General features: G+C 30.9%; 3 protein-coding genes across 5 annotated transcripts; all 3 read left to right on the top strand.

Moving 5' to 3' along the window:
* The first annotated feature begins 11,944 nt into the window (after positions 1-11,944).
* On the top strand, positions 11,945-13,146 carry LOC143053436 (uncharacterized). Its single transcript, XM_076226221.1, has one exon. The coding sequence runs from the start codon at positions 12,291-12,293 to the stop codon at positions 13,107-13,109; it is 819 nt and encodes a 272-aa protein (XP_076082336.1). The 5' UTR covers positions 11,945-12,290; the 3' UTR covers positions 13,110-13,146.
* Positions 13,147-26,311: 13,165 nt separating this feature from the next.
* On the top strand, positions 26,312-27,755 carry LOC143055296 (uncharacterized). The gene is made up of 2 exons (XM_076228432.1): positions 26,312-26,573; positions 27,576-27,755. The coding sequence occupies exons 1-2, from the start codon at positions 26,412-26,414 to the stop codon at positions 27,753-27,755; spliced, it is 342 nt and encodes a 113-aa protein (XP_076084547.1). The 5' UTR covers positions 26,312-26,411.
* Positions 27,756-39,982: 12,227 nt separating this feature from the next.
* On the top strand, positions 39,983-63,422 carry LOC143055505 (uncharacterized). Of its 3 annotated transcripts, XM_076228649.1 has the most exons (9): positions 39,983-40,119; positions 40,808-40,869; positions 42,551-42,779; positions 43,573-43,994; positions 44,325-44,493; positions 46,989-47,206; positions 49,747-49,795; positions 52,278-52,316; positions 57,166-63,422. In XM_076228649.1, exons 3-9 carry the CDS (start codon positions 42,677-42,679, stop codon positions 59,598-59,600), a joined length of 3,435 nt encoding a protein of 1,144 aa, XP_076084764.1. In that variant the 5' UTR covers positions 39,983-40,119; positions 40,808-40,869; positions 42,551-42,676; the 3' UTR covers positions 59,601-63,422. The 3 variants fall into 3 exon arrangements, with proteins under 3 accessions (XP_076084764.1, XP_076084765.1, XP_076084766.1); XM_076228650.1 differs by lacking the exon at positions 40,808-40,869; XM_076228651.1 differs by lacking the exons at positions 39,983-40,119; positions 40,808-40,869 and adding an exon at positions 40,605-40,687.
* The last annotated feature ends 8,667 nt before the right edge of the window (positions 63,423-72,089 follow it).

Below are 72,089 nucleotides of genomic sequence, written 5' to 3'. Positions count from 1 at the left end.
ATGTACGACCTTCAACACGGAGTCTTGGCTCAGACCGAACAAAAAGCTATAAAGGGCCCCAGCATTACTGGTGTAAAACCATTCAAACGGGAAAACTAATGGTCTAATCTATATACAAAAGGAGAAACGAGAAACACGTATAAATTACATAAACAAACGACAACTACTGTACATCAGATTCCTGACTAAGGGCAGGTGCAAACATCTGTCTTTTTATCTTTAAATTCTGTATAAACATGATATATGAGTATGTATGTTCTGCTTTTTATATTTGTAATATATGTACTAAATACTTTTTTTAAAACAAGATGTCACTTAATCTATTGCATTTATATTCTTTAAATTGTCAGGGGTTAAGAAAATATAAAAAAGAATTAGACTAAAAGAATGGATAAAACAACAAAAATGCAACATAATATTTTTACAAGAAATACATTTTTCGGACAATTCAATAGATTTTACGGGCGAATTATATCATAGTTTTGGAACCACAAAATCAAGAGGTGTTTCGATTTATATCAACCAACAAATTAAGCATGATATCATAGATAAATATGTAGATCAAGACGGAAGAATTGTTTTAATCAACACAGAAATCGATAAAAATATATTTATTTTGTAAACTTTTACGCCCCAAACACATGTAAAGACAGACATATATTCTTTAAAAGCTTTAAGTGTCATTGTCTTGGTATAATTATCAGGGAGGGGATATGAATGACACGCTTAATATAAAGGATAGAAAAAGTAAAAGAAAAGATCAACAACAAATAAAAATTAAGACAAATGGGCTAAAAACTCTGATTAAAAAAGTTATAAATACATGGCGAGCAATAAATCAATATAAAACGCAATATACCTCGATAAGAAACAACAATGAAGTAGCTAGTAGAATTCTAGTTAATCAAGATGTGAGACTAAGAGTACTCAGCACTGATATACGACTTGCTACTATTCAGTATACAGTTCACTTAGCGATTTCACTTAAAATTAATCATTGCCAAGGGAACAAAGGAAAGGGATATTTCAAATTAAACAACAGTATTCTTAATGACGAATCATACAAAATAAAAATAAATACTTTAATAGATTAATATGAAAAAATAAGAAATAAAAAAAGTCTAGCAATTGTGTGGGATCTCTTTAAAATAGAAGAAAGAGAGAAAACAATAGAACATTTTAAATTAAAAGCTTAATATAAAAGAGATGAAATTACAAAATTAGAACAAGAACTTAAAATTTTGATTGAAATTCATGATAACGACCTTGATGAAAAAAAATAATAATAAGCCAAACATAATAGAATCAATAAAATAAAACAGAAGAAACGCTACAAACTATATATTCAGATAAAATAAAAGGGGCATAAATAAGATGACGAGTTCAATGGATAGCAGAGGGCAAAAAAAATACAAAATATTTCTTGGGATTAGAAAAATCCAGACAAACAAGGAAAAACATTACTGCTATTAGGGACAGTAATGGAGAAATCACAGAAGATCAAGGCAAAGTATTAGAAACGGGGGGAAATTATGATATCAATTTATATAAGTCAACTAACCCTGAATTAAGAGAAAATGAAAATAATATTGAAAAAACTAAAACAAATTACAAACTAAGTACACAAGAAAGAAATTAAATTGACGGCAACCTGACAATAGAGGAATGTACAAAATATGTCTTTAAAATGAAACTTAATAAAACACCGGGTATTGATGGTCTCCCAATTGAATTTAAAAGAGCTTTCTGGTCCAACTTACAAAACTTTGCTGTAGATGTTTCTTAGCATTGCTATGGAAAAAAAAGAATTGACAAATTATCAGAAACTAGGATTAATTACCCTTATATTCAAGAAAAATGACCCATTAGATTTAGATAATTATAGACCAATTACCTAATTAAATGTAGATACCAAAATTATAGCATATTATCTTGCACAAAGACTTAAACCAATATTGCATAAAATCATTCATAGTGATCAAAAAGGTTATGTAAGATACAGATATATTGGATTGGATATTAGACAAATCCAAGATATCATATATTATTCGGAAAGATTCAATGTAGATGGAGCAATGCTAGTTTTAGACGTCACAAAGGCATTTGACTCGCTAGAATTGGAATTAATGTATTGTTTTTTAAGAAATTTGGTTTTCTGAAATCTCTCCTGAGGTGGATAAATATTTAATACACAGATATAAAGGGTTGCATATTAAACAATGGCTGGATTTCAAGCCCCTTCAACAATGAGTGCGGAATCCGTTAAGGGTGCACCGCGAGTTCTATAATTTTCGTTATTGCTGTTGAAATTTTAGCTGTAGATTCAGACAAAATAAGAAAAATAAAGGTTTTCAAATTAAACTAGACAATAAAACCCATACCTTAAAAGCCAGCTTGCACATGTTGCAGATGACACCACTTTATCTTTAAAATCAAAACAAGAAGTGTCATTAACTTTGAATATCATAGAAATTTTGGATCACTTTCAGGCCTAAAGCTTAACCGAAATAAAACAGAAGGAATATGGCTAGGCAATTTAAAGTCCTGCAAAGATAAGGTTGAAAACATTAATTTTACACATGAACCTATAAAAGTTTTGGGAATATACTTTGGACTTAGTAAAAATTAGTGTAAAAAATTAAACTTGCAACGACAATACGAAAAATCTGAAAAAATATATAAAGACTAGAATAAACGAAATTTAACTATGTTAGGTAAGATAACTCTTGTTAAATCATTAATCTTACCGAATATCACTTATGTTGCATTTGTAACCGAAATTGATAAAGAAAACCTAGCAAAATTTAAAAAAATAATATATAGATTTATATGGAATAATAAAACAGAAAAAGTTAAAAGGGATATAATAAGTAAAAATTACCATGCTGGCGGTCTGATAAGGATAAACATAGATAAATATTTAGAAGCGATAAATATTAGTACGGTAAAAAAAAACTCATCGATAACGAAGATCTATCACCCAATTGGAAAGTCTTACCAAAATTATATTTTGATAAATTTGGACAAGAATTCCTTATATTTAAAATGAACTTTAACAATATTAATTTGGTCTATAACTGTAAGAACTAATTCTACAGGTTTACATAAGAATAATTATATCATATCATGGATAAATCAAAATCTGAAAAAAAATCAGATCACCTATCATATAAACAAATTAGACAGCAGCTTATATGGGGCAATACACATATCAAATTTAACGGTAAATGTCTCATTTTCAAAAACTGGATAAACAGTAAAATTCTATTTGTAAATGATATTATTGATAATAAAGGAAAACATGATCTTGGATAAACTATCCTGCCATGCTAACTGTTTTTCGGAATATTCTTAACTAATGAAAGCAATACCAAAACAGTGGTTTCAAAAGCCAACTAAAGAAGAATCAATTAAAACAAAAGTTGCTATTGATTCCGAATATAAATTTAAAGATAGAAAAGGGAAAATGGTATCATTTAATAACATTTCTTGCAAAGACATTTACATCTCCCTCTTAAATAGATATTATGAAAACCCAATAGGATTTCCAAAAATGGAACAACATGTTGATCTTAGAAAACAACACAAGCAAAAGACAACAAATGTTGAACTATATCTTTTATTATATACAAGATAATAAATTCAAAATGTTAAGATGGAAATTTCTGCACTACATTTTACAAACTGCACATTTACTTTTCTCTTTGAAAAATGACTAAAACTCCGTTATGTAATATTTGTGATGTCATCGAACTTTATGAGCACTATTTTTTGACATGCAAATTTCTGAAATCATTTTCGGATCAAATAAAAATATTACTTGATAAACTTAAAATAGGACATCATATAATATCAATTAGATCACTGTTGTACGGATACAAAATAAACGATACAAGTTATTACAGTATTAATGATTTAATAGCAATTAAAAAATAAAATTTATACTTTTTACTGTATACAAAGGATACTTTTTATCCGAACAAAAAACAAAACAAATTAATGTGTTTGAAATTTAAAAAAAAGAATTTCTTCAATATCATGAAATATTGATAAATAAAGAAATTTCATAATATGGTTGCAGCAAAAATTTAATTATTTCATGAATTATATAATATATCATGTTATCTTATTTCTATTCAGTTGCATATATGTCATTATTACTATATAGACACGATCCATATTAATATAAAATAAAAAAATAAAAACATTATAAAAAGTATCAACAGGTCGAATTAACGAGAATATGCGATTTGAGAGTACTCGCAGTTACTGACAGCTAGTTAAAAGTCAAATACAATTAATAATAAAAAAAAAAGTATGCATCAGAGACTAAAATCAACTAAATCACATCCCAGGGATTTAGTAATTTAACGTCATGAACAGTCAGAAAAGACATGACTTGTGCAATGCCAAAAATAAATGTATCGACAGGTAGTAGGATAATGAGGAGCGACTTCTTCAGAGATAAAAAATAACGTTTGTGTGTCTCTATACATCCCGCCTCAAAAGAAGATACAATTTATTTGTTTTAATTTGCTAATGACAAAATCGATATTAGTGCCAATGTAAACTACATTCAGAGATCTAATTACAATATTGGTTCGATAACCCTTACTTATAAGTTTGTTGAAAGATTCGATGAGTTTACACGGATCACATAGTGATTTCCTCGCTTTAAGTACAATACTACCGTAAAAGTAAGGATGTGAATTACCATTTTTAATAAGTTTTCTACAGGCAAAGCCAAATTTACTAATCTAATCTTTGTATCTATGAAAGAATTTAGTAAAAGTTTTACATTGTTTTAAGTAATTTATGGTATCGAAATCCCAGACACAGTAATTTCCAAGTGACGCACTGATTACGTTCGTTAAAATCTGTGACATTAGAACACACACGGGCATACCAAACGAGTTGGGATATATAAAGACCGTTTGATGGAGCAAAAGACACATCGCCGTCTAAAAAAGGAAAATTAACAATAGAAAATGAAAAATCGTCTCTTTTGTCGTAGATTTTAGTATGTAGTTTCCCGTAAGTTATTGTAATGTCTAAACCTAGTAAACGACAACTGCTGCTATTTATGTTAGATTTAGTTAAAATAAGTTCTTTTGAGTGAAACATTTATACTAGACTAATAGGGATTTTTTTTATTTTGACTTGTAGCAAGAAAACAAGTCCGGTCACACCATTTTTTATTTTTGTTTTCTTAAAACATATAATAAAACATATTTTCTCACAATTTATTTCGAAATTCTATCTCAAATAATGTTTTATGCACATAAATGTGGGTTTTTTTTATGAATGATCTAACCAAACTAAGGCAATTTTCAACGACTCGTAGCATTAAAAGCACGGTGACTCATACTTTTTATTATATTTTTGAAAAAAAGCATAAAAAAATCTTCATTTTGGCAAATTATCAGAACATTCTGTCTCAAAAAGACTATATAATCAGTGAAAAATTTGAAGGTTTTTAATTTTGACATTTTTTTTTTCTATTTCTTGACTTTACATGTACCTAGATACAAACTATACTGTTTTGGCTTTAGAAATGTTTGTTGTTACATGTATACGCAAACCTCAATCATTAAGATTTTTGTTATCAAAAGAAATTCCTAAAACGAAATTTTATGAACAAAACTTGAAAACTCATAAAATGTTTAAAGATCCTTAACCTTATAAATAATTTCAATTTAAGGTAAAAATCAAGTGTCATGGAGGACAATACTCTAAAATTACTTTTAAAAATTTAAACTATTACATTGCAAATGAACACTACAGTCAAATAAATATGACTTCAAATTTAATTTGCGGATACTTTTGTTTTTTTTAGACTACTCTTTGCTTTTGGTTTTTTTCATAATTATTACTGCTTTCATAGTATTATCTGCTGTTGTTTGTTGTACTCTTCTTAATGTCTAATACATGATCAGTTGTGTACGTAACGCCCCCGGCTTTTCGCCTTACCACGTACAACAAACTTCAATTCCCGAAATAAAAGATGTAAAACAAACGAAAAATCTAATGACCTGATTAATGTAAAAAAAAAATAAGAAAAAAAAAAACCATATATAGTATATAGAAGCAAACGACAAACACTGCATTACAGACTCATGACTTAAGACAGTCACATACAGAATGGGGCTTGGTTTAACTTTTTTAAAGACGCGCCAACCCTTCCCTAACCTTGGACAGTGTGTACCAGTGCAACAAGTTTTATATATATAATCAAGCGTTATCTCCATCATCTTCATTTTCATCAACCGTCACAAGACATGTTTAAATATTTCTACACATTTCACTCATGGCCACAGGTCTATTCATTAAAGTTGTGCTCAATGAAAACACGTACTTTTGAGCACACAGAGTTTCCTTTACAAGTACAGACAAGGTATTGTAGGGAGACCGATGAAATATGTCCCTTAACAAAATACCGGCTTCAAACCATCCCTATCAATTATCCAAGTTTAACAGAGATCTAATATGAGATATAATAGGTGGCTTAGGAAGGTGGAATGACATACATAATTATGCTTGTCTGCAAAGATGCTGGGGAAACATTATACGAGACGTATACACTATTAAATCGTTGTCAATAGCCAAAATAAAATATCGTGATCTGAAAATATTTTGTAATGCAACCAGAATTATAGAGTGCTTGGAGATTAAACGATTAACGAGAAACTATTTCAACCTTTAAATCATCCCTATTGCTTTCTTCAACGGATAGAACATTCCTAATACGCTCATCTGGTTCAAACTTGATGAAAATGAGTATATAGTTTTCGATCTTTCTTAATAATTTATTGCAACAAAGTATACATGCAAAAACTTCAAAAATGATAACAGTTGCGTTGACTTATATGTAGATCGTGTCTTGCTAATAACGTTTTTTTATGTGTCTATAATTATCTTCAAGATAATAGATACAATACAAAAAGAGAGACCTCATCATTGAAAAAAAACAGTAGAGTCGTCTACTGATTTCAGTTGTAATGACGTATTTGTAAATCTTGACAACTCAGAAATTAAGCAATTTAATTAAACATTATATAAATAGATTAAAAAAGGTGACCATGGTTGTTTACTTTACAATTATTCAAAAGAATGCTTATCTGTTGGAACTAGATTGAAAATTATTTTTAGTACAAACAATGTATGATGTCTAAATATTAGAAATATATTGCTAATGACATAAAATTCATGTTATAGTTGCATGTCCCTGTGTAGTTGTATTACACAGTTTCATCAAAATTGATTGTGTGCAGTAGTGTAAAATTCTAAATGAACTGTCTAAAATAATTACATATTTGTTTAACCAGACATGCATGTATTGATGATATATATATATATATATATACATAAGTACGTCTGAGTCAGTGACAACCCTACAACAGATGTATCCATCGGATCGCCATCAATGATGGTGATACATGGCTGTGTACATAATGTATATACAACTCGTCTAAACATTTAGACGAGGTCTAAACATGTTTAGACGAGTTATATATATATATATATATATATATATATATATATATATATATATATATATATATATATATACAGGTTATCGATCTTGTTAAAGATCTTTCTTAAAAACTGAACAACACCAAAATATGATTCTCACATATTTTTTTTTAAGTTATAAGACTATTTAGCCAATATTTCTTTATGTCAAAAAAATATTATTTATATTACCACATTTTTTTATCATTAGCACCATAAAAGTACATGTAATTGAAAAGTAAATCAAAAGTAGTTTAGCATTACATGTTTTTGTCTTTGTAATTAATTAAATAACCATTACACGTAATTAAAAAATTTCTTGCTAATCATTTGTGCTTTTTAAAGTTTATTGTTATCTATTTTAGTTTTCTAGATAACAGGCAAACGAGCAAGAAACCAAAAACTAGGAGAATCCTCTTTTCTAGATATCTTGTTACAATTTATCGGCCAGTTTAAATGAAACAGACATTAAGTAGACCTCAACATTTTGAACATTTTTGCACTGAAAGATTTTAATGATATTGGTTGGAAAGTTATATTTTATCCCTGTGTTCTATTTTTAACGATGTCGACAATGTTTGTCGATAGGCAGTTGATCGGACAAAATAGATAAACAAGATACTCCACCGATGAATGTGAGAAGTTTAAGCCTAACAGTTTCCTTAGCAAGAAATATTTCAAATAGCTAACGGAACATGGACCTCAACGGAAGAGACAAATGCAATACACGTCGAATGTGACGGACGCCAAACGATGGCAAAAGCTCACATTGGCCCTTTTGCTAATCATCAGTAAAAAATCTTACTCGTCATATTTATTAATGGCCCATCAATACCAACATAGTTTAAGACACACAATACTGATAGCAAGAGTACTCAAAAGTCACTTCAAGCTATTCAAAAGCCAATAACAAACTACTTCGATAATCATTTCCACGATATGATCATCTAACCTTTCAGGACAACTTTGAGGGGTTTGTTTTTCTTAATCATGTTAATCTTTCGTCTTCTGTATTGATGTTCAGACTGTTTTAACTTTTTAATGCCAATGTATGTTGTCACAATTTTGTTGTGTTTTATTTGGCTCATTCTTTATTTATTCTCTGTTTCCTTTCTTTTAATTAATTTTTCCTTTGATATTTTCAGATTCCCACCACGTCGTTATTCAGCGTTGGAAAGAGCAAGAACTCATGTTCGTTGAGACGCCTGTTGTAAAAGTAATTTCACAGATTCTAGAATCCAAACAGAATGTCTTAATAGTAGGTGAACCTGGTATTGGTAAAAGGATGGTGCTACATCATATCGCTTTACAGTTACAAAGCAAAAATGGTTATAGTATAATTCCATGTTCTGGAATACCGGATATACGTTATCATTTTAAGAGAGACATAAGGCAGATATTTGTTCTTGATGATATTTGTGGACGATACACTGTTAGTTTGAGAGATATTGACTATCTGCTAAAACATGAAGATTTTTTTAAACTGATCTTGCAAAATGGGAAGAGTAAAATAGCAGCAACCTGTAGATTAGATATTTACAATGATGAAAGATTCCATGCATCATGTTCCCTTTTCACATTTAATATCTTTGATTTGTCTGCAGAGTATTCAAAGGAAGACAAATTAACGATATGTACGAAGTATTTTACCGAAACTAATATGAAGCTCTTGAAAGATCAAAAGGAATCATTTACACCTCTCATGTGTTATCTTTATTCCAAAAATGACAATTTTAATTTGACTGATTTTTTTCACTGTTCTTACGAAGTATATCGAAATGAATGGGAAAAGTTACAACCAATTGATCCCCACAAATATTGCGCACTGTTTCTGTGCGTCATTTATAATGGTTTCATTAAAGAGTCATTATTTGATATTCATAATGTACATGTTAAAGAAAATCAAGAAGTCTTAAAAAACATTTTTGACATTTGCGGAGTAAATCAAGGTACATCTTTAAGTAAAATGAAAAAGGTCTTGGACCAAATTATTGGCACGTACTTACGGAAAACAAAAAATGAATATAGAGTTATACATGACAGAATGTTTAATTTTATGTGTTGTTATTTTGGTAACACAGACATTCTTGTCAATAGTATATTGCGTTATGCACGTATCGCAGTTGTCAGTGAACGGACACAGCTGGAATCGATTAATGAACAATCTAGAAAATATGCTATAATTATATCACCAAAGAATGAACAGACTTACTTTGCAAGAATAAAGAATGATTTACAAGATGGAAACCTGAATCAATGATTTAACAATAAACAAATGAAGTTTGTAAAATATAGGGCTTCATTTATCAAAGCATTAAAGTCAATAGACTACGACTATCTAACAAATCATCCCTTTGTACAAAACTACATTATAGAATCGTGTTATCGAGGACATGATGATATGGTTAAATACTTTGTTTCCCAACATGTTGATTTAAACAAAGGATATGATGACTATACACCATTGACAGTTGCATGTTTGAAACAAAATTCGAAGATAGTACAGTTACTTATTGACAAAGGATGTGATGTTAACCAGGTTGATGGCCAGGGAGAGACACCTCTAACTGTTGCTTGTCACAGTGGAAATTTAAAGATAGTTAAGTTACTAATAGACAAAGGAGTTGATGTTAACCAGGTAAATAGTACGAGACATACACCTCTTTCTGTAGCTTGTAAGATTGGAAATGAGAAGATAGTACAGTTACTTATAGACAAAGGATGTGATCTAAACCAAGTTACTGGTTGGAGTGACACATCTCTGACTATTGCTTGTATGAGTGGTAATGAGAAGATCGTAAAGTTACTTGTAGACAAAGGAGTTGATGTTAACCAGGTCAATGGTAATCATGAGACCCCTTTGATTGTTGCCTGCACCAGTAGAAATGAGAAGATAGTTAAGTTACTAATAGACACAGGATGTGATGTTAACAAGAGTCATGGTGTGACAAACACACCTCTTTCTATAGCTTGTCATAGTGGAAATGAGAAGATAGTACAGTTACTTATAGACAAATGAGTTGATGTTAACCAGGTAAATAGTACGGGACATACACCTCTTTCTGTAGCTTGTAAGATTGAAAATGAGAAGATAGTACAGTTACTTATAGATAAAGGATGCGATCTAAACCAATTGACTCATCGGTGTGACACATCTCTGATAATTGCTTGTAGGAGTGGTAATGAGAAGATCGTAAAGTTACTTGTAGACAAAGGAGTTGATGTTAACCAGGTCAATGGTATGCGTGAGATCCCTTTGATTGTTGCCTGTACCAGTAGAAATGAGAAGATATTTAAGTTACTAATAGACACAGGATGTGATGTTAACAAGAGTCATGGTGTGACAAACACACCTCTGGTAGCTGCTTGTCATAGTGGAAAGGAGAAGATAGTACAGTTACTTATAGACAAAGTAGTTCATGTTAACCAGGAAAATAGTACGGGAGATACACCTCTTTCTGTAGCTTGTAAGATTGAAAATGAGAAGATAGTACAGTTACGTATAGACAAAGGATGCGATCTAAACCCATTGACTCATTGGTGTGACACATCTCTGACAATTGCTTGTATGAGTGGTAATGAGAAGATCGTAAAGTTACTTATAGACAAAGGAGTTGATGTTAACCAGGTAAATATTACGAGACATTCACCTCTTTCTATAGCTTGTAAGATTGGACATGAGAAGATAGTACAGTTACTTATAGACAAAGGATGCGATCTAAACCCATTGACTCATTGATGTGACACATCTCTGACAATTGCTTGTATGAGTGGTAATGAGAAGATCGTAAAGTTACTTATAGACAAAGGAGTTGATGTTAACCAGGTAAATAGTACGAGACATTCACCTCTTTTATAGCTTGTAAGATTGGACATGAGAAGATAGTAAAGTTACTTATAGACAAAGGATGCAATGTACACCAAGTTACTGATATAAGTGACACACCTCTGGTAGATGCTTGTCACAGTGGAAATGAGAATATAGTACAGTTACTTATAGACAAAGGAGTTGATGTTAACCAGGTTAAACGTACGAGACATACACCACTTTCTGCAGCTTGTAAAATTGGAAATGAGAAGATAGTACAGTTACTTATAGACAAAGGATGCGATCTAAACCAATTGAATCGTTGGCGTGATACATCTCTGACAATTGCTTGTATGAGTGGCAATGAGAAGATCGTAAAGTTACTTGTAGACAAAGGAGTTGATGTTAACCAGGTCAATGGTAATCAAGAGACCCCTTTGATTGTTGCCTGTAACAGAAGAAATGAGAAGATAGTTAAGTTACTAATAGACACAGGATGTGATGTCAACAAGAGTCATGGTGTGACAAACACACCTCTGGTAGCTGCTTGTCATAGTGGAAATGAGAAGATAGTACAGCTACTTGAAGACAAAGGATGTGACGTTATTCATGAGGCTAGTGAGAGAGAGACACCTCTGATAGCTGCTTGTCAAAGTGGAAATGAGAAGATAGTACAGTTACTGTTACACATATACAAAGGATGTGATGTTAACCAGGTGGACGGTAAAAAAGGACACCTCTGATAGCTGCTTTTCATAGTAACAATGAGAAGATAGTACAATTACTTCTAGACAAAAGATGTGATATTAACCATTTAAATGGTGTGGAAAGGACAGCTTTTTCTGTAGCTTGTAAGATTGGAAATGAGAAGATAGTACAGTCACTTATTGACAAAGGAGGTGATGTAAATCAAATAAATGGTACAAAAGAGACACCTTTGACAGAAGCTTGTGACAGTGAAAATGAAAAGATGGTTAAGTTTCTTGTCTATAAAGGAAGTAATGTTAACCAGGTTGATGGTAAGGGTCAAACCCCTCTAACTGTTGCTTGTAACAGTAGAAACGAGAAGATAATACAGTTCATCATAGAGAAAGGAGGTGATGTTAACCAGAGTAAAGGTATGAGGCAGACACCTTTGACAGCTGCTTGTAAACGGGGAAACGAGAAAATAGTACAGTTATTATTGGACAATGGATGTGATGTTAACCAGGTTGCTGGCACAACAGATACACCTTTGACAGCTGCTTGTAAATGGGGAAACGATAAAATAGTACAGTTATTAATGGACAATGGATGTGATGTTAACCAGGTTGATGGCACAACAGAGACACCTTTGACAGCTGCTTGTTACTTGGGAAATGAGTCGATAATACAATTACTTATTGACAAAGGATGTGAGGTAAACGAGGTTGATGGTAATGGACAGACACCCCTGACAATTGCTTGTAAATGGGGAAACGAGAAAATAGTACAGTTATTAATGGACAATGGATGTGATATTAACCAGGTTGATGGCTTAACAAAGACACCTTTGACAGCTGCTTGTTACTTGGGAATTGAGTCGATAATACAATTACTTATTGACAAAGGATGTGAGGTAAACGAGGTTGATGGTAATGGACAGACACCCCTGACAATTGCTTGTAAGTGGGGAAAAGAGAAAACAGTACAGTTATTAATAGACAAAGGAAGTGATGTTAACCAGATTGATGGCAAGGGACAGACACCTCTGACAGCTGCTTGTAAGCGTAAGGGAAACAAAAAAAAAAACAGTAGAGTTATTAATTAGCAATAGATGTGATGTTAAACAGATTGATGGTAATGGTGACACGCTTTTAACAGCTGCTGAAAGGATGGGCAATTTAGGAGTAGAACAGTTACTTCAAACCAAAGGAAGTGATGTGAATAAATGCATAATACAATAATATTCCTAAATTATTATTACTTATACTTATGATATTGGTTAATGAAATATACGTAGGAGTTAATGAATACCAGATGAATGATAAGGGTGAGACACCTCTGACAACTGCTTGCAAGAGAAGTAATTAGAATATAGTAGAGTTACTTTTAGACGCAGACGGTGATATCAACGAGGTTGATGGTCAAGGTGAGACACACCTTTGACAGCTGCTAAAAGGATAGGAAATTCAAATATAGCACAATAACGTATATACAAAGGCTGTGGTTTAAAAAGTAAAATCACAAAAATACTGAACTCAGAGGAAAATGTAATCGTAAAGTCCATAATCACATGGCTAAATCAAATAAATGTTTAATACTATAATATCCATAAATTAGTATTGCTTACACTTATAATTTTAGCTTACTATATTAAGAGATTTCGTTATTCTTAACATTATGGAAATACATAAGACACGAAGAACAGTTCTCCTTCAATCACTATTGTTTGTCGTATTGTTGAGCCTTGGTTAACTGTAAACGGTACAGTTCCATTGCATTACATTTTCTCACAAGAGTCACAAATCGCATTTTAAAAGTATGTAAATCAACAAGTCTGTAAAATGGGGGGAATTCACTTAATCGATTACCGAATTTTAAAGGAGCAACACAGTTTTTAATCAAATTAGACAACAACAAAAAAGTGACGGAAAAAGCAATTATTTGTTAAGATAACATACATTATAGCTTTGATTTGTCATTGATTACATACGTTTTAAAGATTCTCTTATGCTTAAAATAAGGCGCTATCTATGAAAACATTATTTCTCAGATTATATACATGTTAAAGGATATATAAGGTTTCATAATATTAGTTATAATATAGTATAATATTTAATAAAATGCATAAGAATACATGAGAAAATACATATACTAATTTAGGAAATGGACATTTGTACGGAAGCGTATTAGCGCCACACATTTTTTTTTTTTTTTATTTTTCTTCCTATGTTTGCGTTATAACGCAAACCTTTTGCGTTATAACGCAAACCTTTGCGTTATAACGCAAACCTTTGCGATATAACGCAAACCTTTGCGTTATAACGGAAACCTTTGCGATATAACGCAAACATTTGTTTTATCTTATTTCTTATTTAAGATTCAAAGGAAACAGTAGTTATTAATGGAGGAGGCTGGATATAATAAAATGTATCACCTTTGTAGTAATTGCAAAGTAAACTGCTTGAATAATTAGATCATATCAATGACTAATAATGAGCATAATAATATAAGAAGATGTGGTATGAGTGCCAATAAGAAAACTCTCCATCTAAGTCACTATTTGTAAAAGTAAACCATCATCACTGCATGAAAACGAACCTTTTGTTCATATTTTTCAGAAGCCAAAATGTGCTCAAAAGGTGATCCATTTTGTAAGTTTACATTTTGTTACCTTTCGTAGAACAAAAGGTGGTCTTTCATCTTTCGTCATTGTAAAAATGTCTAAAAATGTCATCTTGCTACTTGTGATGCTACAAAAGGTAAACAAATGTCGCCTTTCACCTTTTGTTGTTGAAAAAAGATTTTTAAATATCACCTTCCACCTTTTTCTAACTTTTGAAAATATGCAAAAGGTTGTCTTTCATCTTTTCACACATTTTGAAAAGTTGTTTATGTTACCCTTCACCTTTTACACCTTTCCATATCTTTATTTAAATATGTTTTACTGGATTTTTAGAGATTTTTTAAAAATTCTGTTGTAGCAGCAGACAATTTAATTCCTGCAACATTCCATTGCCCTTCATTGATTATGTTTAGCTGTAACACCACTGTTCAGAGTTAGGGAGAGGGTTGATTGCTCACAAATATGTTTAACCCGCCACATGTATATATACCTGTCTGCGGCTTGCCCCAAGTCAGGCGCCTGTTTTTCGTAATTGTTTTGTTATATATTGGACTTTAAAGTTTTCTCAATTGAATTGATTCACGTTTACCATATCAGAGCCTTTTAAAACTGATTATCTGGTATGGGTTTTCTAATTGGAGGCTGTACCTTTTAAATTTCCTGTTAATTGCTTACATCGATCCACTTCATTTGAACTTTATTTGATATATAGTTGTCTCAGAAGCAAACATAGCACATCTCCATATGTTTATATCCTTCTTCATTGAATGGTTGATTTATTGTTAGTTGTTTAAAATCCAATACCTTGTTCATTGATCTCCGGATAAAAATTGATATATCCATATATTTAAATAAACTGTGGTATATATATTTAATAAAATAAACTATTGTCGATTTTTGAATTTAGTGTCACTAATCATAATTGAATTGGTCTTCATATAAACTAAAATAAACTAAAAAAGGACCCAGTCAAATTTACTGTTCATACAGTTCTTTTGATTAAATCATTAAATTGGTTTCTCTGTTGAATTAATATTTTGATCTGTAAGTGCAGGGCCTTCGATTTCTAGAAATACTTGGTTGTGGGTTTTGCTCATTGTTGAAGTCCTTACATGATTTTCATTTGTGAATTTTTTGTCATTTCTTCCCTATTGAAAAGAGGTCTCATTGGCATTCATACCACATTTTCCAAATACATAAGAAGATTACAATAACACATAGAAGATGAATGTGTTAAAAATAAGAACAATTAGAGTTACACTGAGTATTCATTTAATTTCATTTACAATTATTTCGATAAAGTGTACTTGTCATATTTGATTACAACATTTATCAAAAACTTTAATGACAAATGTTTTTGTCAATGAACATACAAAGGTAAAATTATCCACCCCTTTTTCTATAAACATATAAATAACATTATTAACTTAAGGCTTTAAATTGCTTTAAACACTAATATAAAATAATTTTTTTGACAAAAAATGCCTATTTACATTCCTCACTTAAGTTGACATGCACCGACCAATATTATTGCACAAACTTTTGATGGTCAATGGTTTTGCACAAACGTTTCATATTATTTTAAGATGGATCATCACTTATTCTGTCCTCAGATAGAAATTTAAAATACTTTGTCAAAATGTATATTTCATATAATTAACAAATTGGTTTCCTTGTTATTTTTCAAGCTTTGGTGTGTGCAACGTTGACCAATATTGTATAGATTTTTTACAGAAGATTGTTTCCATGACAGGAGAACACAATTTGTAAATGCAAAAAAGTCTACCAGATGAAGTTTGAAATGATAAAACAGTGGTGCAACCTTTCTTGTTAATTTCATTCTACTAAAGGCAAAGTAAAAAAATAAAAATTTCATAATCATTCAAAAAATAAAAAATAGGTATATGAGTTATCTTCATTTTATGGTTCAGTTGAAAAATATTAATTTACAAAAACAAATATTCAGTCATAATTAAAATTTTCTAAATGATACAATGGATAACTTTTTTTTTTTAATTAAGAACAAGTCTTGCATATAAATTGTGTACTTCTACATGTATATTAAAATCATAGATTGTGATATAAACATTTATTTTGAGATGATCTACCTTAAAACTATTTTAGCATTAAGTTAGTAAAATTTAACACTGCTAAAAATCTATTACTTCTTTTTTTCCATTAAACCAAACAAAAAATGTTTACAAATTTTTAGGAATCTGTTTTAATGTTTACAGATAGGATTAATATTAATGCAAATAACATTTATTGAAAACACTATCTTTACCAAGCCTAATATTGTCTCATTATCATCTTGTTTGACCCCTCATACAATAAAGAATAGTCATATAAATTTTCTAAATAAGTAAATAAATGTAATATTATGTTATAAAATATAACGCTCTCTAGGTGAAATAACCAAAACATCTTTGTTAAACAATTTTGTCTTAGCAAACACAAATCTGCATTTAATTCTATGAACAGGAATAAATGAGGCAGAACCATTTTGTCTGTACAAATTCGAAGACCAAACTTCTACTGGCTTCCCATAAAAATGTCTAATTCGTTCTTCCAACTTCTGGAACCAACGTACTTTTGCCAAGTAATGAGTTTTTATTGTACCATTTAGAATAATAGAGTGTATAAGAAACTTTTCAATTTGTCCCGGAGAAGGATTGAAATCATTATTCTCAAGTCCAATGCTACCATTATCACCACACCAAAATCCCATTACATACGAAGACCTCACACTTCTACTATATTGTGATCCTAAAATAGAACCATGTAAATAGGCTTCTTTAGCCTTTTGGTATGATCTACAAATTTCAAATTCAGAAGTATACAAAGTACTATAAAAATCAGATAAAATTCTTGCATCCTCGTCACACAATGACTCTGCTTTAGGTTTTTGTACAAAAATACCTTCAGATAAATCCCAAGGAACATCTGCTATATTACAACTAAGTGATGACCTTTCTATTAGACTAGCTTGCTGCAAGCAATTTATTTCAGCTAAGGTTCCTCTTTCCCTAACCGTGCCAGATAGTTCTTCAAACAGCTGTGCAAAATTTGGACTTATGACCTCGTCTTTATCTCTTGCTCTGGATTCAGCAAGAAATCTCTTCATTATCTGCACTTCGACATTTTTTTTATTGGTTTTATAAGATCCTAAAATTCCATTTTGCCTTTCAAAACTGAACAACCAAAATGAATATACTGGTCCATAATCTAAAATACAATCAAGAAGATGACCATGAAGATGCATGTTTGGTGTAACAAATTGGTCGCCATAAAGGCTTTCAAACATTCTACAAAAATCCAACAAAAGTCGATCAGCAACCTTGGCATTTCCAACAGATGAATATCTCGAGCACAATCTCCTACAAGCTAGTACAAATTTCCTCCAGCATTCTAAGTGTTCGTCAGGTAAAATTCCTTTCAAAGCATAAACTGAAAACAAAATTGTCCAGTTCTTAAGCTGATCAGCATTAAAAGATCCCATTGAAGAAGATATCTTTTTAGGTAGCTTTCCAACATCTGATGGGCAACTAAAAAGCAAGATCTTATTCTCAATCATTTTGCATTTTTCATCATCCAAGAGTCCTTTTGTTTTCCAAATCTTAAACATATGCTTTGCGGTACCAAGAAATAAGTTGTGCATTGGATCTATGGGAGTCATACACACAGGATCAAAATATGGCAGTTCTAGAAGGCATGAATATCTTGCACCAAATTGTTTTTCTAACTTCAATTTGTCTCCCTTACTAGTACTTTCTAGAATGAGTTTGCATTCTTCCCTGTGAGTATGATTTTTTCTTTCTGGCCATAACGATCTATCAAATCCACCATAGTTTTTTTCTCCAACCATTCCTGGAAATTCTTTTTTACATTTATTGCATCCCATGGTTGCCGAAAGACCAAGAAATCCACAAAGTTTCCTACTAGCTGGCACATCACATCCAACACAGAGAAGTGCAAGCTTAAAGCATTTCAAGTTTGCTGGTGATTTGAATGAATACAACAAAAATCCTGTTGACCAAGCTGTTTTCAGTTCTTTAACTAAAGGAAGTAAAAAAGTGTTTGTTGGAGGTTCAGATTTCATATCAGGAATCACACCTACTAAAATCATATTTTCCCTTTTAAACCTTTCTTCCCTAGGTAAATTTAAGAAAATCAAGTATATTGCACCGATTGAATAATTTGTATATTTATAGGGTTGCCACCAGTCAACATTCAACATTAATCCATAATTTCCTTCTTCACAGAAAAAAATAAACTTATTCCAATTAAAGTCATCCCATATTCTGCCATCATAGACATCTTGTAAAATGTTATCTCTCTGCTCTCTGAACCTCCATCTTTCACAAACTTCTTCAAAATCAGGACGAAGAACAAATTTTTGAAGACTGGCCTTCAATGATTTATAACAGAAAATCTTATATGGAATGAGCTTTTTGGAAGGTCCTCTCTCAACCCCGATTAGAAGAGCCTGATTACAAACAGTTCTCCGATGTAACATTCTGTGGTTCGGAAAGTCCGCATGAGAACAATGTTTGGTTACAACTAAACCTTCAAGAATATGAGAACACTCTCCATAATCATATAATGTAAAACATTTTACACATATTACAAATTTTGTAAAATTTTCAGTGTCTTTACTAAGCATTTTTGACATCATGTACATATTTTTTGGAAAAGTTATACATACCCTTTTCAACTGTTCAGAAGTTACAGAAAACAGTTTAAAAAAAGCAAATAAAATTTTTAACAAAAACCCAACAGCTGAGTCAGATATATAATATACACACTGCCATAACACTAACATACGACAAAACCAGTATGTCTCATTTGTTATAAGGGTGTCTCCGTCAAGGTTATTTACAATGCTATCATTTGTATTTATTTCACTTTCTTCCTCAGAAAGTTCATAATCAGAAAAATTATGTACAGAATCAATAAAACTATCATCTGAATCATTATCAAAAAAGCAACGTATATCTTCTTCATCTAAATTTTGCAATTCTGCACAGTTAATATGGCTACTGAAAAACTTATTATAGTCTATCTGTTCTTCATCATCACTTATACAATTTGGATCATCAAATGTATTATTACAGATATCATTCTCTTGAAAGTCATTATTCTGGTTTAAAGTGATATCAAAATCTAATTTCTTACATTCAAGTGCATGTCTTCTAAAATGCCTATCAGAAAATTCTTCATTACAAACACTACAAATTATTCTAGACCTTTTAGCCTGTGGTTCCATTTAAACTTGAAAAGTAAAAAGGGTGATTCTTGTAGAAATTGGTCAATAAGTAAAGGTAGCTGCTTCAGAATGCATGTCCCTGTGCAAGCTTTCCATCCAGTAAAGGTAGCTGCTTCAGAGTGCATGTCTCTGTGCAAGCTTTCCATAAGCTAGAGGTTGCTGCTTCAGGGTGCGTATCTTGTGCAAGCTTTCCATTTAACAAGACCAGATTTCAACAAAATGTCACTTTGAAAGCAAAATAACTGTTTCAATATTTTCTTTTCAAAAACTCTTACTTGCTATAGATTCAATTGTCAAATGAAATATAAAAGTTACAAAATCATTGTGTTACAATGTTTATATTGCTATTGATATTACAAAGTATATTGAAAATAACAAAGTATATTAAAATATCTTAATGTATGAAAAAAACAAAGTAAACTGAAAATAACAAAGCTTACAAAAGAGGGGAATAAACATGAACATTTTCTTATCAATTATAATTAAACATTCTTTTGTTGCATCCTGTTGTGCAAGAAAGCAGAGAAACGTTTACTTTTTTGGTATTGAACCATTCTGGAGAAGAGTGGGTCATCGTTCATTTCTTTGTAAAATTCATCTGTATCTGTTATTGCCTGATGTTTCTTTGGCGTGTTTTTTCTTTCTTGTGGGCTCTCAATTGTTTCAACATTATTTATTTCACACACTTGCTCTTCATTTTCTCTTTTTTTATTCAGATATCTGAAAAATAATAAAATACAATATATATACAAGTTTATTTTATCCAACAGTAGTTTCAGCTTAGGCCAAACAAAAACATGTGTTTAAGTTACATCATAAAAAGCTAGAGGCTCTGTCGCTCACCTGATTTGCTAATACTTTGAAAATCATGTAAAATAAGGTTAAAACATAATTGATAGTATAAATATTAGATATTATTAGATACTATATTGATATTTAAGATAATAACAAAAAACTGAAAAATGTCTGTAAAATTACTTATTTAGGGCAGCAACCCAACAACAAGTTGTTGATTTAGTCTGAAAACTTCAGGGCAGACAAATCTTAATGTGATCAACATTTTTGCCACCCATCAAATTTGCTCTAAATGATTTAGTGTCAGAGATATAAACCAAAAACTGCATTTTACCCCTATGTCCAATTTTAACCATGTCCGCCATGTTGGTTGACAGGCAGGGGTCATCGGACACATGTATTAAACTTCATACCCTTAGTAGAAATGATGGTGGCCAAGTTTGGTTTAATTTGGTCTAAAAGTTTCAGAAGATTTTTGTAAAAGATTACAAAATTTATGATAACTGTTAAAAATTGACTATAAAGGGCAATAACTCCTTTAGGGGTTGACTGACAATTTTGGTCATGTTATGAGAAAAGCTTACTTGACATGTCAGGTCAGGTGAGCCAAAAATTGGGCAGGGAGGTCAATTTTTCCATTTTACTTTATTTTTTAATTTTAATTTTTGCACAATGATACACAGACCAGTGTGGATAGTTTTAAGAATTCTGAGAGTGTTGCACAGAGCTGTGAATCAACTCCCTACAGGATAAACTAGTTCAATTGTCTCCCTTAAAATATTTGGGACCAGGATTAGTTGCTCTTACAAGACATATGGACAGACTGAGAGACAGGGTGAATCCTTTTTACCCCCAAAACTTTGTCTGTGGGGTATAATAAGTCTTTTTAGCAATGTAATTTCAAACTCAATAGTAAACATGATATCATTATATTATCCATGCAGTGAATCGTCTTTACGTTATATCTCCCTTACCTCTGTTTCTTGTATATGCGTCGTTGTTTACTTCTGGTCTTTACAGCAGCTTTATTTTTCTTGCTTTTACCCATGGAAATGCAAAAACATCTAGGTGTAATTCTGAAACTAATAAAGATGAAAGAACCTTAGTAAGTTCACTCACATATCCCACAACACCACTTTGTCGCTAGGCAAACAAAATATTATACATCTATGATTCGTAAAAAAAACCTCACATTAAATGATTAATATATCTTATGTACTTCTTGTATTATGCATACAAAAGATTACATAAAAAAATATGGAAAAAGTCGTTTATAATTAAACATGTAAACATATTTTTAGGAAATATTTTCTTTAATCTTAATCATATACATATATAACTGTCTAATAAATATACAATATATGGTCAATGTCAGGAAAATATTTTTTTTTTTAAATTGACATTATACAAAATATAGCTATGTTACTATATTTTTGGAAATAAACACAGGTACATGTAGTTGCAGTATAAAATAAAAACAAGTAATTTAGAGTTACTGTATGTAATTAATGTCACATTTTTGAGACGGTCCCAATTCAGGAGCCTCTGTCCTTTGTAAGTCTTGTATGGTTTTTTTAAATTTTATATCATTTATATGTTTTGGAGTTTATTATGGCGTCAATTTTATCTGAACTAGTACACCTTTTTGTTAAGGTGCCAGCTCAAGTACGACTCTGGGTGTATGATTTTCTCCGTGTTGAAGACCAATTGGTAGCCTTGTGCTGCGTTCTGCTCTTTGGTTGGGTTGTCATCTCTTTGACACATTCCCTATTTCCATTCTCAATTTGATCTTAAATATGTTTAAAACCTTACCAAGGGTGTTCAAGTACACGAAGCAAACTTTCATAATACACTCGTTTTCAACAATCAAGCTCCATGTTTCTAGCAATCTCGGTTGTTAATTCAATGAAAATTCTTGTATATAATACTCTAAAATAAACAACATAAATAAGATTAAACATTAGCAATAGTATTGACCACAGGTACAGTCATAAAAAAGTTAGCCATGTTAGCCTTGTAATTGTTTGAAAACAGTTTGGAAAAAAAAAATATTCAACACTTTTCAGTTTACTGTCAATAAAGCTATAACACGTATAAATCAGAACAGTGCATACACATGCAGCAAGTATGGATATTTTTGTTTCGCAAGCATACAATATAATTGCAGTTGAAGGCAACTTGGAAGTTTTTTTGTACTTTATTCTAACAAAGTGCATTTTTTATTAGGAATGAATGTAAGGGGGAAGGAAACCAATGTTTTGTTCTGTACAGTTATTTTCCGCAATTTTATATTTATATCGGAGCACTCAAACTTGGGATAAATGTGTTTCATGCTGAATCAAATATTATCACAGATATTTACAGTGTGGTGGGGTGCTTATATGTTAATAAACAGCTGCGCCATGAGCGCATGATACACCCTTTGTCTTGTGTGAGAAGTTTTATGCTTTAATCATAAATAGTTTCTGAGATACGGCACAACATGTGAAAAAATACTCTAAAAAAATCACCAAAAAAAATACAGATCTTTAGATTAATATAACTAAGAAGTGTGTAAAGTTTTAAGCAATAGTCATTTAATAATGGTTTTCAAGATATGTTGCAACATGTGAAAAAACACTTTTTTACAAAAAACTCAATTACTCCAAAATAAAATTTTGAATCATCACCAAAAAGTATACGGATCTTTAGCATTATATATAACTAAGAAGTGTGTAAACTTTTAAGCAGTGATCATAAATCGTTTATGTGATATGATGCGACATGTGGACCCCCCCCCTTTTTTTACAAAACAAGAGTGCACACACTGAAATGTCTCCCCTTCTTTACTAATCATTGATATTATGTTGATAGACCTAAATATAAAGCTTTATTACAACTGTCACATAAAGTCAACATTAACCAAGAAAACAAAACATTGATCAATGAACCATGAAAATGAGGACAAGGTAAGATGAACCATGCCAGGCAGACATGTACAGCTTACAATTCTTCAATACAACAAATATAGTTGACTTATTGCTTAATTATAAATTAAGAAAAACAGACCAGAACACAAACACTTAACAATTAGCAATGGAACGTGAAAATGAGGTCAAGGTAAAATTAAACCTGCGTAACAGACATATAGATCATAAAATATTATCATACACCAAATATAGTTGACCTAATGCATAAAGTATAAGAAAAATAGACCAAAACACAAAAACTTAACTATAACCACTGAACCATGAAAATGAGGTCAAGGTCAGATGACACCTGCCAGTTGGACATGTACACCTTAAAGTCCTTCCATACACCGAATATATACTAGACCTATTGCTTATAGTATCTGAGATATGGACTTGACCACCAAAACTTAACCTTGTTCACTGATCCATGAAATGAGGTCGAGGTCAAGTGAAAACTGTCTGACAGGCATGGGGACCTTGCAAGGTACGCACATACCAAATATAGTTATCCAATTACTTATAATAAGAGAGAATTTAACATTACAAAAATCTTAACTTTTTTTTCAAGTAGTCACTGAACCATGAAAATGAGGTCAAGGACATTGGACATGTGACTGACGGAAAGTTTGTAACATGAGACATCTATATATACAAAGTATGACACATCCAGGTCTTCTACCTTCTTAAATATAAAGCTTTTAAGAAGTTAGCTAACGCCGCCGTAGCCGCCGCCGGATCACTATCCCTATGTCGAACTTTCTGCAGGTTATACAAAAACTCAATAACTTTAAAATAAAATTTTGAACTATCACCCAAAAGTATACGTATACAGATCTTTGGATTAATATCCTTAAGAAGTGTGTGAAGTTAAAAGCAATAATCAGAAATCCTTTTAGAGATACAGCGTGACATGTAAAAAATACACACCCCTCTTTTAGTTATAAAGTCCTGAAACTCAAAAAGTATAAATCCTATTTTCACCAAAAAGTATACAGATCGTTTGACCATCATATAAAGAAACATTTATGTTAATTTCATGAAATAGGGACAAGCGGTTCTCAAGTTACGGTGCAACATGTGGACGCCGGACAGACAGACGCCGGACATTTGTATAACATAATATTGATGGGGGTATAAAAATCGTTTTATACCGGTAAGACAGTGGTTTTAAAAACAAGTGTTATTTTTTTACAATATTTACAAAAAAACGGTGCGAGAAATGGACATGTCACATGATTACATTTCCGGATGGGGGAACATGAAAACATTATTTTCCTGTTTTGAAAAAATAGGTGCGGGCAGTTCCTTAGAACAAGTAATAAAATTGGTGTAGCCTAACCATTTAATAACAGGCATTCAAAATGCATGTACACAACATGTACAAAAATGTACTTCATTAAATAAATATAAAAAAATGTTTATTCTAATTACCTGGTATATAGTCTTGTTCTACAATCAAACGCTTTCACTCTTTGAACCGCAATTGACACAACATAAAACCACCTTAAAAATCTGAAATAAACCGGACGAACTAACAATTACTAATGTGAATCGAAATTACATGTACATTTTTATATTAAAATGTAGCTACTGTAGTCTTTTAAACAAGTCAAACTTACCATCTCATAGCTATAGGCATTCAATATATATATACATGTAAGGGTTCTCACTAGGAATTTTTCATGGTGAGTCCTGGGACTCATCACTTTTAGAAATGGTAAGTCCCAAAAGATTTTGATGAGTCCAGGATGCATGTAATTTTTAGTGTCATAAAAAAGTGTAACCACATTGTGCGATAAAAATAAAATAAATCTTATACTAGTAATAATACATCTTATACGGCACTAAAATTATCTTCCTCTTTCGTAACAAATTGTTTAAATGCAAGAAGTAATCTATTGTAATACATTTTCATTATACCTTTAATCGTTTATTCACAGATAATTGTTTGTATTTTACTACCATGTATAGCAAATTGCTTATCCATTCGGTCATTACCATTTTTTGTAAATGCGTTTGTTCCAATAAAATATTGTCTATTGATAAAATAGAATCTTCCCAGAAAAGAAAACATCCTTAATGAAAAGAGAAACATTGCTGCAACCTTGCCAGAAGGCTGACAAAATTACTTGTCTGGTTGTTCAAATGTATGGGGCATAGAACATGTATTTCCCCACCCCTGTAGATACATACAAATGTACATCCAATCATGCTTATACAAAGTTCTGTCATTTTATACATGTACATAACATTGGTATTTAAATCAACATGTATTGGCTTTCACCTTAGTTTGGAGGTCAAGCATGCACACTCCAAAAAAATTAATACAATGTAAATTGTTTGCATGTGGTTTGTGTATAAAACAAAGAAATAACATATAAATATTATTTAAAACATTGAAATTTGTAAATAATTAAACAAAGTTAACATAAAACTATTATTTTTTCATATACTTACAATTTACAAGTATCCAAGTGCAAGCATAATTTCTGATGAAAGTGATACAGTGAAAAATGACTGAAAAATTGATGGCGCCTTTTCTTTGTCTTCTCTCCACGTTGTTGGAAATTTCCATTCCGTAAATGGACATGGCATGGTTGTTTCCTTATCTCTGGCCAATCACCATCATCAATATTGAAGATTCAAGATAATCAGATTAATAGATAAGCCCGCCGTTAGAATCGTCTTCATTTGTATCACAAGCGCCATTAGAGTCTTTCCCAGATTATTAATTTAATATATTGTTGCACAAATTGAGAAAGTCAAGTCAAAATGAGCGATTTGTCAGAAATATCAGATGATGAACCAGGAACGCAAGTCCAGAATCAACGAAAGGAGAAGGGTATCAAGAGAAGCAGAGAACTACCAAACTTTGATAGTGAGGAGGACGATGATCTTCAACACGATGGTCTGGCTGACAGTATAAGTTCAACTGTAAGTGTAACATTCTTTAAACTATCCCCATTTTCTTTCCATTTTTGTCATGATTTCAGGTTAATAACGGCAAATACAAGGCTGACTGTTTGAATTTTGCGCCACTTAGGCCATTGGCAAGCGCCATCTTTTTAATAAACAAATATGGGCGTCACGTGACTATCACTGACAGGAGTGAACATAACAAAAGAGGGACGAAAGTTAGATTCACGTTTTCATTGAAAAACAATAGTTTTCGGAGGTTTTCGCACCGGAACCAAATAAAGGATTTTTAGTATGTTCAAATATAAAGGATATTGATCCAGCAACTTCGAAACAAGGAACAATTCCTGTTATACGTTAATATAATGCACAATCGTCCCTAGTCGTTTCGCCACACTTTCTCAGTAAGACAGCTATTTGGGACTAGAATGAAATTTGGAAAAAAAGCAGGACAAGAGTTTGATTAAAAAATGGCAGCATAAGCAACTGGCCAAAAAAAAAAACAGGATGAAAAAATATTTTTAAGTCAGGATAAACTAAAGAAATGTGTGTGTTTTAAATAAAAGGCAGGAAAGAGCTTCATTTACGACATTTACAAATAAAAAAAATATGCAGGACACAATTTTCATCTAGCCCCATTCTCCTCTCCCACCCACAAGAATCAAATATTTATTCCACAAGAGATCATTTTCCATTTCATATAAGTTTCTTTAACTTTTATAAAGATATTTCCATATTTATTCCAATTATTTATTTATTTGTTATTTTTTTTTCTTTCTATAATAATACTTTATTCAGAAGCAATATAATTTCAAGTGTTGCATACATGTATCAGTGTGTATATACCAATTATAATGTAAACTTTATGTAAGTAAAAATAAGCCTGTTAATTATTGGAATTTGCTAGGAATACCTGTGGTTTTTTTTTATCATGAATGCCTCTTTGATTTACATATATATATATATTTTTAGACATTTCATAAAATTGGTTGAGAGCTAATTCATTCTAATTTTATACAGGATGACATCCAACCGCCTCCTTTCAGACAGTCTTCTTCAGGGAATACTCGACACTTGTCAGTTAATCAAGTTTTGAATCAAATTGATGATGAGGATAATGATGATGACCATGATGACAGTACAACTACAAGTATGGAAACTGCTCCATATACATGTAGATCCACCCCAGTAAGCTTATAGCTTAGGTTACACCATACTTCTTTTAAAAACAGAAATTGAAGGTTCAACTGTTATTTTATTTCTTTAATTTATAAAAGCAGTAGTGATAGTTGTGTTTGCCATGTTTATTTATTCTGAAACTATATGTCATTCTATGGCTGTGTTTTACAGATGATATGTTTTGTATGAAGTTATTATATAGTCTATCAGACACAAAATAATTACATTTTGGTATTGTACATGTTGTAGGGTAAATGATGCTGACAACAGGGAGATGTCCGATTACATTACCACTTTTGTTAAAGGTTGGAACTCAGCCTATTCAGACCAGACTGTAATTAATTGTAAGTAATGATAGCAGTGCATTTTTAAAAAAATTTTGTCCACGTTTTAAAATTTTTAAAAACTTTATATTTGAAAAATTCCTATATGATTTTCATATTAGGGAATACGTTGATATGATTGGTTCAGAGGACTTCTGGTAGTTGTTCCAATTCTTGACTCATTTATTTTTCTATCTATATATATAGACACTGTGACTGAACTTCTTTTTGTACCCAATATTAATAAAATGGGCACACTAGGTTTGCGCGCATTTGGGAATTAAAATGTTTTAATTACGTTTGCGCACAGCTTTTGATTACATTTGCACGCAATTATCTTACAGGTAAACTCAAGTAAAAAAGAGTATATAATGAAATATGAATAATATAAAATCCATTAACTTTGAAAATATATTTTAATCATATATTTATTTATCATTAGTATGTGATGAATATTAAAATTTTCAGATTGATAGAATATAAAGCAACTGACTTATCCTGCTTGTATCCAACTTCTACCTCCTCGTGGTTGAGTAGGTGACTTAGTCAAGGAAACAGAAAGGGTACTTTTACTTAAAATAATTGAATAAATTTATAGATAAAAAGGAGTTATTGCCAAAGCTTACCTGAGTTTACCTGTCAAATAAATGCGTGCAATTGTTATGAAAAGCTGCGCGCAAACGTAATGATTTTTTGCGTGCAAATGTAATGGTAATGCGCTCAAACATAATGCACCACATAAAATGATGGTGATATAATGACACATTCCAGATGTACACAAACAAAATTTATTTTAACTTCACATTAATTGTTTAGTTAAATAATAAACAAATAAAAATATTTGTTTGAATTATAAACACTCAGTTTTTGTAGTTAATTTTTTTTTTTAATCAGAATGCAAATTTCATGGAGTATACATATTTTTTGTTACAGTAACCAACAAATATATTCATATGCAGGGATTTTAAGTGTGATAGAAGTTACGAATGTGGAAAAATACATTCCTAATCTTCAATTTTTAAGAATGATATTAAGGATTAAACAATTCTTTAAAGAAATTTATTTAATAGTGTATAAATAATAAAATGTATAAACTGTACACAGTCACTCACAAACATTTCATTAAAGTCCTTCAGTGTGTGAATTGGTCAAGTTTTATAATAGTCTACACCAATAAATGTCTTTACTTAATTAAGACATTTAAATGTCGCAGCCATAATCTTAGGTCTAAAAGATATTTTTTGTAAAGAACCAGAAATTTATTTTAATTAAACTCTCTTATTTTTTTTATTAAGGTGCCTTGTCAAGATACTTTTTGACAAAGAGACAAGAGGAGACAGCCATACAGAAAGACAGATTAGAAGGAGAGAAGAAAATGAGAGCAGCATATGAAAGGAAAAAGGAGGTAATTAGAATAACATGATTGTAGTTCTGTCATCAGATTAATTTGTTTAGGATTAAATCTCCTACCCATTGTATGTATTGTTAATATGTTATCGCCCTGAACATGCATGAAATATTTGCGACTGAATGTTAAGCAACTAACAGTCAAGCAATCAATGAACTGTTTGCTGTTTGTTACAGTATATTATATTTGTTATTTGTTTATTTGTTTTGTCTTATAATCAGTTCGTTAGTTTCTCTCATAGAGTCGCTCTAAATTTGTTTATTCTGGAACTTGTATAGCTGACTATGCTGATTGAATTGTAGAACTTTGCTTTCATTGATATAAGAATACATGTAGATGGTGTAATTGACAATGAAAAACCCTTCGTCCTATTTAAGAGAAAAACCATTATAAGTCAAAGCAAGGTCTTCAACACGGAGCCTTGGCGCACACCAAACATTAAGCTATAAAGGTACCCAAAAATTACTATTTTAAAACCCTCCAAACGGGAAAACCAACGGTCTAATCTATTAAACAAACACACTGAAGAACCACATAAACAAACGACAACTTCTGAACATCAAAATCCTGACTTAGAAAAGGTGCAAACAAATACTGCGGGTTTAAACGTTTTAGTATGAACCAACCTTACCTGTAACAATAGTGTGACATCACATGTAGAAAGACACATTATAAAATATCAATTGAAATGGCTTTACTCAATCAAAAGACATATAAACACAATATTTGATCTGACACAATGTAAATACAAAATCAATGATATAACTTTTATATAAGGGTGAATAGTTAAAAGCAGCGGGGATAAACAGATGTGAATGTCATCCTATTACAGGAAGTAAACAATAAACTTTAACAAATAACCATGCCACAAATATATTGTAAAAAGAAGAAAATAAATGTGTTGTAAGGTAAACAGTTTACATTGAGAACGGAAATATTTTTACAAAATGATAAATGTTCAAACTCATAGTACGTGAAACAAAAAGAAAAATATATAGTCATACTAAACACCTAGGCCCAATTGATACAATATCCCAATGCTTGTATTTCTTTGATAGACGTTTGCTGCTCAAAAGAAGCTATAAAACCATGAGTTGAAATCATCCCTTCGTGCATTTTACGGACGCCATCTTGAGTTGGTTGACCGTAATGGAATAACAGTTTCACAGACGATATTGGATGTTTTACTTACGTCGTACCTTCAATCCCCTTCTCTTTTCCTCATGAATGTGACTTATCAAATTATACTATTTAATGGGTTTGTAATAACATGGGCAACACGACCTTAGTATTTAGTTTTCTATGTTGTGTCATTTGTACTATTTTTTCTGTTTGTCTTTTTTCATTTTAAGTGCATGTAAGTTTGGTTCCTTCTATGAGTTTGAATGTCCCTCTTATATATTTCGTCTCTCTTTTATCAAAGCTTGTATATATCAAAAATAAAGAAACATTGAATAACAAAAAATATTAACATTGTATCAACAGGTTAAATTCAAATTAAAGTACAAATTTTAAAAGAGTACTCGCATTTATAGAAAGCTAGTTCAAAGTCAAACTCAATTTATTATATCATAAATCATGCACCAGAGACTTTACTCAGCTGAAACAAATCACAGGGATTTAGTATCTTATATTCATGGACAGTCAAAGAAGACATGTTTTGTGCAATGCAAAAAATAAAAGTATCGTCAGGCTGTAGGATAGTTGAAGTTATTTTTTAGGTAGAAAAAAGAACATGGATGTGTATATTTACACACTGCTTGACAAATAATAGAAATTTAGTAATGTTTTAAATTCCTTGTGACAAAATCGAAATTTGTGCCAATGTCAACTATATTCAAAGATCTATTTACAATATGTTTAAGATAACTTTTACTAATAAGTGTGTTTGATGAGTTTGAACGGATCACACAGTGATTTACTATTACCGTAAATTTTAAGTATGATATACCAATTTTGATCAGTTTTCTACAGTTACAGCTATATTTACTAACCAAATTTTCAATATTTCTAAAATAATTTAGTAAGCATTTTAGAAAATTTACTATAACGAAATCCCTGACTAAATAATTTACAATTGATGCATTGATAACGTTCGTTTTATTCTATGACATCACTGCACACGCGGGTAATACGAGTTGGGATATATAAACACCGTATGATGTAACCAAGGGAGCATCGTCGTCTAAACAATGGAAATTACCAAAAGTCAAAGAAAACTCGTCTCAAATAACAAAGTTACAAACCTGATCTTGAACTGTATCAAAATTGTTTGAAATTTACATGTGACATGTTTGACGTCACAATGATCCAGTCATGTGAAAGACAGTAAGTGATAGTGCTGTGTTGTTTCTGTGTGCTGTCCTATATACTGTTTAACGTGTTCGTTTTTATTCTGTGATAAGTATGTGGAAATGTACTATTGTATTGGGTTTTTTTTTTTTGTGTGTACTTCTCTGTCTCGAATGTTTTGCATTTATTTGTATTGTATTCCTGTGATGGTGTCATTTTTGTGTTATATTTAACATTGCCATAAAATCGCGAATTTAATGAAAAAATATCACCAAGGATTATATGCTCGTCTGGCAGCTTTTATCAAATACTGACCTGCTGTCCATGATAATGGTTTATTGGTTAATATGAAGTTGATTTTATGGTATATTGTTTATCTCATAAGCAGTAGGAAGACTTTATCTCTTAAAATAAATTATAGTAACGAGACCATGTCAATCCGGCTCTTTGGTTTTAAAATAAGAATGACGTTATTTAAAATGTTCATCATGTTCGTTGGCCAATCATACTCTATTGTAACAAGGTACTTTGAGCAGATATTCAATTATATGTTATATATAAACGATTGTAAATTTGTGTAGTTTGGTGTACATTGATAGATTTTATATGATCTTTACCTCATTTAAATGCATTGCATATTTTAATGTTTAGTTCAGTTGTCTTGAGGCTATATAAGAGAGGCTGACGAAACCTGATGGACATTTAAACGCATAAGTCGTCAATAATCTAACAACGCAATAACTAAAAAAGGCCAACAAACAACACAAAGTACACAAAACACAACATAGACAAAATAAGACCGAATATAAGGGCAACTTACAGTAATATATCGTTGTTCAAAAGTCATTCAACGATTGAGAGAAAGCAAATCCGGAATACTAGCTAAAACCGACGAAAACACGTCAACTCTAAGAAGTAAACAGCGAAACAACAGAAACACTGAAGTACAACAAAAAACAAACGGCAGAAAAAAATACAAATCCCCAATCAAACTGGGTGATCTCAGGTGCTCCGATATTACAAGTAAATATATATCTATAAATACTTTAAATTATTGTAGATTCACATTACCGCGACCTATTAACATGTACGATTATAGTGCTTACTAATTTTATAAATGTATCAAACTATTGATCATACACTTTCAACATTAAATGCAATCCTGTTCAGTAAACCAGGTGACGCATCCTGTGTGCACTCTTATCCTAATATCATGAATGGAAAGTTGTCTCATTGCACTCATACCGCTTCGTCCTTTTTATATTGTTACGAAATTAAACATGCCTAAAAAAGTGAGCAAACAATGCATTGTACACATATTTAGACAAAAAATAAACGCTGATTCAAAACATTTGACTTTATAGTGTTATGCGATGTTGTGAAGAGCTGGATAGAGTGATTAAGGCTAAGCAGAGAGTGTTCATCTATGATCGAATAGAAGTCCGACTGAACCCCAATTGCATGACTTCAGTCTTGACTAAGTTGGGAAAATGTCAAATGGAAGCCTAGCCTTGGTTGAAGGTTATACTGAAATTTAACCAAATCACACACTGTGGATTTATTCATGTTTGTTGATTAAGAATAAATAGATTTTCGTACTTCGTTCAACTTTTAATTCGTGGTATATAAATACCAAAGAAATCCACGAAAATTAGTATTTCGTGAATAATATTAATATTGAATCCATAACACATTCCTATCTCTTGGAGACAATGAATTTCCACAATAATCTGAAAAATATCCCTCCGAAACTGTATTCTCCTTCAATTTTCAATCTTTATCGATTAAAAATCGAACATAACGGATGAGTTGTATTACTAGCATGTGTTAATTTACATGTATTTTGCGATTTTTTAATTACATTATAACACTTTTAATAAAAAAGATATATTTAATAAACAAATAAAGTATTTTTTTGTTTTAAAATTTTCTAGAAGTACAGAAAGTCTCTATATAAAACTGCATCTTTTCAATTTTCTAACATTATATTTCAAACCATCAAAAGTTATGTTCCATAGATTTACCTCTATTGTTGGACGGTAAGCTACGTTTGAATCATATGATGCATTTGTGACACGTGGTAAATATTAACCAACCCTTTTTAAAAACATATATAAAAACCTATAAGTATGACATCTCAAAATCTAAAAATATGTCTCAATGTATCAAATAACAAGACAAAATCTACTTTTTTTATTAAAAAAAATCAATCCCTTATGTAATTAGAAATTCATTTTTTTTTTTACATTTATATCGTTATTGAATTAATATATATTGAATTCTTACATTTAGGAGACAACGCAAGATATTAATTATTATTTTAAGGCGGGATGAGATAATACAATGACTTATCCTGCAAGTTTTCATTAAAAAAAGCATCAAGCCTGTTTATTTTAAGTTTCATTATTTTTACACCCCTCTTTTTTCATATTACTATTTACACTACTTGGTCGATGCCTCTGCTGGTAGATGTTTCGTCCCCGAAGGTATCAACAGCCCAGTAGTCAGCTCTTCGGTGTTGACATGAATATCAATGATGTGGTCATTTTTATAAATTTATAGTTTACAAAACTTTAAATTTTAAGAAAAACTAAGGATTTTCTTATCGCAGGCATCAATTACCTTAGCCGTATTTGGCACAACTTTTTGGAATTTTGAATCCTCAATGCTCTTCAATTTTGTATTTGTTGGCTTTATAACTATTTTAATATGAGCGTCACTGATAGACGAAACGCGCGTCTGGCGTACTAAATTATAATCCTGGTACCTTTGATAAGTATTTACACTGCTGGTTCGATGCCTCTGCTGGTGGACGTTTCGTACCCGAGGGTATCACCATCCCAGTAGTCAGCACTTGCATTGGTGTTGACATGAATATCAATGATGTGGTCATTTTTATACATTTCCTGTTAATTTATATAAGTTTGAATTTTTCGAAAAACTAATGATTTTCTTATCACAGGCAGATAATTTTAGCCTCCCGTTTTGTCTATTTTAATTTTGTTTTCACGATGTTTTTCTATTCTTTATTGTGTTTGTAATATTTTATTTATTTTTTTCTGTAGATTTTGCCAATCAGTCTTAATCTGTAAACCTCACAGACACCCTTGTCTATTAAAACTATCTCGTGGTTACATGTGTATTCTCTCATGTGGTTTTCAATCGTTTTAAATCAAACAATTGTCAAAGTTCAAGTATTTACTACAATGTTTTGAAAATGTGAAAGTACTTTGTAATCAAACAAATGTCAACAATAATTTCCCTCCAGTTGAAATTTCCTGTTATTAGTTTTACATTGTTTGACTAAGTGGGATATAATAATAGCTCTTTACATATTGCATAGACACCTCGATTTAATTTGCAAATTAATGTCTTTTGGTTGCTGTCCCATTGGTACAAAGTCAAGTTTATTAAACATGTTAAGAACAATCATTTATTAAATCATCATTCAGATATTTAATTTCAGATAAACCAGTTAAACTTTGTAATACTGCATAGAGCTCTCTTCTAAATATCGATTTTTTTTTTCAAATTCCAAAATCAAATAAGGGAAAAAATATCACCAAATACGAAAAAATATACGGGTAATATAATACGAGAAAAATCCTTAACCTTTTACGTGAAAAAATACATGAATTAGGAAAAAGGAGAAATATTGTCAAGAAAAGGTCGGGCAAAATTTAGTGTGACCAAAACTTCATGGTAAACTGTAACCTGGTAATATACTCATTCCAAACTATCACATTTCTATTCTCAGTTTTCCTTGTATTGGAATCAGAAGCTATATCAGCAACATAATATACGCATTGTTCTACATTTCAAGTGTATGTGACCCAACCTTTTTGATAAAATACTTTGACAAAAACCAAATGCGGAACGCAGATAGGATTGAACGGAAACACATACTATGTTCATCATTCATTAGGAGATAAAAAAAAACAACATTTCCGTGTTTCTGTCACATGATTTTCATTCATATTTAATCAAACAATTGTCAAAGTTCAAATACTGTCTACAATCGTTATAAATTTGGGAAATACGTTGAGAAAAGTGTAAACAATCCGCCCAGTTTATCTATTCTTTATTTTGTTTTCACTGTTTTTCTCTATTCTTTGTTCAGTTTGTAATATTTTTGTCTTTTCTGTTTTTTAAGTGTTTTTGCTCATCAGTCTTATTTTCTGTAAACCCCACACAGACCCTCGTCTTTAAATCTATCTTGTGATTTCAATAATGTTTTGTCACATGATTTTCATTCATACTTAATCAAACACTTGTCAAAGTTCAAGTACTGTCTATAATTCAGTCAATTGATGTGAACTTGGGAAAACACGTTGAGAAAAGTGTAAACAATCCGTACTTTGTTTCTATTCTTTATTTTGATTTCACTATTTTTCTCTATTCTTTGTTTAGCTTGCAATATGTTTATCTGTTCTGTTTTTAAGTGTTTTTTCTCATCAGTCTTTTTTTCTGTAAACCCCACACATACTCTCGTCTTTAAACCTATCTTGTGATTTCATCTTTTTATGTCACATGGTTTTCATTCATATTCGAATCTAACAATTGTCAAAGTTCAAATATTTTCTACTATTGTTGTGAAATTGTGAAAGTACTTTGTAGGAATACCAACGAAAACAATAATTTCAGCACCAATTAAAATTTCCTTTCAGCAGTTTTACATTATTTGACTTGGTGAGATATAATAGTAGTGCTTACAATATTGCATAAACACCTAGATGGCTATTGTCAAAGACTAAAAAAGTACAATTATATGTTGAAATCAAGAGATAAATATTAGGACACCTGTAAATATATAAAATAAGAAGATGTGATATGATTGGCAATGAGACAACTTTCCACAAGAGACCAAGTGGGATAAAAATTAACAACTATATGTCAAGGTACGGCCTTCAACAATGAGAAAAACCCATACCGCATGGTCAGGTATATATTAACCGGAAATGACACATGTTAAAATATCCAAACGAGAAAACTAATGGTCAGATTCATGTTCAAAATAATGAACGATAAACAAATATAAAATGTGCTGTAATTGTCAATACGACATCTATTCACCGGCGACCAACGGATTAACAATGAATAAAACTAATTCCGTTTCTTTCGCCATGTAAGCCCTAAAAGGACCCGATATATGACCGTAGAGTACTATAATAAACGAAAAACATATCAGTTCAACTATAATAATTTAAAATTGTTCTCTGGGCGATTTTAAGCTTGGACTATTGCAAATTAAGTAACTGTTTAATTTATTCACAAAGATTACCCCTGTTTACAGTCCCGAATTCCATCCTTGGTGACTGAAGAACAGAACCGAAGATTTAATTATCTTACTCCTTTATTCCGCGTGCTTAGCAGGGAGGAGTCACAATTATTTCAGGGTACATTCATTAAGAATAATTGTATCAACCTTTTCAGAAACTTAATAACTTGCTGTAGATTGTTCCATCATCCCCGCCACCCCATCCCCGAATAGGCAGAGAAGAGACCAATCTTAAGGAGATATTTATTAAAAACATTAACACGATGAAAGTCCAAAAAGCAATAGCATATCAATGCATAGAAAACTTAATGTGAACAACAGTTGTTGTCCCATTGAAAAAATCGGGAGTGTCTTCGAAGGACAAGCTGATACTGTAACATATGGGATTCCCGTCGTGCTGCTCTGAAAATAAATTCAATTAAACATTCATTTGCATTGCTTAGGTATCTTACAATAGCAATTTGATACGTATGTCTTGACTAAACCTTACACATCACCAAATATAAAAAACCTTCGGTGTTTATGTGGTAATTATCCAGTCCATAGACTTGACTGAATGTGAAAGTTTGGAATAAAAAAGGTTTTAGAAAACAAATGATTAACCATATACTTTTACCAAAAGGCAACATAATTTTTAGAATCTAAAAACTAAAGTAGCACGAAATAACACTGGAAACTAAAGTAAATAAAAGCATGAATCAAACTAAACGAACGTCAACTGATGTCTCCAATAAGATTAAATGTTGCCTTAGTAATACATGTATCGCGTACACACCTTTTTAGGTTAAGAATAACTGTATACGTAGACTAAGAGAAAAATTACAAAAAACATGAAAACAACGGATTCTCTGCCTTTTTCTCTTTAAAATATAGTCAAGTACACTTATTTCTGGGTGACGAATGCCGAGCGCTATGTATGTAGACGGACCAAGAAATAAACCAAGAGCTATAACATTTGTATAAGGTCTTACGAGTTAACAGTACGTCAGTACTTTTATTGTTGACTCGTTTTTACTACATATTTTCTCTTCCTTTGTTTATTACTAATCGAGCTGAGGCCTTTTAAGGCAGCAAGGTTTCTTACACACTGCTCAGAAAGGTAAAGATGATTATTTATATAACAGTGTGATAACTTTCCTTCACTAAGTTACTCAATAAATCGAATTTCAATTGATATCAATGACAACAAAAAGTTATTAAAATGAATTCCAAAATATACAATCACAATGAAGCTCGACCGGGGAATGAAAATAACGACAATGTGTCAGATATTTCAATTCTGAAATAAATTTCACAAACTCAAAAAGACCAGGACAAATGTTGTGTTGTGAATTTAAAAGAAAAATATTGTTTATCACTTATAATACATATCCAAACACTTGTATTTCTTTTTAAACCCACAGGTAAAAAATGAATTATTATGAAGAAACCTCTCTTGTCAAAGGGGTAGGGGCGTAAGGTTTCAGCTGTACGCGTATAGTTCTGACAAAATGCTTAACCCTGTCATAAACTGGTATGGTATACATAATTGATATAATAATTTCTCAGTTATCAAAATTTGAACACAAATAAAGGACTGATTCATGGACTAGCGGAAACTTCTACTCATTGACGTATGTACAGGACGGATATCAAAATTAAAACGTTAACTTTGGACTGATTTGTTATTCTAAATCATTTAAACGGAAATTTATAAATACACATTATATAAATTTAAAAGACAGTCACAAATCTATGCATTGTAGATTGGATATTTTATTACTGTATGGCAATTATAAGAATTGTTTAGTCGATTTTAAATGCTGTTTATACAATTGTGCATCTTTTCTTTTGAAAGAATCACTCCTGAAAATGTAATATTTCAGAAAATATATCAACAGAAAAATACAAAAATCGGGGGCCGAGTGTTCCGGAATGGTAAAGAGACAGTACATGGCAATCCCGTCGTGTTATAAACAGATATATCATGTTGAGGAGGGGTATTTGCGAAAAATACCAGTCGAGAGAATGTTAAATTTCACGAGCCGTAAGTCGAGGGAAATTCATTCTCAAGACTGGTATTTTTCGCAAATACCCCTCAAGAACATGATATATCTGTTTAATTACACCGAATGTTAATGTTCTAAAACGTATTGATGATCGTGACGTTACAAGCGTCCAGCCTTTTTTTGGCAAATACCACGGCAGAGAGGGTAAAAAAGGCAAATCCTTTTGACAAATACTCTGGCTGAGTTAAAAAATGAACGATATTCGTTTGATAACAGTGAATTGGTGAAAAATACACTGGCTATCAACCAATCAAAACCCAGGATTCTTACATAAGGTGTAATTACTCTTAATATACATTGATCAGTCAGTTCTTTTGATTAAGTGTCTTACAATAGGGACTCGGTATATCTCTCGTGTCGGAAAGACGTGACCAAGTACAAACCTATTTGGTACATGTTAGTTCTCAAACACGAATATTTTACCAAATTTTGAATGTTTGAAATAAAAACAAGGTTTGAAGGGCAAATACTAAACGATACTTAAGAGGAAAATTAACATGATTAACATAGTAATTGAAAAATACGCCCTTGTTTAAAAGACACAAACATAAATGTAACACTTAATATCTTGTGTGTGTAGCAATCTATATTTTTGTACGTATATTAGCTGTTGAAACCCGTGCCTTAGTACCATTATATATTTAAAATAGCTGGTTAACAATAAAAACTGTTTTGTATGATCTCACTAGTCCTTCAATATTTCTAAAAGTTACAAAATATATCTACATGTATATATAGACAATTATCTCCCTTCCTTTTCCCTTTTTACTTTATGAATGCCAAGTGGCATGCATGGGTGTAGACAGACCAAGAAATAAACAATGAGTTAACAGTACGTCTGTCCTTTTACTGTTGCCTCGTTTTCACTACATATTCTCTCTTCCTGTGTTCATTACTAAACGAGATGAGGCCTTTTAAGGCAGCAAGGCCATTTTTCTAACGTACTGCTAAGAGATGTAAATTTGATTAGTTATATGACAGCATGATATTTTTTCTGCACTATGGATATATATTTTTTCAACTCAGTCTAAGAAATGTAAGTGAAGGCCTTTTCTAATCGTGGAAAAAGTGGAAGTTTAAACATGTACTCTTTTTAAACGTCTTTAAAGAGATACTAAACTAGGAAAGATCATAAAACGGGTTTCTAGAGCAAAAATATAAATGAAATAAATATTTTAATGATTTTCTAATTAGACAGAAATACAAAAAAAACGGAAGACTTCATTGAAGACAATATTTCAGAAAAGAATGAAGTATTCTTCTGAAGCCTCTCCTATTAGATAAGGCATAAATCAAGCTTTTGAATATTTTTTAGACCTTATCAAAAATTGGAAAGTTACATGATTGTCAAAAGATTTGTTTAGTTATCAAAATGTGTGTTACTTCAATTCATGACAAAGGCAAAGATGTGATTTCCGGGGAAGCGGAAACCCCTCATCATACACGTAGTATATTGTAGAGATACCGACATTTCTAAATTTAAACTTTGAACCGTGTAATTGTTTTTAATCTTTTAATCAAAAATATGTTTATCGACAATTTATTCTAATTTGGATAAAAATCTATTCATTGGTCATTGGCGATTTGATACTTTTAAGACAAATGTAAGAACGTTTTCAGCCTTTTTAATGTGATTTCTTTACAAATATGCATCTTTATTTTAAAGGATAACTTTCGTAATATTTCAGAAAAATAAACAGATAAATTACTTTTTCCATTTTCAGTCATAGTTCAACGAGCCAAAGATGCATGCAACGGTTCATGAAAACTGCATATCGACAGAGTGGTGCGTTATAGTTATTTAACTGTATTACATAGTTTTTACAAAGCCATTGCTTAAATTTAAACGAAAATAATATCGAGTAAAACACTCAATCAAGTTCATATACACTGTCATCAACTGAGATTTATATTCTAATTCGTCAGCTCAATCGAATATACATTTTAAATGAAAATAACACATGAATAGGATAAGTGTGTCTACAGATGTTGCAGTCTTTAATATTAATTACATTCTATATAATTCCTCATACTAAAGTCCCTCACTATAAATTCAGACAAGCATACTGTGTAAATATAACATATAATAGCATGTACAGTAAGGCTGGGTGTGTGGGTACACACAATAAAAAAACTGCTGCTACGTTAACTATAGGCACATTTTGAATAACTTTATTTTCTCAAACTAACCCCCTTAAGTAATACTTAATCATGCTTTTCAGGAATTTCATGAGCGGATTTACCCGTAAAATTGACATTGAGGGTATATGCCATCCAATCAAATTAACATAAACACACATCATGGTCTTGCTATACACAAAAATACACGTGTTTATAGTAAACAATCACTTGACCGTTACTACTTCATGTGACCAATACCTTTGATAAATATATTTATATTCTATTTCGGCAGCTCAAAAGATCATTTATTATTTAATAAATAAAACAAAACATAAATAGGACAAGTGTGCCTACAGTTGTAGCAGCCTTTCGAAAGACAACGAAAGCCAAGCAGATTCTAAATATACCATTCTGCTGTAATAAATAAAGATATTTAAAAACCAAACCAAACATAACGACAACAAAAAACAGTTCTAAACTTTTCATTAATATGTAGCAGCATTCCAGCAGAGCCTGCGAATAAGAGTCACACTTTCCAGTTAAAACAATATTCCAATGCTACAATGTCAGATCATGACTTCCGTGTTAAAAAGATACTGCTCGATAGAACGTTATTAGAACAAGAGTTCCAAGTGAAATTGAAGATATCAACTATTCGATTTTTCAACGAACACGAACACAAGTTTGTTGACAGTTATGTAATATCTGATGCTCAGATTACCATGATTGTGTTTCATTTGTCGTTACTAGAATATGGCCTAACCAATAACTTTGGTTTTGTACTAACATGAACAAAAAATGACAAGTGACATATATGTGCTTAAACATGTTAAATCTGTATGCATTTTTTGTTAACAAAAAAAAACAATTGTTTCTTGGAAATGTTCTTTCAAAGATGGTTCACTTCAATTTTAATCTCAAGTCAATGAATTTAGTTGGGTGTTTACGATTCATAGCTTCATCTAAAATCATTATTAAACTATTGTGAGCATATCATTATTTTCGAGAATCTTTGTACATGATTCTTAACTCAAAATATTTCAGAAAACTAACTTTTGCTAAAACCATGATACCCTCTCCCCCCAAAATAAATAAAAGTACTTTCATGGTAACTACTACAAGTATGTTTATAAAACATCATAAACAAACTCATCATAGATACCAGGATCAAAGTTTGTATTTACGCCAGACGACCGTTCCGTCTACAAAAGACTAATCAGTGACGGTCGGATCCAAAAAAGTAAAAAGACCAAATAAATCACGAAGCATTGAGAATTTTTCCTTCTAAATAATAAAATGATAAGCAAAGTAGTTTAACAAATTTGGACTTTATATTATTTTTCCAGTATGAATTCACAATGACAAGATAGCTTCCCACGAGGCAACAACACATGAAGTACTGGAATTGAAGTTGATATTTTAAGATTCGCATAATGTGACAATCAAATCAGTAGTAAACTTACTTAAAGAGCATGAATGAAAAGGCTTCCACTTCAGCTGGTATAAAGTGTCAAATACCACCGGAATTACAGAACCAGATCGACAAAATAGCTCTAAAACATCCACGTGAAGCAGGTATTATTACATCATACAAATTTAAGTTATGATTATCTTAGGACTTGTAACTGAATTATGATTTATAATGCCTTTTGGTGAAATGACACACAGTCACATCAAAATGACAATGTAAGTGTTCAACAAAGGCTTAGTTGTAACAAGTATTTTTCCAAAACTCAAATGGTTAAGGGTTTTTAACTGTATCCACTAATACCATTTGTAAACCTTTATTTTGTTATAAAATGTATAGTATGCCTTTTAACTTCGTACTTTATTTGGCCTTTTTAACTTTTTTGGATTCGAGCGTCACTGATGAGTCTTTTGTAGACGAAACGCGCGTCTGGCGTATATATTAAATTTAGTCCTGGTATCTATGATGAGTTTATTTAAACAATGATTGACTTAAAATCCTGTTTTTCAAGTTTCCAAAATTTGACATATTAATAGAAAAGGTTGACAAATGAGAAGTCTTTAAGCATAGAATACATATTTATAGAGCAATAAACAGTATCACTTCCCTTGAGATGATGAACTTTATTCAAAAAGCAGAACATCTTATAGGATACATACATATAAATTAACCTAAAACAATATAAGATTATTTATAAGAGTTACATTATATAAATATAAATAATTGTACGACTAAAATAACACAAACAACTTTATTTGTTTAAGACTCAGTCAATATTTAACTATGTTTATTGATCAGCAAACAAAAAATTAGAAAAATTAAAAAAAACATTGGAAATATGTCCTGATTTTTTGTACTCGATATAATTTATGTCTAATGAATTGTATTTCTTATTTACAGCAATATCATCAGATCTAAACGACGACCAAAAAAGGTGGTTGGTTGTTGGAATATGTCTCCATAGTGTTATATCACCAGCCTTGAGGAAATATGTTGATTCAATTTTAACAATCTGTTATAATGAATTAATTCATAATTATAAGATTGATACGCAAATATATCCAGGACATCTACAAAGAGATCCTCTAACAGGTATCTTCCTGAACTATGAAGCTGTCAATAACAACAAAGCAAGTTATGGTAAAAACGTTGCAAAGTACGACTACACTATCAAGAATGCAGTTGATTTATCTAAGCTATTTCTACAGACACATATGGCACACTATACAGGCTTTGATGAAACGTGTGACTCATCCGCCTTGCTGGGGTTGATAATAAACATTGCCAAGTTCGATCCAGTCATAAAGTCAGATGCTGATGATGTATGTAATTATATGTGTAAACTTTTGACTCTCAACTTGTTCAAAATTTCAATATTTTAATCCTCTATTTTTGTTGATATGTTCCATATTTATTTAAACCGATTGTTTGAAATGCTGATATATCATCATCAGCTCATTAGAAATTTAAAATAAACATGACAATATAGCATCAAGATGCTTTCAAATCTCTATACTCAACGTGAGCAGAATGTATTATCCTAAAAAAATGATATATTATACCCTTGTTGTGGAATATAAGAAGCAGAATATATTTAAAAAATGTAGTTTTAAAAATACGTTACATGTAGTAAGAATTTTGTTTTATGACAGGTACGGAAAACTATAAGAAATCCTTGGGCGCATTGTAATTTTTCTGAGTGGGATGCTGCAAAATATTCCAATTCGTTTCAACTGATGAAGAAATTAGTCAAAGACCTCAAACTAAGTATCAATGAAGAAAAACTAACTGTAGAGGAAATGGAAAAATGGGAAATAAATGGTAATGCTCAAATGTGTTGTTTTGGTTAATTAATGCGTTTTTTGCTAACTAGATAATGTGACTGAGTGCTTTTCAAGAAAATGAATATTTTAAAATCTGATTACATGTGTAAAACAAATAGAATTCACATATAACTTAAGAACGTTCTTTATTTATTTATTACTAATATTAAGGAGTAGAACTAAGTTTGCACATTTTTACTTAAATTATATTATTTCGTAAGATATATCATGTATTCTAAATTTATTTGCACAAACTGATTACGCAGTCCAACTAGGCCACGATCGCACTACGATCTGTGTTGCAGTAGAAGCGTATTGAGAGCGCACTAAGGTCGTATTAAGATCGCAGAGGTCGCTGTACCATCGTAGTGAGAGCGTAGAGAAATCTTAGCGAAAGCGTGATTTTTTTCGGAGAGACTGCGCTACGATCTCACAGCGACGTTGTTACGACCTCACTACGATCATCACGTTCTCACTGCGACCAAAGTATGTTTCCACTACGACTATACCACGTTTACACCACGCTGTTCATGACCATAGTACGATTCTAGCACGCCCTTGCCGTCCTCACGAGTAATTTTGGGGCCCTTTATAGCTTGCTATTCGGTGTGAGCCAAGGCTCCGTGTTGAAGGCCGTACCTTGGCCTATAATGGTTTACTCTTATAAATTGTTACTTGGATGGAGAGTTGTCTCATTAACAGTCATACCACATCTTTCTATATCTATTGACACATATGTGTCATCTCTGCTATCGTTCACTAAAATATCGTCATTTAAGCTTGACGGACAAGCAATAGGTTTTGATTTAGGTTGGAATGATCGGTCTGACATCTCTGCTTGATCAGGATTCGGTACTGTCTGAGCTCCCTCTGCATCTACCACCACGTCCACGTGTTCTAGTTGATTTTGGTGCCACGACTGTATTGTTTCCGCGAAATATACGTATTAATAAAAAATAGAAGGAATGGAACTGTATTGCTATGAAACACGATGCTGAGAACGTAGTAAGATCGCGGTATGAACGTAGTATAATTGTGGTAAGAACGTGCTATAATTGCAGCAGAAGCGTGGTAAGGTTATGCTGCAATCTGATAACTCGTGGTATGGTCGTAGTGAGTACGTGATGTGCGAAAGATCTTGATAAGCGTAGTGAAGTCGCAGAATAAGCGCGGTGAGAACGTGGTATAATCTTAGCGGGATTTTTGGAGAAGCGTAATGAGAACGTAGTAGCATCGTAAAAGTAACGGAAATTTACATTTTCATGCCGCTCATACCGCAACCTCACCACGATCTGAATTTATTTAAGATCGCGGTGAGCGTGGTGCGATCGTGTTCTAGTGGGACTGGGGATTTACACCAAACATAGTTTAGCTATTTACAACATATTTTAAATTTCTATTGAGTGACAAATGGTCAAATTATGAACTTGTTTTATTAATGATCTTTAATCCTGGTTTTTGTCTAACACTGAATAAGTGATAAAACCTCATTGCTTCACATTTTTAAAACAATTGAGATGGAAATCAGGCAGGTTGTAGTATAAATATGGGTAAACGAACAGAAAGTCACAGGACAAAAAGCCACAGAACATAAAGTCACAAATTTGGTAGGATAAAAAGTCACGGACAAAAAGTCACAAATATTTTGATGACAATTTTTTGAATATATAAGAGAAATCTCTTGAAATATTAACTTTTTAATACATATATTCATATTAAAGTTTAGGAAATGTGTCATTATACTTGAAAAATGAATATTTGTGATTTTACTCATGCAAAGGATATATTTCTTGGCACAATGAAGCCATTTAAGTGCAAAGCCACTTTGACATTTTGTGTTTTTGACAATTATTTGGTCATCTTTGATATTTTTTGGATAAAGTTTGTTTACAAAGTTGGTTTAGATACAATAGTTCAAGAAAAATACAAAAATATTTTTTGTAGAAATAGGCGTTTCTTATCTTAGAAAATAATCAGAAACAATGAATTGTGGCTTTTTGTCCAGTAACTTTTTGTCTGTGACTTTTTCTCCTTGACTTTTTGTCCTGTGACTTTCTGTCCTACATTTTAATTGTGTGTGCAAAATTGTCAGTCGGTGGACCAACTTACAGCGTCCCACTCCGCGCTTTAAACTAGCTTGTTATTTATTGGCCTCATTACATTGTAACATAGCTTATTACCCTCAGTAGGATTTATGAATGCACTGATAGGCACTTTAGGATAACTGATTCCAGAGTTAGCACGATTTTGGAATCCAATTGAACTGATGGAACAATTGTGATTACCACAAAATAAAACAACTTAATCAACGGTATACAAATAGATATTCACCAAAACACAAAAAAATGCGGAGTGCCGAAACGGTGTGCTGTTTATACGTTAACAAATGGATTGCAACAAATTGTCTGGTAATAATTAATTATTACATCAGCTGCAGTTTTTTTTATATTTGTGTTGGGAAGTAAATCACTATTAACATTGTTTTATGTTTAGGTCAACACTTTTTGAGCAAAACAAGCCATGGTCTCGAACTACTCAACGAGATTTGCCAGGAAACACATGATCTTGCTGTATATGCCACATTGGTAGCAGAAGGGACAGAGGATCAATTTGTGAGGATCAAAAATGAATTAAAACAATTTGAAATTATCTTGAATGAAATAGCACAGTTAGATGAAGGCATGAAAAAGGGATTTTCTGATATAGACAAAGTAAGTACTAATGTATAAAAATGTATTAGAAATTAACTCGTAACAGATAACCGGCTTGAAATTGTGTATACCAGACGCACGTTTTTCTACACAAGACTTATCAGTCGCCCTCTTCTGAAAAAGAAGTAAAAGTTTAGACAAAGTACAAAGTTGAAGAGCGTCGAGGTCCGTCAATTAGAACAATTGGAAACCTCTATTGATCTTCTTATCTTATTACAGCCGATTTCAATGAGTGTGTAGTTAAAGGTAAGTTCTTTGTTTAGATTACTGACTAGCTAAATCGCAAAGTCATTGTTAGTAAAGGTATACTATCCTCCTTTCGTAGAAGCCTAGTCCTTCAGAAAGATAAATTGGTTATATGTTGGACTAGTCTATTCTTAAAGAAGGATAGTTAACCTAATATAACAATAACTTCACGGTAAGCAAACTAATCAAAAATATTACCTTTGCATACACACTCGTTGAAACGGCTGTAATTATTTTTTTAAGTGTATTAAACATGTCTTTATTTACATCATGCAATTACACATGTGGTCCACTACGCTTTATCTCAGAAGTAAAAAAAGAAACAAAAATAGAACAAAAATCCTATTAAGTCAAACTATGTGGAAATGTTTATGATAGCATTCCCAAAGCTCAATATTTTGCTCGAAAGTCTTCAACCTGTTTTCATAGAAAAAATGTTTTCCTTATGCAAACACCTGGAAAAGGTTTCCCTGAATATTTGTCCATGATCCATTATGGTTCAATATATACGGGTTGAGTACAGCAAATGTCCTGTTATTTTTAGTAACCACTGTCATAGTATTTGAAAAAAGGGAACATGTTATACAACAATGCATTTATTTTGTATCAATGACAATCACCATGACTTATGTGTAAGATATGTAAAATTAAAAAACAATTCATGGGGACTTCAATATATCGTGATTTTGGCTCTTTATGACAAATATTTTACTCTGAGCGATAGCGAGGGGTGAATATCGGCACAAAGGGACAACTCGTGGTAAAATCACAATACATTCAAGTAACCATGAAATATTTCGATTCTAATAAGACAAATGCGGCAATTCTTTTGGATCGACGCGCTTTAGGTGGAGGTATACATTTGCCGTTCCCATAAATAAACGCACTATTAAATTGGCGTAAATGAACGGAGCAAACTTAATTAGTTACATGCTTAAACTATTAACAATAACGTATTTAGATAGTTTTGGATGAATGTAAATGATAATTTACGCATGTGTATTATATGTATAAAACTGATTGACTTATACCACATTTTATCATCGTGTGTTTACGTTTCCTTGTTGTGAAGATTTTTGGTTTCACAAGCGTGTAAGTTCCCGTTAAATGCTTATATTCTTACATCATCGTTCTATGACGTCGGGTACATCATTCATAAAAACGCATATGACGTGGGGGTACGATCGGAACAGCTCTGGCAATATATTCATATTTTACCACAGGTGCGTACTCAAAGCGTTTGCATGACCTCATGCTAGAATACTGAATCATTCTAAATATAATACCTAGCTATGAATTTATTAAATCTAATTCCAATAACAATTAAGAATCAGTTTTATATTTGACACGTTTTCACAAAACCGCGGAACACAGATATGAACTACAAGTCACCGTAGGTCCTTTAACAATAATCGAATCTTAAACTGTTTAGATACTAGTCATCGTTTTACAGAATAATTTTCCAACTGTTCTTTTGTCAATGATTAGCATTTGAACAGAGTATATACCAATTAACAAATGGGATACAAATATGTAGTAAAACAATAATCAGGTTAATTAGTTGTAATAATAGTTCATCGATGGTTATTTACGGACCATTAGTCCATTCATTATACTAACAAATAAAAGGACAAAAAGATTGAAGAAAAGGAAAGAATTTTACTAGTTGTCTTGTTAGATAAACGTCTCCTTATGTGCATGTATCATATTAGCACAGCTACCATTGCAACTGATTGATGCTGTCCGTTACTGTCGCGTTAGTAGAATAATAAGTACTGAACATGGTCAATCTCGCACTTTTATTTTTACAAGGACTTTAATAGATATAGAAGTCTTTATGAAGCAAAAAGTATAAACAAGTTAAGATCTTCATAATAGTTAAAATGACGAAAATTGATTGGTCGACTTTTTAGGATGTACTGCCCTAGTCCTTAAAAGACAATAATTTCCAAATGTTTGTTGACTATTTTTCTTGTTTTCCTATTATTTTGAAAACGTTTGAAAGGGAAAGTCGAAACTTATTTTCGCAAATTCTGGAATGCTAGCGACTGTTGGTTATCATAAAAGTCTTGTCTTTAAATTTTACTTGAAGACTTAAAATGAGATTAAAATTGAATATGCAATTCTTCTAATAAGCGATTCATTTATAACAAGCCCTTTTTAATAAGAAATCTCCTGAAGTTTATAAATAATCTGATGATCATACTCATTTGAAACTTATATTTTTAATCTTCAATGGTGAGAATGATTTATTATGTCGAAACACACTCTATGTATATTTTTCATATTTGTAGAAATTTTCAACTCAAGATAAAACTCTGAAAAAACAGGCAACACAAATCGGTAAGTAATATAACTAAAACGAGTTTAGAATATTTCTGATATGTCACTATTGAGTGCGCAAAAAATGTTTTTAAGTCAGTTTAAAAAAAAAACATGACTAAGATAAGTCGTAAGCATACTTATTTGTTGATGACGTATCTTAGTCGGTTTTTCTTTTTTCGTTTTTCTTTTTTGTTAGTATAGAAACATTTGTATGAGTACATGACTTATGATATCTATATTGGTCCTATATAAATAATATAAATGGCAAAAAATGCATTTGTATTTTATCATATTGTTTATATAATTTTAATAATACTATTTCTGTCCCTAAATAAAATTTAGAAGTACGTCATCTGATCTGCCAATATTTCATGTAATGATATGACAAAACTCACTTCCGTGTGTACTCCTTGCACTATCATGTCATCGTCAAACCGCTTATGTGGCGAAACCTGTTATGCTGTGGTCTGTTTATTATCTACCAGCTTACAACGAGGGCGATTTATTTTCTTGTGACTATTGCAAGTCTAATAATAACGCAAATGTGATTGTCATGTTATTATTTCAAACCTGAATCTTCACTGATATACAGTCACCATTTATAAATGTTCAGGATTGCAAATACCAATGTCTGCCTTAAAATGTCAGACCGGGAATAAGTGCAAAACAGTTTTTGCACAGTATGCATTTGACAAATGTAATAAATGCATTTATATAGAAATGGATGTTTGAAAATTCAACAAATACATTTCCTTTTTTTTTTAATATTTTCAAATGACTAGAAATCAGAATTGATCTAGAAAATCAAAAACAAGTTTAACATATACCTAGCATTGCAAGTAGCTTTGTAAGTCCCTGAGTGTATCAACTCAATGATTTCTATTGAAAAAGTGATATTAGTGTTTCGCTGCTTTTACTCAGTTTTTTTATTACAAGAAATATATTTATTTTGAAACGCAAAGTTGCTGCTTACAAGAAAGTTTTTACACCACGAGTTCACTGTGGTACAGTAGATTTTTTTTTCGAATGTGTTATGAACGCCATTTTGAGTTGGTTTATCGTTATCGAGTATCTGATTGATAGATGAAAACATATAAGATTCAACTGGCATAACCTCATCATTGTCATATTGTCCTCTATGTTGATAGTTATCAAAGGTACCAGAATTATAATTTAGTACGCCAGACGCGCGATTCGTCTACACAAGACTCATCAGTGACGCTCATATCAAAATATTTATAAAGCAAAACAAGTACAAAGTTGAAGAGCATTGAGGATTCAAAATTCCAAAATGTTGTGCCAAATACGGCTAAGGTAATCTATGCCTGGGATAAGAAAATCATTAGTTTTTCGAAAAATTCAAAATTTTGTAAACAGGAAATTTATGAAATTGACCACATTACTAACGTCTCCTTGGATACGTTATTAAAAATTGAACGATGAACAGTGTGTGCGTGAATGCTTCTTATTACCTGATTGGTAGATATTACGAGACGTGAATAATTAAAGTTCGTTGGTTGGTTAGGACAATCCAAACCTAGTTAATGTCTTTCAATCCCGTAGAGTATCGGATTTGTCCATTCTAATTTAGCAATTAGATTTTGCCTGGTCATTAATCATGCATATTGGTACACAGTTAACTTTTATCTATAAATAGACGAATCTTCTGGAGTTTTGTAAACACACACAACGTTAAACGATATACTACTTCATAACGTGTGACCTCACGTGTGTTGTAAACATTTTTGATTGATATGCGAGGCTATTCTGAATAAATTAATCTACAACAGTTTCCATTTTCATCAGCTAAGAGACGGCTAGCCTTTTTTTGAAAAGCTATTACTTGTTGATATTCATGTCAACACCCTACCAAATTACAAAAGATAATTAAAACCTGACATATCAAAAATTGTCAGCAAGATAATATCTTTGTTGTTTGGCAACACAGTCTACACTGTCAATAAACCCCTTAAATGCGTTTTATAATACACTATATAACCCTTTACCAATTTTGCATTTTGTTTTTGCAAATATGCCAGGGAATCGAAACACGCTTCCTGAAGTCACTCGTTCATGTTGTTAATTTTATTTATTATTGACAAAAGCTCTTACTGCAATATGTATATGTTATAAAAAAACCAGTTATGATTATAGTGTTGATTTTTTTTTTTTTTTATCGTCATCAGTGTCATTTAGACCGTTTGCTTTATCATCATTTCACTATTTATCTACAGTTTTATCATTTCAAATGGCAATTCTTCTCATGCTTTAGGTGTCAATGCCGATTATCTTTATAAGGTTTTATCAACTAATACGTCTTTGAAATTATTTAATTTACCTCTTTTTTTTATATTTTTCAGAGGAATTGGAAGGAGAGGCGAGGCAGTGCGCTCATGCTTTAGGTGTCAATGCCGATTATCTTTATAAGGTTTTATCAACTAATACATGTAATACGTCTTTGAAATTATTTAATTTACCTGTTTTTTTTTATATTTTTCAGAGGAATTAGAAGGAGAGGCGAGGCAGTGCGCTTGTCGTGGTAAGGTTTTGTAAATAATTGTGGTGATCATACATGTATGAAGATTTACAAAAAAAAAACCCAAGATTTACATGAATCCCAAAAAAACAAGACTTAATGTGTTAAAGCCGTATGTGTGTCATGAGCACGTCTCTGTTAAAGAACATCGTACAACTACATCCAGCGTATACCTTCCTCTTTAACCGTTTGGTACAGTGTTTGTGTCAATAGCACAAACCTGTTAATGAACCCTGAATAAATTAATCACGCGTTTAATTTCTTCCTCAAAACCTGTTGAAAAACCGATAAAATTATCAATGTCACAAGGTTCTGATATACGAAATATGTAACTGTTTTGAAATTGAAAGTCAACAATCGGAAAGATAAGATCACGCATTCGTTAGAATTTGTTTTGATGTCGTCCATCTGTTTTAATATCAATGAACTTTACTAGATAAACATGTGTAAAACCTTAAATAAAGTGCTGCCATGAAAACTTTTAGTTTGTTTAATAAAACCCATATCAATGTCATAGTATCTATAAATTTTCACTCAAATGATACAAATAGAATAATTTGGTTTCCTGGGATATACATAATAAAAGGAAGATGGTCAGCCAGTATAGTTTATTTGTTGATAATTTCTGCTGTTTGTCTTCATATTGTAATATCATTTATTGTTTATATTATTAAAAGAAACGTTCAGCAAACTTTAAAAAGTGTAGCCTAGTCATTTCCAGCAAACACAAAAACATCTTTAAAATGTTATTGAAATATTGTGTCTAATGTCATAAAAATATCACCAAAAAAACATTAAATGTATCGTAGAATATATATCGCTAAAAGGTTTTCTAATATGTTTTCTAAAATATTTACATTATATAATTTTAAAATGTTTTAAAGAAATATCATGATTATGTGAAGAACAATGGCGTATAAAACATTTTGATAATCTTTTTATAAATATTTTCTGAACGTTTGAAAAACCTCATAAGCGTCAAATAATGTTATAAAAATGTTTTGTGGATTTTTTCTTTCAAGTGAGACTGTGCCTAAAATGTTTTCAAACTGTTTTAAGAAGATTTTTTTGGTTGATTTCTAGATTATATCAAAATAAAAATTTCTGCAGTTATCGAGTTTTTTTTTTACTTTTCAAATAACAAATCATTAGTTTAATTTGTACACAGTGTTTATTCTATATACAACCAAGAATAAAAAAGTTGTTTTGCTAAGCATATGAAAATTCACAATTTAAAGTCTCTAAAAAATAGAAGTATCTACAAATTTTGACACATACAAAATGGCAGACAAAACTCATCATGGTCAAGCCACTCACCAAATATGAAGTCATTCTGTTCAGCAGTTTAAAGTAATAAAAAATTCGAGGACAATCAACATTTTGAAATACTATGTATAAGCAAACAGGAAATAGGTGCCAAATACAAAAATGTTTACACATCGCAGTTCATCACTATCAAGCAGCTCATTAAATATGAACTCATCTTTATCAGCAGTTTTGGGAAAAACAGTGATACAAATATTTTTTGACAAAATCCGACAAATATAGGTGGACAGACGACAGACAGTGCAAGAAAGCATACATTCCAACCACAATGGTATAATGTTTAGTTTTTCACTCTCCACTTGTATTACCTATCGTATACATATCATGCTTATGTTTAACTGAATATGCATGACATATATACCTTTGGACATTATGCAAACATTATACACATTTTTAAGTTGAAAATACAAATGACTAAAACTTGTGTCCAAAATGTAGATTTTCAATACAACTTCTCTATTTAAACTAAAACGCTACACTGTTAACACGGTTACATCTTAAGTCAATAATCATTGATAATTGGCTTAAGAGATGAGAATAAAACACCATTTAACACCATCTTTTTGATTTATTTAAGAATACATTGAAAAAGTCAATCAATGATCTTATTCAAAATCACTTCGAATGTCTTGTAGTGTCATATCTTTTTCTTGCTGTGCCATGCTTCTGAAACAAAAAATAATCTTACATTCATATATAAACTTATTGCACATTACTTTATTATAAACGATTCACGTTGCCTGAAGGATATAAATCCCCTCCCCTTTAAAGTTTTTAAAAAAATAAAGATGATAGTCTGTCGGAAGGAGACGGTAAATGGCTGACATTGTTAAGAGAGAGAGAGCAATATGCCACGCTGAACTTTATTTAGTTATAAAAAAACACATCAAAGATTTTAGACTAGATATGTCTACAGTCAAGAGTCTTGTTTCATTATACTCGCTGGTTGTTGTCTATCATATTTTTTTTTCTTTTATTATTTTGTATACATCAGGCAGTGCTTTTTTTTTAGGTTTTTTAGTTTTCATTAAATACATTGTATCATGTCATGCGAGTAGGGGCCTTTAAAACCCCTACTACATTAAACATCTTATTGTCCTTTTTAAGTGTTAAACTCTGTAGAGTGACATAGTTTATAACTTGTCATTTGTTGGTAGCTTCGGTCCTAGAAGTATACTATATATAGACACATAATAACTTATCGAACATGTGAAGTGTTACGCATTGTTTTCGCAATGATGATAATAATATAACTTAACTTCCGAGAAACACACAGATGTCATTAAATGAGTTGATTATATGTATTTGAAATACTTTAAAGGAAAGCAAATAAACGATACGAAAAATGAACTTAGAACATTGGTTACAGTTTTCATTTCTTAATTTCTAAAATATACACGAACGAAATGAATAAATATTAAAGGCTCTTTTGAATTTTAATATAAGCAAGGATTTGTATAGTGTCACTATACAAATCCGTGATATAAGAAGGAATAAAATATGACTTCAAGATATTAAATTAAGGATTTCAACGGTATAGTATCTTGCTTGTAATGATATTGATACATTTTTTTTTTCTACAATTCGAGAAATCCTATTAAAGAATGGACTGCCACCAATTCATCTTCTTCAAGAATCTCTCCCTTCAAAATTGAAATGGAAATCTCTTGTAACGAAGCGATTGAACACATACTGGCCAAAAACCTTAAAGGACGATACCGAATCTATAAAATCAACTCTAAAATATATGGAAACTAAACATCTTCTTATTGGCAAAAATCATCCAGTTTGGACTTTATTTGACAAGACAAAAGCTAAAGTTTGGAAAGTTATTATTAAAACTAGAATAGTTTGAGGAACATTTACACTAAATTCTGATAGAGCAAAATTTAATCAATTAACTTCTCCGTTCTGTCAACTATGTAATATGTTTGAGGAAAATATCTCTCATTTTCTCCTGGAGTTATCCAAAACTAGAATAACATACTTTGAACCAATCAAGGACTATGTTACTCAACATACAACAGATAAATTCTGGCATAGTGTCTTTCAATTCAACCCAAACATTATCAGACTAATTATAGATTGTAGACATTTTTCACACATATTAAGAGATAACAAGATAATGAACACGATAGAAGCCAAAACTAGGGAGATTTGCTATAAACTATATATAAAGCGCTTAAAGTTGCTTGAGACAATGGATGGTTGACGGTCTGAAACAAACAGTTTCTAGTCCGTATAATTTGTGCTTTATCGTTTATTTAACTGAATATTTTGACTGTCTTTGGTATCTTTCGTCCCTCTTTTAAAGATGACAGTCGGGTTTTATGTTTAGATAGAAGAGTGTTACTGTGTATTTTACCGTCGGACACTAACTTTTAAAACATATCCATTATATATTTTAATGTGTAAATAGTACTTTTACTTGGAGTTAATCCTTGATGTTCCTTATAAAGGAAGGTCATACGGAGATAAGAAGAAGATATAAAATGTAGTACTATATCGTATCTTGAAAAAAACTAGCTAATTCCACAAAACGTTGTTCGTGGGGTTTTGAATAAAAATTAAATAAAATGTTATTTTTATATCCGTATGTCATTATAGTACTATGGCTTCCATAAGGTGTCGATAACAATGTCGACCGTTTAACTTTTTTGTAGATGTTGTCTAACTGATAGGTTGTCCTATTTAATGCTTGTGCTTATGTATTTTAACTTTCGAAATAATAGCTTACAGAGAGAAAAAAAGAAAAATACCTGATTTACGAGATTCATAACCAGCAATCTCCTAGTTTAAATGTCAGAGACATTCTGCAGATCTCAACATTTTGAACATTTGTGCACTGACATATTTTCTTAAGCGGTTTTAAAGATAATAGTAAAAAATGAAATTAACACCTTTGTAATAATTTTAGCAATATCGACCATGTTTGTCGACAGACCGAATTTTCGGACACACTTTGCCTACTAGATACTCCACTAATAACGGTTGGCACTTTTGATAAAATTTGGTCTCGTAGATTGAGAGAATTTGATCTTTGTAACACTTGATGGAATAAAGTCGGCGACGAAAAAGAGGATGGCTACACTTAAACGTTGAAAAGTGACGGACACCATGTGATGGCATAAGCTCCAATGTCCCTTCGGCTAGTTGCGCTAAAATATCAGTGTTAAAAAGCTTTACTTATAAGATATATGAAAGACCCTCAAAAACTGAAATGTTCAGAACACACAAAACAAAGAGTACTCGAAATCATTTAAAACGACTTCAAATCCAACAAAACTTATAAAATTAGCATGTATCCAAGACATAAACGTCTAACACTTCAGGACATTTTAGATTATCCCCGGATTTCGTAGAGTTTGTTTTCGATAAAGAAATGTTCAGACTGTTCTTTGTCTTTTCGTGTTATTTCATTTTTGAAATACTACTCATACATGCTGTTGCAATTGTGTTGTATATGTGTTTTTTTACTCAATTCTCTTTTTTGTTTTAAAGTAAAATGTACCTTTGATATTTTCAGATTCCCACAATTTCGATTTTGAGCGTTGGAAAGAGCAAGACGTAATGTTCGTTCAAACGCCTGTTGTAAAACTAATATCAAAGATTCTCGAAACAAAACCCACTGTCTTAATAGTAGGTGAACCTGGTATCGGAAAGAGTATGTTGATGCATCATATGGGTTTAAAACTACACAAGCTGGATTATAGGGTAATTCCATGTTCTGGAATCCAGGTAATAAGAAATCATTATAAAAAAGACATAAAGCAGATGTTTGTTCTTGACGATATTTGTGGACGATTTACTGTAAGTTTAAGTGATATTGAATATTTGCTTAAACATGAAGATTCTTTAAAACTGATGTTGAAAAAGGGGATCTGTAAAATAGCAGCAACCTGCCGATTAGATATTTACAATACTGAAAAATTCCAAGCATCATGTTCCCTTTTCACGTCAAATATCTTTGATTTGTCTGCAAAATATTCGAAGGAGGACAAATTAACGATATGTGCGAAGTATCTAAACGAAACTAGCATCCAGGTTTTGAGAGATCAAGATGAACCGTTTACACCTCTGATGTGTTATCTCTATTCAAAAAATGAAAATATTAATTTGACTGATTTTTTACACTCTCCTTATGAAATATATAAAAAAGAATGGGACATATTACAATCAATTGACCCGTGCAAATATTGCGCACTTTTTTTATGCGTCATTTTTAATGGCATCATTAAGGAGTCAGCTTTTGATATTTATAATGAGAATATAAACATCGATAAAAAAGTCTGGAAAATCATTTTTGACATCTGCAGATTAGATCGAGGTACATCAATTAGTAAAATGAAAAATGTATTTGACGCTATCATTGGAACTTACTTACGTAAAAATGGAAACGAGTATAGAGTTATACATGACAAAATGTTTGATTTCATATGTTATTACTTTGGTAACAAGGATATAATGGTCAGAAGTATATTGCGTTATGCACACATCGACGTTTTCAATGAACGGACAGAGCTAGAATCAATAAATACTCAATATCGTAAATTTGTTATAATGATATCGAGGAAGTATGAACACGATTACTTTGAGAGAATAAAATATGATTTACAACATGGAAAACTGACTCAATGTTTTTGCAATGCACAGATGAAGCATGTAAACTATAGGTCTTTATTTCTTAATGTATTAAAGTCACTGGACAACGACTCCTTTATTGATAATCGCATTATAAAAGAAAACATTATAACATCCTGCAACCAAGGATATTATGAAATAGTTAAATACTTTATTTCCAAAAATATTGATTTAAATGAAGGATATTCGTACAAAACACCTCTTACAGCTGCTTGCAACAGTGATAATGAGATGATAGTGCAGTTACTTATAGATAAAGGATGTTACGTTTACCAGGTTGATGGTAGGAGCAGGACACCTCTGATAGCTGCTTGTGAAAGAGGAAATGAGATGATAGTTCAGTTACTTATAGATAAAGGAGCAAACGTTAACCAGGTTTATGGTATAGGGAGGACACCTCTGATAGCTGCTTGTGAAAGAGGATATGAGATGATAGTTCAGTTAATTATAGATAAAGGAGGTAACGTTAACCAGGTTGATGGTATAGGGAGGACACCTCTGATAGCTGCTTGTGAAAGAGGAAATCAGATGATAGTTCAGTTACTTATTGATAAAGGAGGTGACGTTAACCCGGTTGGTAGTTTCGGAAAGACACCTCTGATAGCTGCTTGTGAAGAAGGAAATGAGATGATAGTTCAGTTACTTATAGATAAAGGAGGCAACGTTAACCAGGTTGATGGTATAGGGAGGACACCTCTGATAGCTGCTTGTAAAAGAGGAAATGAGATGATAGTTCAGTTACTTATAGATAAAGGAGGTAACGTTAACCAGGTTGATGATATAGGGAGGACACCTCTGATAGCTGCTTGTGAAAGAGGATATGAGATGATAGTTCAGTTTCTTATAGATAAAGGATGTGACGTTAACCAGGTTGACGGTTTAGGACGGACACCTCTTTTAGTTGCTTGTAAAAGAGGAAGTTATATGATAGTTAAGTTACTTATAGATAAAGGATGTTATGTTTATCAAGTTGATGGTAGGAGCAAGACACTTCTGATAGCTGCTTGTGAAAGAGGAAATGAGATGATAGTTCAGTTACTTATAGATAAAGGATGTGACGTTAACCAGGTTGACGGTTTCGGACAGACACCTCTTTTAGTTGCCTGTAAAAGAGGAAGTTATATGATAGTTCAGTTACTTATAGATAAAGGATGTGACGTTAACCATGTTGACGGTTTCGGACATACACCTCTGATAGTTGCTTGTGAAAGAGGAAATGATATAATAGTTCAGTTACTTATAGATAAAGGAGGTGACGTTAACCAGGTTGACGGTAGGTTTGTGACACCTCTGACAACCGCTTGTTACAACGAAAATTAGAAGACAGTACAATTAGTTTTAGACAAAGGATGTGATATTAACAAGGTTGACGGTAGCATAAAAACACCTTTGACAGCTGCTTGTACGAAAGGAAATGAAAACATTGTACAGTTACTTATAAACAAAGGAGGTGATGTTAACAATATTGATGGTATGACAGATACCCCTCTGAGGGTTGCCTGTAAAAGTGGAAGTCAAAACATAGTACAGTTACTTATATATAAAGGATGTGCTGGTGACCAGGTTAATGGTCTGGGCGAGACACTTCTGACAGCTGCTTGTAAGGGGGGAAATATGAAGGTAGTACAGTTATTTATAGACAAAGGATGTGATATAAACCGGGGTTACAGTATAGGACAGACACCTATGACAGCTGCTTGCATGGGAGGATATGAAAAGATAATACATTTACTTATAGCAAGCGGAAGTAATGTTTACGAGGATGATGGTATGAGAGATACACCTCTGATCGCTGCGTGTAAGGGAGGAAATGAGAAAATAGTACAGTTACTCATAGACAAAGGATGTGATGTTCACCAGGTTGATGGTTTGTTAGAGACATCTTTGACAACTGCTTGTAGTAGTGGAAATGAAAATTTGGTACAATTACTCATAAATAAAGAATGTGATGTAAACCAGTCTAATGGTAAAGGAGTTACACCTCTGTTAGCTGTGTGTTTGGAAGGTGAAGAGAAGATAGTAGAGATACTTATAGATAAAGGATGTGATGTACACATGGCTGATAGTATGTGTCAGATAACTCTAATAGCTTCTGTCGAAAGCGGAAATTTGAAATTGGTACAGTTACTTATAGACAAGGGATGTGATGTTAACAAGTCAGGATTAGTACAGACACCACTGATAGCTGCTTGTTGGAGACGACATGATAATATAGCAAAGTTGCTTATCGACAATGGAAGTGATGTTAACCAGGCTAATATTATGAGAGATACACCTCTGACAGTTGCTAGAAGCAGGGAACATCAAAATATAGTTCAGCTATTAATATGCAAAGGGTGTAATGTTAACGAGATTGATGTTAAGAGAGAGACGCATGCTTAAATTATGGGGATTTGATAGATTTAAAAGTTACAGACATATGAAAAAAATATGTTAACATTCCTGGGTATAAGGGACAGGCATCTCTGACAACTGCTTGTAAATTTGTACTAGAGGAAATGAAACGATAAAATAAAAACAAACGGTTGTGATGTTAAAAAATTAGATGTATGGAACACTTGTTACAGTTGCAGATACTGAATTATAGGAAGAAAGAGGTTACTGTAGTTACTTCTTAAAGAAGTAACTCGATTATTAAAGCTAAAACATACGTATATGAAACTGTGACGTTTGTCACTTTTATATCACGATTCAAAAGAGAAAAAGTTAAGCGAAGAAAATATGAGTCTTTATTTATTTAATTATATTAACACTGTTTAAATAGCGGAAAGTGTTTCATATATTCTTTGTAAACTTGTATTTAGTTTTAATATTTTCAGAGAATAAAGAATATATCTATCTATATATCTATCTTTATATATGTAGGACTCTAAAGTGCGATGGGGACGCTAAAGTACGATGGTCACGCTAAAGTGCGATGGTCTACGCTAAAGTGCGATTCTTCCATACGCTAAAGTCCGATGGTTCGCGAAAGTGTAGACGTTATATACAAACCAAAAATGAACAAATTACAAATATTTGTTTAAAAACTGTTGAACTAAATGTGAATAACTTAGATAATTTAAATCTAACCGTGCTTTGTCGGCTAGAGAAAATGTGTTTTATTTCGTAGCTGAAAGAAGAACTTGTAACCTGCTGCAGTCGATCGTTTTACTATAGGCCGAATAGATACAAGTAGTATTCGCATAGATATCCTGTATCCTGCTTTTATTGGAAGCGAACGGATACATTTGAATCATTGTTTATGTTGCAGTTTATTTTGCGGTTCCCTTTAAAATGTCACTTTTATTGAAAAGTAACGTGTACAATATAAAGATACATATTTTCATCCGTAAGTTATAACTAATCGACTAACACATTAGTTTGTACATTGCCTGAAAATATAACATGGATGTGTAGTTGCTACAAAAAAGAAGAAAATTAAGCTCGGAAAACATCGCCTTTCTTATTTAAATTAAACAAATAAATGTTGCATATTCCGACAATAATCCAATTTTGTATCTTTTAACTTAAAAAGGACGATTGTAAGGGGAGATGTACCCATAAGCGATAGACTGTGTACGGCAAGCTACACCAATTATAACAATATTTGATACGCACGAGTTGTCAAAAAATCATTTACAAGAAATATATAGTATTCTGTGACACCTAAATTACCTTTTCAGCAATTATTACGTGTTCGGTCTTTGAGAATTATTCACTTTAGGTTACTGTTATATTATACTGCCTTTCAAATCTATGGTATACAATGTACACCTTCTAATACTAGATATAATAATACAAAAGGGCTATTGTTGCATTGAGTGTTTTTTAACGTTTTTGTTTTATAAAGCCCTCGAACCTTACCCTTTGGTACATCGCACTTTAGCGTGATATACCATCGTACTTTAGCGAACAAACAACCATCGCACTTTAGCGTGCGACACCATCGTACTATAGCGTAGACCATCGCACTTTAGCGTGGCCACCGCACTTTAGAGTACCATCGCACTTTAGAGTCCTACATATATCATGTATATATCTATCTATCTTTATGTCTAGAGCCTATAAGAATCTACCAACAAGTAAACTTAATATCTATATATCTATGTATTTATCTATCTATCTATCAGATTCGGTCGCGATAAGATTATCGTCGTTAATAACTGATAGTAATTTTTAATGATCGTTTTGTACCTTCATTCATTTTGTGAAAGGTGTTGAAATGCTAAGAACAACAATGAACAATGTTGTTCTATTAAAATGTTGTTTTTAAACTTAAACATCATTTTCTTATTTAAAACAAATTGTATGTCATAAACTATATTAAGGGTTTTGTATTTTAAAATGTGCTTTTTGGGGAGTGCTGTATGTTTGTTGTTTTATTGAACTAAGTCATGTTGGTACTCTATACATAAGTTTTAGTTAATGTAATAAATGCAATGCAGACAATATACAGACCACATTTCAGTGATATTGTTCCCCTCTTTTTATAGACTAGATTCATCCAAACTTATATATAATAAGTCAAAATAGTAGTACAATTGAACTTTTCGTTAATAAAGGTTAATAGTGAACATACGTTAATTTGACGTTCTTTTGGGGTTCTTTTATAAAAATCTGATTTTTGAATATAAATTTTATAGAGCTGAATTCAATATCAAATGCGCATACGAAGGTATGAAGTTAATTATACAATAATCAAATGATATACAGTGAAAATTGCATGAAATACATTCAATATGCAAGACTCTTTCATTTCATGTTTTTAATGTTCTCACGTTGAATATGTTTTACTCACATACATACAGATGTGGTCGTAAACATATTTTTGACATGATAAACTAATAATCAGTTATTATTGTGTCTGATGCTGTTGAAATAGAATTTATTAAATGTAAACTGTTTTAAGCATTACAAACAAATGACCAGATTGATGGAATATAATTCTTGATGTCTTTTTTTATAATTCTAGAAGAAGCTCGAGGGTACAAAAAATGCAGATTTTGTTTTACACTACACATTTTATTTATTACACTAGTAGTTGTAACTTTATAATATGTTACACAAATCAACCTAAAACCCGATTCGTTTTCTCCCCATGCTTTATGTTTATATCATTGAAAAAGCTCTAGATTATCTCCCTTTGGTGCAAAAATGTCATATTTTGGCATTGGGTTCGTAATATCTTTTTTTACTCGTCGGTGACTTATATTCTTTATTATTTGTTTTAACTAAGCTGTACTTAAACTAAAAAGTTGTAAAATTTAAGCGATTTCTGCATATTTTTTTTCTCTGCGATTACCTCTATTTCTCCTATGAGGTCATCAGAAAAAAGTACAAAAACGGTAGCTTTTTTCGAAGACAGATTAAAGTTAAATGAATAGTATCCCCATTTTGTATGTTATTTTTCAAATTAGTAAATGCATGATCAAATGCATTTATAGAAGAAAAAATAGCGAAATCCTATATCTTAAAAAATAGATTTATACCCTCGAGCCCCTTAATTAGTTTTTTGTTACGATATAACTGTTCTGTTAGTTTTTTTTTCTCTTTAATATTTACATGATTTACTTGTATTTAGTCGTTGTGCTGGTCTGTTTTTAGACATTTATCAATATTCTTTCAACAGTTTTACCAGTTTTGACCATTTGAAAAAATGGTCATTGATTGGCCATGTGGTTTGGACTACATATATCTATAGAATCTGTTTTATGTTTTATAAACCGTCTACTTTAAATTAATAACAAATTTATTATATAGGATATATTGAATATTATATTATTTGATAAATCATATTTTAAGTTTATGTATTACCATCAATGTGTATTGGTTGAAATTGAAATCAACCATCTAAAAAGGAAATTTAAGACAAAATTTTTTTTTAAGGGGAAAAAGAGACGCCTTCTTAGGTTTGTTTTGTATGTTCTTATGTACGACACAACAGATATGGAACACATATAATTTCAAAGTATTTGACTGCTTTGTAGTTGATGTACCTATCGTCTCTTAAAGTATATATTAGTGGTTCTCAAACTGTAATAGTTTGTGTGTTCATTAGATGCAAATCAAAATTGCATATTATACATGTATTATTTTTTATAATTATTTTTTTTTCAAATTTGTACCCTATTAAAGATTTATAAAATTTCTATTAGTTATATTTTCACTTGTTGATCAAATGCTCTCTAGTATTACTCATCATCATGTCATGTTCAAAATTGTAAATATCTATGAAACTGAAATCAAGCATCTACATATAAGACATATGTTTTTAAATAGCTGTTTGGGATCTCAAAAACCCTGTTTAACCCCGCCACAATTGTTGCGCCTGTCCCAAGTCAGGAGCCTCTGACCTTTGTTAGTCTTGTGATTTAAAATTTTGGTTTCTTGTGTATACTTTGGAGTTTAGTATTACGTCCATTATCACTGAACTAGTTTACATATTTGTTAAGGGGCCAGCTGAAGGACGGCCCCGGTGCGGGAGTTTCTCGCTGCACTAAATACCTATTGGTGGCCTTCGGCGGTTGTCTGCTCTATGATCGGGTTGTTGTCTCTTTGTCACATTCCCCATTTCCATTCTCAATTTTATTCATCATGTTCATGGAAACACAGCACTCAATCTTAGCTATATATAAGAACCTACGAAACAAAAACAGATTTAAAACAAAGATGAATTCAAAGTGATAAGGGCTGAATATGTTTCGTGTATGGACTTTGAAATAGTTACATGTATTACAAACTGTCATAACTTTATGTCAATCCATGATTAGACAATACAACTCTTAATTCGTTAAAACAGATTTTTCAGGGTCAATATCAAAACAAGTTCTTAAAAAAAACAGTCAACACCATTGCAATGAAATAAAGAAGACGACAAGACAATTAACAATATCAATATAGAATACAAAACACTATAGATATCAACATATAATACAGAACACTATAGATATCAACATATAATACAGAACACTATAGATATCAACATATAATACAGAACACTATAGATATCAACATATAATACAGAACACTATAGATATCAACATATAATACAGCTAACTATAGATATCAACATATAATACAGAGCACTATAGATATCAACATATAATACAGCTCACTATAGATATCAACATATAATACAGAACACTATAGTTATCAACATATCATACAGAACACTATAGTTATCAATATATCATACAGAACACTATAGATATCAACATATAATACAGCTCACAATAGATATCAACATATAATACAGCTAACTATAGATATCAACATATAATACAGCTCACAATAGATATCAACATATAATACAGCTAACTATAGATATCAACATATAATACAGCTAACTATAGATATCAACATATAATACAGCTAACTATAGATATCAACATATAATACAGAACACTATAGATATCAACATATAATACAGCTAACTATAGATATCAACATACAATACAGCTAACTATAGATATCAACATATAATACAGAACACTATAGATATCAACATATAATACAGAACACTAAAGATATCAACATATAATACAGAACACTATAGATATCAATATATAATACAGCTAACTATAGATATCAACATAAAATACAGAGCACTATAGATATCAACATATAATACAGCTAACTATAGATATCAACATATCATACAGAACACTAAAGATATCAACATACAATACAGAACACTATATATATCAACATATAATACAGAACACTATAGATATCAACATATAATACAGAACACTATAGATATCAACATACAATACAGAACACTATAGATATCAACATATCATACAGAACACTATAGATATCAATATATAATACAGAACACTAAAGATATCAACATATAATACAGAACACTATAGATATCAACATATAATACAGAACACTATAGATATCAACATATAATACAGAACACTATAGATATCAACATATAATACAGAGCACTATAGATATCAACATACAATGCAGAACACTATAGATATCAACATATAATACAGAACACTATAGATATCAATATATCATACAGAACACTATAGATATCAACATACAATACAGAACACTATAGATATCAACATATAATACAGAACACTATAGATATCAACATATCATACACAACACTGTAGATATCAACATATAATACAGCTAACTATAGATATCAACATACAATACAGAACACTATAGATATCAGCATATAAAAAAGAACACTATAGATATCAACATATAATACAGAACACTATAGATATCAGCATATCATACAGAACACTAAAGATATCAACATATAATACAGCTCACTGTAGATATCAACATATCATACAGAACACTAAAGATATCAACATACAATACAGAACACTATAGATATCAACATACAATACAGAACACTATAGATATCAACATATCATACAGAACACTATAGATATCAACATACAATACAGAACACTATAGATATCAACATATAATACAGAACACTATAGATATCAACATATAATACAGCTAACTATAGATATCAACATATAATACAGCTAACTATAGATATCAACATATAATACAGCTCACTATAGATATCAACATATCATACAGAACACTATAGATATCAACATATAATACAGCTAACTATAGATATCAACATATCATACAGAACACTATAGATGTCAACATATAATACAGAACACTATAGATATCAACATATAACACAGAACACTATAGATATCAACATATAATAAAGCTCACAATAGATATCAACATATCATACAGAACACTAAAGATATCAACATATAATACAGAACACTATAGATATCAACATATAATACAGCTAACTATAGATATCAACATATAATACAGCTCACTATAGATATCAATATATAATACAGCTCACTATAGATATCAATATATAATACAGAACACTATAGTTATCAACATATCATACAGAACACTATAGATATCAACATACAATACAGAACACTATAGATATCAACATATAATACAGAACACTATAGATATCAACATATAATACAGCTAACTATAGATATCAACATATAATACAGCTAACTATAGATATCAACATATAATACAGCTCACTATAGATATCAACATATCATACAGAACACTATAGATATCAACATATAATACAGCTAACTATAGATATCAACATATCATACAGAACACTATAGATGTCAACATATAATACAGAACACTATAGATATCAACATATAACACAGAACACTATAGATATCAACATATAATAAAGCTCACAATAGATATCAACATATCATACAGAACACTAAAGATATCAACATATAATACAGAACACTATAGATATCAACATACAATGCAGAACACTATAGATATCAACATATAATACAGAACACTATAGATATCAACATATCATACAGAACACTATAGATATCAACATATAATACAGCTAACTATAGATATCAACATATAATACAGCTCACTATAGATATCAATATATAATACAGAACACTATAGTTATCAACATATCATACAGAACACTATAGATATCAACATACAATACAGCTCACTATAGATATCAACATACAATACAGCTAACTATAGATATCAACATATAAAACACACCACTATAGATATCAACATATAATACAGCTCACAATATATATCAACATATAATATAGAACACAATAGATATCAACATACAATACAGAACACTATAGATATCAACATACAATGCAGAACACTATAGATATCAACATATAATACAGAACACTATAGATATCAATATATCATACAGAACACTATAGATATCAACATACAATACAGAACACTATAGATATCAACATATAATACAGAACACTATAGATATCAACATATCATACACAACACTGTAGATATCAACATATAATACAGCTAACTATAGATATCAACATACAATACAGAACACTATAGATATCAGCATATAAAAAAGAACACTATAGATATCAACATATAATACAGAACACTATAGATATCAGCATATCATACAGAACACTAAAGATATCAACATATAATACAGCTCACTGTAGATATCAACATATCATACAGAACACTAAAGATATCAACATACAATACAGAACACTATAGATATCAACATACAATACAGAACACTATAGATATCAACATATCATACAGAACACTATAGATATCAACATACAATACAGAACACTATAGATATCAACATATAATACAGAACACTATAGATATCAACATATAATACAGCTAACTATAGATATCAACATATAATACAGCTAACTATAGATATCAACATATAATACAGCTCACTATAGATATCAACATATCATACAGAACACTATAGATATCAACATATAATACAGCTAACTATAGATATCAACATATCATACAGAACACTATAGATGTCAACATATAATACAGAACACTATAGATATCAACATATAACACAGAACACTATAGATATCAACATATAATAAAGCTCACAATAGATATCAACATATCATACAGAACACTAAAGATATCAACATATAATACAGAACACTATAGATATCAACATATCATACAGAACACTATAGATATCAACATATAATACAGCTAACTATAGATATCAACATATAATACAGCTCACTATAGATATCAATATATAATACAGAACACTATAGTTATCAACATATCATACAGAACACTATAGATATCAACATACAATACAGCTCACTATAGATATCAACATACAATACAGCTAACTATAGATATCAACATATAAAACACACCACTATAGATATCAACATATAATACAGCTCACAATATATATCAACATATAATATAGAACACAATAGATATCAACATATAATATAGAACACTATAGATATCAACATATAATACAGAACACTATAGATATCAACATACAATACAGCTCACTATAGATATCAACATATAATACACACCACTATAGATATCAACATATAATACAGCTCACTATAGATATCAACATATAATACAGCTCACAATAGATATCAACATATAATATAGAACACTATAGATATCAACATACAATACAGAACACTATAGATATCAACATATAATACAGAACACTATAGATATCAACATACAATACAGAACACTATAGATATCAACATACAATACAGAACACTATAGTTATCAATATATCATACAGAACACTATAGATATCAACATATAATACAGCTCACAATAGATATCAACATATAATACAGCTAACTATAGATATCAACATATAATACAGCTCACAATAGATATCAACATATAATACAGCTAACTATAGATATCAACATATAATACAGCTCACAATAGATATCAACATATAATACAGCTAACTATAGATATCAACATATAATACAGCTAACTATAGATATCAACATATAATACAGCTAACTATAGATATCAACATATAATACAGAACACTATAGATATCAACATATAATACAGCTAACTATAGATATCAACATACAATACAGCTAACTATAGATATCAACATATAATACAGAACACTATAGATATCAACATATAATACAGAACACTAAAGATATCAACATATAATACAGAACACTATAGATATCAATATATAATACAGCTAACTATAGATATCAACATAAAATACAGAGCACTATAGATATCAACATATAATACAGCTAACTATAGATATCAACATATCATACAGAACACTAAAGATATCAACATACAATACAGAACACTATATATATCAACATATAATACAGAACACTATAGATATCAACATATAATACAGAACACTAAAGATATCAACATATAATACAGCTCACTGTAGATATCAACATATCATACAGAACACTAAAGATATCAACATACAATACAGAACACTATAGATATCAACATACAATACAGAACACTATAGATATCAACATATCATACAAAACACTATAGATATCAGTATATCATACAGAGCACTATAGATATCAACATATAATGCAGAACACTATAGATATCAACATATAATACAGCTAACTATAGATATCAATATAGAATACAGAACACTATAGATATCAACATACAATACAGAACACTATAGATATCAACATACAATACAGAACACTATAGTTATCAATATATCATACAGAACACTATAGATATCAACATACAATACAGAACACTATAGATATCAACATACAATACAGAACACTATAGATATCAACATACAATACAGAACACTATAGATATCAACATATAATACAGAACACTATAGATATCAACATATCATACACAACACTGTAGATATCAACATATAATACAGCTAACTATAGATATCAACATACAATACAGAACACTATAGATATCAGCATATAAAAAAGAACACTATAGATATCAACATATAATACAGAACACTATAGATATCAGCATATCATACAGAACACTAAAGATATCAACATATAATACAGCTCACTGTAGATATCAACATATCATACAGAACACTAAAGATATCAACATACAATACAGAACACTATAGATATCAACATACAATACAGAACACTATAGATATCAACATATCATACAGAACACTATAGATATCAACATACAATACAGAACACTATAGATATCAACATATAATACAGAACACTATAGATATCAACATATAATACAGCTAACTATAGATATCAACATATAATACAGCTAACTATAGATATCAACATATAATACAGCTCACTATAGATATCAACATATCATACAGAACACTATAGATATCAACATATAATACAGCTAACTATAGATATCAACATATCATACAGAACACTATAGATGTCAACATATAATACAGAACACTATAGATATCAACATATAACACAGAACACTATAGATATCAACATATAATAAAGCTCACAATAGATATCAACATATCATACAGAACACTAAAGATATCAACATATAATACAGAACACTATAGATATCAACATATCATACAGAACACTATAGATATCAACATATAATACAGCTAACTATAGATATCAACATATAATACAGCTCACTATAGATATCAATATATAATACAGAACACTATAGTTATCAACATATCATACAGAACACTATAGATATCAACATACAATACAGCTCACTATAGATATCAACATACAATACAGCTAACTATAGATATCAACATATAAAACACACCACTATAGATATCAACATATAATACAGCTCACAATATATATCAACATATAATATAGAACACAATAGATATCAACATATAATATAGAACACTATAGATATCAACATATAATACAGAACACTATAGATATCAACATACAATACAGCTCACTATAGATATCAACATATAATACACACCACTATAGATATCAACATATAATACAGCTCACTATAGATATCAACATATAATACAGCTCACAATAGATATCAACATATAATATAGAACACTATAGATATCAACATACAATACAGAACACTATAGATATCAACATATAATACAGAACACTATAGATATCAACATATAATACAGAACACTATAGTTATCAACATACAATACAGAACACTATAGATATCAACATATAATACAGCTCACTATAGATATCAACATACAATACAGCTAACTATAGATATCAACATATAATACACAACACTATAGATATCAACATATAATACAGCTCACTATAGATATCAACATACAATACAGAACACTATAGATATCAACATATAATACAGAACACTATAGATATCAACATATAATACAGCTCACTATAGATATCAACATACAATACAGAACACTATAGATATCAACATATAATACAGAACACTATAGATATCAAC

This window comes from Mytilus galloprovincialis, chromosome 12, assembly GCF_965363235.1.
Source record: "Mytilus galloprovincialis chromosome 12, xbMytGall1.hap1.1, whole genome shotgun sequence".
Lineage (NCBI taxonomy): Eukaryota > Metazoa > Mollusca > Bivalvia > Mytilida > Mytilidae > Mytilus > Mytilus galloprovincialis.
This window is presented reverse-complemented; position numbering and strand designations above follow the sequence as displayed.

What these genes read in the sequence shown, in the direction of transcription:
- LOC143055505 (XM_076228650.1), top strand. Translation starts at nt 42,677, where the DNA reads ATGAATGAAAAGGCTTCCACTTCAGCTGGTATAAAGTGTCAAATACCA. An exon ending in GGAAAAATGGGAAATAAATG is followed by an intron (nt 44,494 to 46,988) that starts GTAATGCTCAAA and finishes TTTTATGTTTAG; the next exon opens with GTCAACACTTTTTGAGCAAA. An exon ending in AAAACAGGCAACACAAATCG is followed by an intron (nt 49,796 to 52,277) that starts GTAAGTAATATA and finishes TATATTTTTCAG; the next exon opens with AGGAATTAGAAGGAGAGGCG.
- LOC143053436 (XM_076226221.1), top strand. Translation starts at nt 12,291, where the DNA reads ATGGTTAAGTTTCTTGTCTATAAAGGAAGTAATGTTAACCAGGTTGAT.
- LOC143055296 (XM_076228432.1), top strand. Translation starts at nt 26,412, where the DNA reads ATGAGCGATTTGTCAGAAATATCAGATGATGAACCAGGAACGCAAGTC. An exon ending in CTGACAGTATAAGTTCAACT is followed by an intron (nt 26,574 to 27,575) that starts GTAAGTGTAACA and finishes AATTTTATACAG; the next exon opens with GATGACATCCAACCGCCTCC.